Below are 72,089 nucleotides of genomic sequence, written 5' to 3'. Positions count from 1 at the left end.
CATCCAGCAGGAAACTTCAGAGCACTTCATGCTTCCTTCTGCTGACAAGCTTTATGGAGATGCTGATTTCATTTTCCAGCAGGACTTGGCAGCTGCCAAAGGGACCAAAAGCTGCTTCAATGACCATGGTGTTACTGTGCTTGATTGGCCAGCAAACTGGCCTGACCTGAACCTCATAGAGAATTTCTGGCTGTTGTCAAGAGGAAGGTGAAAGACACCAGACCAACAATGCAGATGACCTGAAGGCTGCTATCAAAACAACCTGGGCCACAAGGTTGACCACCTCCATGCCATGCCGCATTGACGCAGTAATTCATGAAAAAGGAGACAACCAAGTATTGACTGCATATAAATGAACATACTTTTCAGAAACCTTACATTCTTGTTTAAAATATCTTTTTTTTCTTGATCTCATTGAATATTCAAATTTTCTGAGACACTGAATTATGGGTTTTCATTCTCTGTAAGCTATAATCAGAGCTGGTGGTGTTGGAGGAAGACGGCTGAGCCTTTTCCTCTTCATCAATGCTGAAGTTGCTGCAGACCTCCTGGTGTCTGGTTGAATGTCTCCAGGTATTCATCTTCAATGTTTCTCTCTCTGCCACAGTATTTGGAAGGCGACAAGATATTCTCCTTTTTTAGTGTGACTTAAATGATTTGTTAGTTAAACAACGCTGGTTAAACATCTCATCAACCAAGGTTAGTGCTGCTGTCTAAGTTAGCTATATGTCAAATAAAGCCCATCCAACTGATTAAGTCATTTTTCAATGATTTTCCCAAGAGGTTGTCTTGTTATTAATGTTCATACTCGTGTCACTGGTCAATGGTTTTATTCCCTCACGGCAGAGGTGCAGCCAGAAGTTGTGCACCGGGTCTCGTCCTCATTTTGCTCTGGCTATCTTTCAAAATAAGACAGAACATTGTTATTTTCACTGCATATCAGTCTGGTTGTTCAAAATACAAAAAATCATCAGAGGGATAAAGTTTGGAAAATACCTGCTGACACACTGTGAACGGTTCAAGTCCTCCACATGTCGTCCTTTAGGTGAGCCCGTCTCTCCTCTGATGAAGACGTCTGGTACTGAGGGCTCCTCCTCACTGTTTAGAGGATGTTCCATTATCAGCGTGTTGCTTTCAGCGTTTGAGGTGTTGGGAGTGTTGGAGATGAGCCGCTGAACATTTTCCCCTCCATCCAAGCTCCAGTTGTTGCAGACCTTCATGCAGTCGATAGAAGATTTCACACTGGAAGAGAAACAATCCTTAGGCTCAAAACAACTTATATATTTTTTGCACGATGACAGTGAATACTTGTACACACACTTACTAGCTGTCGTAGCTTTGATGATTGAGGTGGCTCAGATTGATAAAAGGATGGGAAAGGATCTCCTCTGGTGTGATCCTCTCCGAAGCATCCATGAGGAGCATCTTTTGCACCAAATCAATGAAGCAGAGCCGGTCGCACTCAACAGCTTGCTGATCTTTTGTTGGGATTGGAAATGTGCTCTTGTAGGGACAGAAAGCAAAGCGAAAAGAATTCAGCAAAAGAACTGAACTTGTTCAGAAACACAAATGTTTTCCAAGAAATTTCAACTACCTTTAAAATATCGTGCAGTTCCATGCTCGGCCCCCGGGGGCGTTCTGTTGAATGTGATGACTGAAGAGAGGAATCAATTAATTTACTACCGATGCAGAAAGCAACAGAAAATACACAACTTTCACCGATCAGACAGTCGAAAAAGAGACAGCAAATAGTACCTTTAAAACCCAACCCTCGGTCGGATCGCTTGAGCTTCTCTTTTTAAAGTGTTTGCCGGTAAGAATTCCTTGCTCCAACACGTTGTCTGGTGGCTGCCCAATGACGGATACAATCCTTTCCATCTGTGGAGTCAACACAGTGTCAGAGCATGCTTTCAAAAGACACACCAATATTACTTCAGGCAATATGTATTATACGTAGAAGTACTAATTTGAGTAGAAGATGTATTACACATCTATGCAACAACTCAGTGCTTAAAACCACTGACTACAAACTGTATCATGAATCTCTTATTACAACGCCTGTCAAAGAGGTTGGAATGACTATTTGTGTTCCGTCTGAATTGTATTACTGACCAGTTCAGTATCAGTAGAGACGTAAAAAGGTGACAATCCTGTCAGCATTTCTGCAGCCATGCACCTCAACGACCAAACGTCAATTGCGTAGTTACAAAGAATTCCCAGCACAACCTCTGGAGATCTGAAAAAGACACCGAAACAGGAAGGTGATTATGATAAAGACATTGAGTAGTCAGCTGACAGTGCAGATCCAGATGTGTTCCAGATATGCAGAACGGTTTTCATACCTGTACCACAAAGTTTGGAAAGTTCCTCTCCCACCCATTCTTCAGGATCGCGCATCTCCTCACCAAAATCAATGACTTGCACTTTAAGTGGCTGTTGGAAACGGTCGACCAGCATAACATTGGCTGGCTTTAAGTCCGTGTGAATAATGCCTTTGTCCTTCACGAAACACAAAGCTGCAGCGATCTGAAACAGAAGACACAACAACAGGAAAAATGACATGCATTTCAAAACCTTCTATGTTTTTACTCTCAATTCAAAGAACTATGTTATAATGAACGTTGCAGCAGAGAATTTTTAGTAAATCAAAACATGAACTCAAGAGATACAAAACAAGATTTAAAAAAAGCCAAAGGAAGCTAAGAAGGTGAAACCTGTTGGAGAATTGCACGAATCTCTTTCAGGTGAGAAGGACGCTGATCGTGGAGGTGGTCTTCCAGAAACTGATATCCAGCTTCTGGAACTTGATGCACAACAATCCTTTGAAAATGAAGGAATCGTTGCAGCTCACGATGTTGAATTGTTCGGAGCCCAAAGCTTTCATGGAATTCAGCACCTCCACCTAGAATCACACACGATCACATGAAATCAACTGCTGTGTAAACTTGAAGGTGGTAATGAGTGTGTTAATGTGTCACCTCCGCTTTTTACCTCTTTCATGTGCTTATTGCCTTTGATGATTTTCAACGCCACTCTTTCATTGGAGGGCTTTTTCACGCACTGGACCACGGTTCCAAAGGAACCAGCGCCCGGGACCTCCTCCACTATATACTCCGAGGTGGAAGATGAGACTGTCTCTGTGGAGTTTTTGATTCGCTCCAGTAGTGCAGCTGCCTGAGAGTTCACAAAATAATGAGATATGCAATGTCAGGTTTGATCTGATCATCTATGACTTTAAACATCAGCCCAAATACAAAGCTTAACCATATATCTATATGAAGTCAAAGTGAACCTGCCCTGAGTAAGGAAATGTTCTACATGAAAAACTGAAAGTTTACACTAAAGTTTGACTTCATATTAGTAACGACTGCTTCTGCTGTAATTATGACTACATGTGTTCAGTACTGAAGGAACAAGTTTACGGATACTATAAGTTCTATTTTCATCTCACTACAATCTCAATAGCGTCTTCATTTACCTCCATAGAACAGTCATCATCATCATCATCATCATCATCTGTGAAGAGAGAGAAAGTCGCTTGTCAGTGTCCGTCAATGTGTGAGAAGAAATCTTTCTGTAAACTCATTATGTCAACAATCACATACCTTCAGAATCATCCTCAGTCCGTACACTTTCTTCAGGATCATATTCAGACCCTACACTCTCTTTGGTATCTTCCAGCCGTTCATTCACATCGGTGAGCTGTTTTCCAAGTGACTGGATTTTTAGTTTCTGGTTGATAAGAGTGTCCATAAACTTTGCTGCAACTCCCAGCAATGTTGTTGCTAGTTCTTGTCGCCGTAGGAGCAACCATAACATACTGTAAAACACAACCAAAGACAATTATTAAACCTACCCAATTTTACTTTTTCACAGTAGCTTAGTAAATGTCATTGTGGTCTTCAATCTCTCCCTCTCATGTCTTTTAAATACAAAATTACATGGTTCCTCTGGAAATACTTATGACTTATAAAATGTATTTAACAACAACGTACATTCAAAACCTGTAGCATTTCATGGAGGATTTTCCCCTCTTCTGTGTCTGGTTCCGGAAGCAGTGGTGTTGACATCAGGTTTTCCATTCTTTCTACCATTTTTTGGGTCTTCCCAAGTGTTGTCCCAAGTGTTCTCACTATAATATGTTGCAATTGTGTTAAATGGAATATTGTCAAATATTTCACTGAATATCGGCAACACACATACGCATTTGAACGAGTTGAATGTGTTCCGTTTGTGTGTGTATCATCAATAATGGAAGTGTGAAATGGCAAGCTCGGAATGTGTACTCTGGTCGGCAATGCCATGGTGTTTATTGTTTCTTATCATTAGGGACCGAGCACGAAACCCACTAAACACGCTCAAATGCTCACCAAATTTGGCACGCTCATCAAGTCTGGCAAAAATATTTAAGGAATTGTAAAAATTAACCTCTAGAGTGCCAAAAAGTGAATTTCCTTAATATTTTTGCCAGTCTTGATGAGCGTGCCAAATATGATCGACATTTGAGCGTGTTTAGTGGGTGAAATATGGGCTCAAAGCCGCCTCAGGAGTGAAAAAAGAAACATACAAAATAAAATAGGGTCCTGGCCTTTCGGGCTCGGCCCCTAATAAAAACATCACAAGCTCTGAGATGAATAAAAAAAGTCCAACCAATCAAAGTGCATTAAACATAATTGAGCATGTATTTTTATACTGTCCTAGATATCGACAAGAGAGAAAGACACTTCAAATTATACTCCAAAGGAATCACACCACATCTGGTATTAGAGAGACGTCGTAACGGGGCTCGGGCTATTTTCAGATTTTTATAAAAGACAGAAATCAATAGGAGACTTTCACGAGATGGTAAAGTAACTGTTCTGAGTCACAGTGCAGGTCAAGAGGCTCCACCTGAAAGCTGTTTGCCACCTGCCAATAAACAACAACCAAACAACAACATCGGGACTCGACGGTATAAAACTCAAAGTGAAGCATTAAAATATTCCGAATTTTCACTGCTTTTCTCTCTTTTCTTTGCTTTGATCTACATTTGTTATTTCAGCCTTAAAATAGTTATAATGACAATAATTATAATGAAACAGAACCACCATTAACCTGGAGTAAGAAAACCTCGACTGTTGCTACGACACTATTCCACAATGTTGCATCGAGGCAGGAAACTGTGAGTCCCTACATGCAGAAGATGAAAGAATAAAACTGTCACACTGCGGTTTCATTCCACATAAAAACCTCTGGGAAAATGACACAGCTGTCTGAAGCAGCACACTGCATTAAAGTGTCCCGTGAAATACATCTTCTTTATCATGCAACATCCTGGTTGAACGGTCCCGTTACATAGAAGCATCGTATAGATTAGAGGCATCAAACACAATTTAGTTCAAGGGCCGCAAACAGTCCAACATCATGTTGACTGGACTGGAGCCGTAAAATGCTGTTGGGACTTCAGACCACATGTCTGGAAACAAAGGACACAGACCACCGCTTTCCTATCAAATGCTTGCCCTCCAGCCCTCCAATTTACCATTTGCTTGGTGGATTGCTGGACCCGAGTGGAGCCTCTAGCTTTGATCCACGGGCCTTATGTTTCTTTTTGTTTTTTTTGTTTTTTTTACATCTGATATAGATCACTGATCTCAAACTGTGCTAAATGTAACACTAGTTGGTCACGTTATAGTTTAGCAATGAAATGATCCAATATCATAAATATCAGTTAGGAAGCTGCTGCTGTACAGTAGCAATGATCCATAAATAAGAATCCATGTCTCCTCTGAACCGTCCACAGACCAGCAAACATGGAGAGATCTACATGTTTCCTCTGGGGAAATAGGTCTGTATCTGTATTTTGGATGGCGTTCCGCCTGTTGCTCAGAAGGATGACTTTCTCACAGAATGTGGCCTTTGTGTCATGTTTTCAAGCAGGACCTTGATACGGCAGCTCTATTGTCGTAAATGTTAGGAGGAATGTTATAATACCAGATGGCAGCGCTCGTATCCTGAGTATTGTCATTTCTTTGTCCCGCAGGAGGAAGCGTTCTTCACACACACACTTCTAGGCAGACTGGGTGGATGAATTGTTGCCAAAAGATAAACATGTACACTAACATGGTGAAAGTGAGACATCAAACATTTGGCCCATGGGCAGAAAGCCGGCATATGCAAAAAATGTGCATTTTCAATTAAAACTTCATGTAAACCGGGCATCAATGATAAACTGAGACCTGAGATGAGTAATGCAGCGGTGAAAGCTCACTTTCTTAGTTCTAGTTCTAGCTCCAGCATGAGCATCAAAGCTCCACAGACCTCATTCATGATTACATCATAACCTCCAGTGTGCAAAGCACCATGGGATTGTCTGCGGTCCGGGTGCTGAAGACAGTGGATGTGTTGCTAAGATTACAGTCCTCTCTGGTGAAATGGGCGATTATGCCATTGCCTGTGATAAAAGACAACAGTTATGAGGGTCTTCGGTGATATATACATTACATCTAATAAATACTGTATATATAGTTTGTTGTGGCTTTAGGAGAGTCGAAGGAGCCGCATGTCTCTCTTGTGAGACTGTATTTATACACACGTACATGGCAGCGAGTACCACGGCGGAATTCCATAACGGCATAATGAATATAGTCTATTGTAAGAGTGAATTATGAAAATCTAAATAGAAGCCTGCAGAAAATGTGCTGAGGAGATTTCGAAATAAAAGTTGTTCAGGTTTTATAATCTACTAAATATTTGGTCCTTGAACTGAAGTGATTTTGGCACATTTGTTTTATTTTTTGTTTTTTTTTAGTCCAGGCAGCTTTAAGGCTGTTGCAACAATCGACCACCAGGAAGCATTCAAGATGTTCTGGATACCCTCTTAGAACAGATTAACCCATCCTAAAAAATCTGCAGTTTTAATGGTGGAAAAGAAGTCCTGGATACAGCGTGTCATTGCAGAGTTTTGGTAAAGCTTTTCTTTGCACGTGTCTCAAAGACTGAACCCACTGAGCAACAGTGGTCCAGATGACGTCTTGAAGACGTAATTTCCTTAAGTCTAAAAGACGTCTTCAGGGAGGCCAGAATGAAAGTGTTTTGTTTGTCTTTAATGGACGTTGCATGGACGTCCTTTCTGGACGTCATATAAACGTCCAAACAAGACCTCTGGATGACGTGACACAATGAAAAAAAAAAAAAAAGCAATCCTGGGTGTGACAACACCCAGGATTGAACCCATCATCACTCCATCATGACAGGTCCTATTCCTAACCACGAGACCAACTCTGCACTTGTGTCACTGTGAACCCTGACAATAAATTGGTAAGCATGTCACTTAAGGCTTAAAAAACTATTATGAATCGATGGTTTCTCAGGCACATGTTTAATCACAATACTTTTTCAAGCCCGTCATATATAACTGACATGCTTACAAATTAATTGCCAGGGTTGACAGTGGCACAAGTGCAGAGTTGGTCTAGTAGTTAGGAATAGGACCTGTCATGATGGGGGGTTTGGGTTCGATGCTGAGTGTTGTCACATTGGTTGTTTTTTTTTCCATTGCGTCACGTCATCCAGAGGTCTTGTTTGGACGTTCATATGACGTCCAGACAGGACATCCATGCGATGTCCAGGAAAGACGTACAAAAAACTTTCATTCTGGCCTCCCTGAAGACGTCTTGTAGACGTAAGGAAATGACGTCTTAAAGACGTCATCTGGACCACTGTTGCTCAGTGGGAAGCTGCTTTCCAGTCGCCTGCAATTCCAGCTGTTTTGAGTGTAGTGCAGCTGAAGTGATGAAAAGCAGCAGTCGTCAGGTTGGTACCATGAGGCGAAACCTTTTTGTTCTTGACATTGATTGACGCAGTGGAAACTGCTTTAATGTTGGATGAGTCATACATATAGCTCTGCTTCAAATAGTTACTATTTTATTAAACTCAAAACTGCTCAGCAGTGGAAAGTTTGATTATACTTGAACTAACTCAATATAACATATCTGAGATTGTAAATAACTTTAGCATTCGTCTGTTTACACCAGGGTTGGCCAACCTGTCAGAGACCAAGAGCCACAAAAATTACTAAGGGCCACGTCGTACAAACTGGCTTACAAATGAACTCCCTCTATCACACAAACACCAAATCACTTAAAGTGAAATACACACAATGTATGATTTATTTCCTTGTGGTATTACAAAAGTTAGACAACAGTCGACACGGCGTGGATTGACAGCATTAACAGGAATAATTTCACCCTCAGCCACACAAATGTTCAGGGACCGTCTGCAAATTCCAAAACCACTAGAGCAATGTAGACAGATTATACAAACCATCCGGGACGCTGCAATAAATATCAGTCAGGTTATTTGTTTTATTTTTGTGGCATTTTTCTTTGCACTCTGGTCACACCAGTGCAAAGACGGACAGAAATGAGCTTGTAGCATTTTGCCTCCCTCACGCCGATGAGACAGAGGCGTCATTTGTGTGTTGATGACGTTTCATTAAACAGTTATTGATGCCGGAACTTTACCGAGCTGCTCCCAGCAGGTGTGTCTGTATCTGGGTCTAATCCACTGATTAACTCCAACTTCTTCACAGACCTGCTCCGTGTGGCGGATCTGAAGTGTCTCTGTGCCTGAGCCTTTGTTTTCTTGCCATTTTACGCTCTAACTAGCCCGACCTGCCATATAAAGCGTAGCGACGGTGGTGTAGTGAGTGAAAGGGAAGCTGCAGTGCAGCTTATACAGCTGTGCACTGAGTGGTGCATTTATGTACGACTTAACAAAATCACATGATTTTGTTTCTCACATGAGAACAATAAGAAGAGCCGCACTGCGATGATTTCAGCCCTGGTTTACGCTGTAGGGATGCATTAGAAGTTATGAAAATACATCAGGTTCCATATTCTTCACCTGTGTGCTGCTTCCTGTATGTTAGTAGTCGAAACAACGAGATGATGTAACTTCAGCTGAACCCAGTGAGTGAAAACTGACACACAAACAGCTCACCGCTCAGATAAAGTGTCACAGCAACACTAGAATACAGATACTGTATGAGACCATCATCTGGACATGTTAGTTTGGAGAGATCACTCACGGTAATAAACAAATAGTTTTTATTATCAGTTATTAACAAATACTTTTTGAAGAAATCACTGTGAACAAATACTTCAAGTAACTATCCAATACCCGACAGCACGTTTTATCTTCTATGTTCTCATTTCACGATGTGTGAGTACAAATTGTTACAAAGATGAGGCGACATTTAAAATAAAAATGGATAATTTTTGTATTTTGCTTATTAAAACGTTTTGCGTCTACACTGGAACATTTTGAAAGCGATGTCCATTTCCACAGAAATGGCAGAAATACTGAAAATTATGTAATTTTCATGTTGGGCCACAAGTTGGGGCTATTGTTGGTTTTTATATGAAACCACACACACATGCAACAGAGAACAATCCTCTCTAAACATGAACAATGGGAGAACACGGACATTCTAGAGGACAGACAACCAAGTTGGATTGCTATTACGGTGACTGTCAAAATAAAACTACCAAGCCCAGAAGAATTTGGACTGGGAGTCATGACACTCTGGAGGAAACATTGTTATGAATGTCCATCTACTGAGCATGTGCAGAACAATTAATTAGTACGGCTGTGGTGACCAGGACCAGTCGCAGCGTTTCAGTTGTGTTTTCAGTGGCACCTTACAACCAATACATTACAAAAAGTTTTTGATTTTCTCTTTAAAAGGTGACTTGTATGGAGCCTGGAAGGTTAAAAAGCCTGAATTCATGGACAATACAACAAGCAGCCAACAGGGGGCGACCATAATGTTATGTCCTTACTTTTTGGATGATATCATTGTTTTCTTATTATCATTTGTTGTCATAAGCATTGAGCACAAACCTTTAAATAAGTGGGAAACTGGTCTTTCTTAGCATTTTATAAAGTCCCGACTTTCTTGGATTACTGCAAATTAAATTTCCCTGTGCCATCATGACGGTGCTCAAGTACAGTTGACACAGATGGGAAATGTCATAGCTGCTAGTCTCTGAACGTACAGGTTGTGCAAGGTTACAACCTGTGAAGTTCAGTTCAGCTCCTTCATCCAGCCAGACAACCAAACACACAAAGTCCAACTTCTATTATCTCGTATATCTGCAGGTTTTCACATGTCAGGTAAGACTAACAGGCGTTACAAAGCACCGGGGTCAGACAAAATGAATGTCCACACAGGCGAGACAGTCTGCACCATCATCTTGGCTTCCAGGTTTCTTTTGTTTTTCTTTTTTTTTTTTATTGTCGAGTAACATGAAATGTGATCGTTGAAAATTGGTTGTCAAGAACTGTGGGAGTGTTATGTTATGAAGTGTCAGCGTACAGCTGCAGCCGAGGTGATGAAGCACACACAAGCCAATTGGCTTCTTTTAGCCAGACAGTTGCTAAACAACAAGTAAGAAATAAATTGTGCTCCTGACTACCTCCAGTCACCGGTTAGACTTTCTATTTGTTAGAAAGTCCACTCCTGACATTAACAAGGCCTGTCGACGAGAGGCTGAGTCGTGTTCAGGACTGAAAAAGGACTGAAAGGGTTTTCAAGCAGAGACAGACCGACTCTTTTTTTCCCCTGCGGAGCTCCACGGGGTGAGGAAAATACTGTCTGACTCGACTGGTGATCCAGATGTTGTGCGCTTCTGTAGGATGTGGCAGCACGCAGCGGCGGTGGCGCCGGTGTTTCATCCTGTCAGGGCGAAGCTGTGTGGCGTGATTGTGTGTGTGTGTGACAGTAACATCGGGCGCGTTAGCAATGTGCGCTGCACTGATAAATCCCACTTCAGGGCCCCTTTTTACACGACAATATTTTCAAGTGAAGATACAAAACTTTCGTTGCGTTTTAGGTGTTTATATGACAACGGCACTGAAACGCACCTTTTTGAAAAAAGCCCCCAAGGTGGAATTTTGCAAAAACCACTCAGGCTCCGTCCTGGTCACCACGGCCGTACTAACTAGTAGTTGTGCACATGCTCAGTAGCTGGACAATCAGAACAAAGTTTCCTCCAGAGTGTCATGACTCCCAGTCCATATTCTCCTGGGATTTGGTAGTTTTATTTTGACAGTCACCGTAATATCAATCCAACTAGGTCGTCTGTCCTCTAGAAGGTCCCTGTTCTCCCGTTGTTCATGTTTAGAGCAGTTTGTTATGTGCTGCATGAAAAACATTATAAAAACAGCCGACTGTGCCGACTCGTGGCCTGGCATGCCAAACACATTGTTCCCTCCGCCAAGGAGGTTACGAAATCACCCGCGTTTATTTCTCTGTATGTCTGTTAACAAGATATCTGAAAATGTAATGAGAATTGGTCCACAGGTGCATTTTGATCAAAGGGAGAACCCATCAAATTGTGATGGTGATCAGAATCAAAATAATTGTTAGAATAGAAAAATGTTAATTTGCAATTTATTGTCTTATCTCGTGTTCTTTCAAATTAGGAAATACAATCACGGGATCACCAAACTAAACAAATGAATAAAGGCTGTTAATCTGGACGTGGAATATGTGTCATTTCTCTGTGTCCATGTCTACACTTGGCGGAGGTCGGAAATCTCTGATGGCTCTTGTTGTTCAGTGTTTCTCTGCTGTTGCCGTGGAAACGTGAACGTTTCCTCGAAACGACGATGAAGACGTTTGAGTTGTGACAGGAGCGAGGCGGCACATGGGGCTGGAACCGGGAGCATTTCATTGGTTAATGAAGACAGTCGGCGCCGGCCCCGACGCTTCACTAGGAAACAAAAGATCCAGCTGTTGCGGGCTTCTCTCATGTTGAACTGTCAGGTGGAGCTGAGACGAGGATCCGGGGGAGGCGCTGCCATCAGGCCTGATGCACTCTGAAGGTTCAGCCGTCTGCCGCTGCCTGCTGTTGCAGCCCCGCCGCCACACCTACACGTCCCTACGCTTCCATCTTCTCTCCAGCCCACCGACACGAGCCCCTAGAAACAGGAAGTGAGCAGTTGGCCATGAAATAACACATCATCGTCATGAGCAGAGCGCCCAGTCAGAAAAAGAGAGAGATTGTGCGTGAGGTCAACTTGCCTTTCCCCCCAGCCACGGTATTTTCTGGCTTTTTAGGAGATCTGCCACTTCTCCCCCTCCTCTTCCTCCTCTTCCTCCTTCCCCATGTGGTGTCAGTCAGAGGAGAAATGCGGCGCGCTGCAGACTGAGTCACTCTCGTCTTCCACTTTCAAAACAATCCAGAGTGTTTTATAAAGGAGCGCACGGCGCTGTGAGTGTTCATTTCCTTTAATAGCACTCGAGTTGTGCAGAATAGGCAAGTATGAAGACTGTAGGAAAACAACTAATAGAACAAAATGGCAGTTATCAACAGTGTTGACAAAAACACCCGAGAGGTAGAGACAAAGAAAAGGAGAGCAGAGGGAGCGAGAGGAGGAAGAAGTGAACAGTTTTCCATTAAGAGCAGTTCAGTTGCTATTGTCTGCCTTCCTTTGTCCTGATTTAAGTGAAATGGAAGTCTATGGCAGTGGATTTGATGCTTTAAACAAGGAGGAAGTATGGATCTATAGCTGAGTGCTGTGTGGTTTAGTAGCCGTTGTGCCGAGGATAGAAAATAGAACAGAACATAATGCCGGGTTCGGACAACACATACTTGTGGTAAATGGACAGAATAGGTCGGCCTGTACAACATGCATGTACATTATGTGCCGTTCACCAAGAAAAATAGATTGCGAAGTGCGGAACAATTGCTATTCACATGTGAAATTACATTACAGGGTGGGTTTAACCCTTTACCAGGAAGCCTGTGAGGACAGTGTCGGGAGAGAGGAGGAAACGGGAGGAAGGACTCTCAGAGGACTGCTCCGGCAATTCTAATAAATTCACGCTTTTTCCTCCTTATTGAGTGTGTTAAATTTCCATTTAATTGTATAATTGTACACATTCGTTTTTATTATTAATGTCAGACTTTCAGAACGTTTCAGTTCTACAATGTGTACAAGCTTCTAAATTGCGTCAATTCTAGAATAAGTCAGTGTTCTGGAATATCTTGCAGTGTCCTGACTAATATCCTGGAATGAAAATGTCAAATTTTAATGAAACTACAAACGGCAGTCGGTAGGACGCAGACCTTCACCGACGCCACATTTGTTTACAGAACCGAGTTAGCATCACAAGCATGATAGCCGTTAGCTCATATGAAAGCTAACTCGGTAGCTACATCACTGTGTGAAACGTGACTTGTTGCTATGGAAACGGCTCAGCTCCCAGGTTACGGAGAGACGGGTGATGTACTCGTGCTGTTGTAGCTTGACAATTTCAATAGAAATTTGGTGTGATGAGAGGAACGGAGACGAATGGGACTTTCTTTTTGCAGGTTTTTTTCATTCACCCGGGAACGGTTAGCCGTTAACACCGAAACATTTAATTGGTTGGTCCTTCGATGATGACAAATCATCTCTGAAGGACCAATAAACAAGCCAATAAATAAATAAATAAGTAGATACAAGCAGACGATCACATAGCCCTCTGGGACCAACTTTCGTTGGCGAAAGTAATTAACCATTTGGTGTATTTTACTCTGTTAAAAGCACCTAGAAGTGACTGTGTTGTATGTGCTGCTACATACTATATAATGTTGAATTGAATTGAATTTGTAGGACACGAGTTGAAATATCTGACAAAGGAGACGTGCAGCATTTGAATGCTAAAGAACATGTTGAAATCTTCATTTATACGTTTGATGTGAAATAAATAAAAAATATATTTTCAGTGGGTGTCCTCTAAAAGGTTTCAGTGGTGTTTTCTCATTAGTCATCACATGACACCAGTGTCCTACACACACACACACACACACACACACACACACACACACACACACACACACACACACACACACACACACACACACACACACACACACACACACACAGACTGTGTTTTCATGAGAAAAGCAGACCTATTCTATAACTGTTATCAAGATTTGATGGTTAGTTTGAAATAAAACTTAACAAAGGTGGAAGAAACATTCTAATTATTCTTCACATGAAGGTTATTAAATCATTCCATGACGCACGTTGGAGCTTTTTCTCAGTGGAGTTTGCATGTTCTCTCTGCGCAAGGGTGGGTTTTCTCCTTTATGTCACCAGTGTGTGTGTGTGTGTGTGTGTGTGTGTGTGTGTGTGTGTGTGTGTGTGTGTGTGTGTGTGTGTGTGTGTGTGTGTGTGTGTGTGTGTGTGTGTGTGTGTGTGTGTGGCTGCATCAGCTCAGCCTTCTTTCCAATCAATCAAACTTTATTTGATGTCACTTTTCATGCAGGCTGGTAGAATCCAAGGTGCCTGAAAGGAAGATGGATTCAGTGAAAACAGGACAAAACAAGGAAGGGCAAAGAAACTGGAGATAAAAACAAGAATGGAGAAAAATGCTAAAGAGTGATTATTTGAGAAGCGGATTAAAAAAAAAACCTTTAGGAAAACAACTCAACTAGATGATTAAAAATAAAAATGACAAAACCAACTGATTGAAGAAACATAGAAAACGATATTTTAAAGTGCATTAAATTTTGAGATAAAATAATGGAAAAAGAAAGCTAAAACTGATATTAAAACCAGATAGAAGTGAAATTAAGACACAATTGAAAGTAGTTGGGAGGAAAAAAAAAAAATGAAATAAGACAAATTGTAGATAAAATAACCATTAATTGAATATCAAGTTGAAGAAGTGCATTTTAAGCTTTCTTTTAAATGTTTATAATTGTGGTTCAGAGCTTCAATCGTGTTTCAGCCTCCATTGGTGTGTGAATGTGTGTGTTAATGTGTGTTAATGTGTGTGTTAATATGTGTGTGAATGGGTGAATGTGATCAACGATGTAAAGCACTTCGGTTCTGCTCACGCAGTTGAAAAGCATATAAGTGCAGTCCATTTACCTTTTTACCATTTTCGTTCAGATGAATTAAAACTGGTGTAATCTGCTCCCTCCTCCCTGGTCCTGGTCCTGGTCCTGGTCCTGGTCCTGGTCCTGGTTCAGGTCTTAGTCATCAGTGTTCCGAACTACCTTTTTGAAGGCAGATCATAGAGATCATTAGAATGATCTAATCAATTGAAATATAATCAGCTACTGAGATTGAATTTGTCCCTCATGGAGGGAAATGGAAACTTGTTAATTTTCTTCAAATGAAAATTAAAAAAAAGACTCACTAACTAAAAAAAACAGAACTACCTTGAGCAGTGAAATTAAAAATGAAAATTCAACAAATGCCTGTCGTGTGTAATGTACAATTTTTCAACCACTTTCTCTCTTTCGGAACGTGAAGACAGTAGTACCACAAGGAGTACTTGTACTCGTTAAAGCTCCCTGATAGAACCCGGCGAGTATTAAATGACGTGATTGATCAGCAACGTTGCCCACATGATAGTTGGTGCAACACCAGCAACTTCATCACCAGAGACATTTGGACCAGCAGAGTTAGAACAATGTCGCTCAGTAGTTTAACTGCTCAGTGGATCAGGAGGATTCTACTCTGAGCCGCGCTACATGCTACAAGCTACATGCTATATGGTACATGCTAAAGAGTTTTGGCACTCACACACCATTAATGCTACATGCTAAACATGATTAAAGTCTGACTGATACACTCACTAACAGCTCGGTCCATCGGTCTACAGTCTACAGTACACATAGTACAGTGTGTAGATAGACGCTACACACTGTACTATGTATACTGTAGACTCAGTCGTATTCTGGAGCCTTCAAGGCTGTCGGAGGTGATGTAGCATCAATGCAGGGGCTGTGTGGAGGTGGTTCACAGCATCGCATTGCCTTCTCATATCATTTGCATATGGAGCATAAATGAGACTTTTTGGCATTTAAAACTCATATCAGTTCGTAGATAAAGGTTAATATTCTGTACTTGTAATCATCCGTTAAAAAAGTGGTATACTGTAGGTGTATCCCAAGATGATAAGTTTCAAATAGATAATAATTAGTAGATTTATTAAGTCGATAATTGGTGCTGTGTCATCAGAAAACACAGACACACAACGTTGTGTCATCAGCAACCATGGAAAGAAACGCTGTGACATCACAGAGAGGAAACGTATCTATATTGAAACGAATAGCCCCTAACATTGATCCTTGGGGAACTCCACAAGTATGTTTGTGAGAGATTGTCATCAATTTCAACTTAAAAGTTAGTTGAGAAAAGATCCAGTTGAAGACGGTTCCTGATTTTCCAAGGTAACCCTTGAGTCCGTGTAAAGGATTTGTGTGACGGTATCAAAGGGACCAGAGCTGAAAGTTGTGAGATCAGCAGCTGCAGGAACAATTCAAGTTATTTGTGTCTGTTTTTGTATTGAGATGTTAACATGTTACAGTCCAACAGATCCTAAAAAGTAACTCGCTGAGAGGTGAAATGCTTTTGCTTTGAATTGCAGCCACGTCTTGAGCTGTTTATTATTGTATTCTGCTTCGAAGCCACGGAATCGACTTTTAATAGAGAAACGCGACTTATTCAGTATTAGATTAGAAAGAAGTGCATTTTCGGTCACAGTTCGAAAGGTTTTAAATGTAGGAGCCCTGAGTTCAGTTTAACACAGTAATCTACTTATTATTGACAAACACAGCTGTTGCCTCCAGTTCAAATCTGTTCATTTATTCCAATAAAGCAGATGTACATGTTTTTTTCGGATACCCTTGAATCTAATCTTACTAGTTTTACCTTGTATAACAATCTTAGATACAGGTTTGGATGGAAAATAAAAGTGCTCTTATCTAAAATGAAAACAGCAATAACAGGACTCCTATTAGGTTTAAAGTAGCGACAAAGCCACACGGAGAACAATGACACTTGAGCTGGTTTTCTAGCCGACACTTTTAATACTCAGCCCACAATCGAAGAATTAATCAGCTTTCTTTTGGATATATTTTCCTTGAATCCAACTGAATACTGCTTCTCCTGCACAAGTCGACGATTACCTGGTGAATATAATGCATAGCTGAATAGAGCTCTGAAAGAGTAAATATAGCAAAGTCACAGCAGAGGAATACCGATGCTGCTCTGGTGGATTCATGTAAAAGCACGAAGCACATCTGCTACATCATTTGAAAACAATGGAAAATATGTGTGTTTGATATCTTTAATGAGCAGCTGCTAATTAATTGTAATCAGAGTGGATTCACATCAAGATCAGTGGGCAGAGCGTTAAAAAGCAGGCGGTGAGTTTAGTCATCTGAGGTCCTCGCAATAAGTCTGAATGACAGAGAATCTGGCAGAGGAACCGGATTGGCTGCTCAGCGGCCAGCACCAGATGTGCCTGATAAAGGTAATATCAGCGGTGATACAGAGGATATTAGATCAGTGCATCCTTAGATGGAAGTACTGGATGAAAAACTGTCATGGCAGCTTGTAGACGTTCTGCCTTTTTAATGTGCAGAAGAACGTAAGTAGTTTTTTCTGCACACGCTCAGTTGCTGGACAATAAGAAGAAAGTTTCCTCCAGAGTGCCATGACTCCCAGTCCATATCCTCCTGGGACTTGGTAGTTTTATTTTGACAGTCACCGTAATAACAATCTGACTTGGTCGTCTGTCCACTAGAATGTCCGTGTTCTCTTATGTTTAGAGCAGATTGTTCTCTGCTCAGTGTGTGTGTGTGGTTTCAATACAAAAACAAACTAGTGGATCAAAGTGATGACTACATTGTCCAGAAAATAATTTTAAGAATAATAAATAAAGTTCTGGAAAACACTAATAAACTATTCATAGAATATTGCACCTTAAAATTTGTAGATATTGTACACTTTAAAATATTAGAAATACTATTTCAAGTGAAGAATAAAAGCCTTCCTACAGGTATTACATTTTTTTTTTCCATTTAGATAAAATTACTATAATTTAAGAGGATAGTGTGTATTTGTGAGAACCAATGTTACATATACATGTGTTTCTTTTCTGGGAGTCATTTTATTTAATAGATTTAGTGACGACTTAAAATTGTGCAAATCCCTTTTGTACTTTTGCACCTTTTGTGCAATAATGAATGGTGACAATGAAAAATGACTTCTTTTACATTTTTGTTTTTCTCTTTTTAATATTTCTGTTATATTTTGTTTTTCCCCATGTATCACTGGAGTCTTAGCCTTCAGCCTATACCCATTTCGGCTACAGATATTGTAAAAAAATAAATGTGTACGTGAACCTTTAAGTACTATAAACTGAATGCACAAAATTCAGCTTTTGCACTGAAACTGTAACCAAAATAAACCTTTCATTCATTAATTTCTGCCCTCGCGGTGTAAGTAATCATTGTATTTAAAATGTCGATGTGCAACCGCAAAGCCTTTATGAGAATCATAAGAGCAAAAACAATGTGTTTTCACTTCAAACACTGTGTAAATGACGACTTAACTTAAAGGTGCAGGACGCAAAACTTCATCACTGTCATTTTTGTGCAATAGGTGGCAGTAGTGACACTGAATGTATGTCCAGTCCAGCTTCTTTTTCCAGAGTTATGACTGTTTGTTTACTTCTGTCATTTCTCCTGTTGAAGACAAACTATGCTGGGTTTACGAGACTGAATCGGTAGGACTCGGTTACCGTGGTAACTTCAGTTCCCACAGCTGCAGCCAACACATGAAGATTAATCATTAGATTAGAATAGATTTCCATCCAGAAGGAATTTAGCTGGAAAAACAGGTACAAATACGCCACCAATCACCTGTTAAATGGGCCCGTGGAACGGGATGTGTTTGCTGGTTTGCTACCAAAACAATCAAATCCTGAGCTGATCTGAGGAAAGAGACAAAACTGTATCTTATTTTGAAAATGTAACATGATCAAAAAACTCAACAGAAATACCCGACACGGATTGTTCTGGAGGAACTGGCTGGAGGCTTCTGATGAGGTGCTCCGTTGTGAAGAATCCCACACATGTTAGAAAACTACAAGAGTGTGCAAAACAGATGAGTATCGAAACAGACTGAAAGTATTTCTACGGACACTATGTTCTATGTGTTTAGTTGTTTGAATGAGAAAACGTTAAAGCATATGTTGAAAAAAAAAACAACAATACACTCTTTGTTGCCATTGTATGACTGATTCATCGAACTCCCATTCACTCTCAATTCACAGCAGCATGAAATCTTGAGTGACAAATAAAGCAAGCAAGGTAAACAAGAGTTAAGTGTGAAGGGGGGGGGGGGGGGGGGGGGGGGGGGGGGGCTGATGCTGAATAAAAAATATACAAGATGGAATATGGATTAAGAGGTGCATTGTGTGGTAAAGTTAGGTTTCTCTCTGTATAAAGCACCTTGATGTGACTGTGTTGTAGTTGGTGTTATACTAAATAAAGTTGAATTGAATTGAACTTCCCAAGTCGGAGCAGAAAGAAGCAGAGTGCAGAGTGAGTACAGTCGCAGTTTCTCCACCCAGCAGAATCAATATGTTCCCAGGAAGTTACAGAGGCACTGATGGTCTCTGAAGCAGGTCTGTTACTCGTCTTTCCTCTCGTCTTCAGTGCAGCTCCAGAACCACATCAGGATGTTTTCTGTGACGCACCAGCAGACGGTGGTGAGAAGGTTCTGTGGGGGTCCATTTTTTTTTCAGGAAGTGTTAGGTTCACCTCCGTTGTCAGGTCCTCTGAGGTCAGACCACCACCTCTTCTCTGCTGTGTGTCAGTGACCAAGTGTCTTTTGCCTTGTCGGTGTTGAGGAGCAGGTCAGTGTTCTGACCCCAGGATGGGAAGGTCTTTCTGACGTCTTTCAGCAGAACCAGACTCAGAGGTGGAGACTTTCTGCTGTTCGAGTTGGAGTTTAGTGATAGAAAAGAGGACAGACAGACAGATTGCGGGGTGTGATTCAAACCCCGGTTCAAGAAGGTCCTTATGAACATGCAAATCAAAAATGGTCCATTCTAATGTCTATTAGTTCACGGTGGGTTTTTGAAATGTAGTGTTGTTTAGTATTCCTCGCCCTGGCTGCCATGACAGAGTGGTTGACACGCGAGTGCGTCATCGCGTTGGCCTCGATCCGCTCTGTGATCGCAAACCAGCCGCAGCCAAAAGATGACACATTGCACAGATATTGCACTTGTCTTGGTTCAATTTGCATTCAGTGTCTTATTTGGAGACCACCCGCCGCAGTGCAGGCAGGGGGGCCGCTTCCAAGGAATATTTAGTGAGCATCTGGCACTCCCTGATGTCACCGTACTATTTAGCTGTCTTTCAAGGACTTAAACTTACACCCGTAATGCTTTTAATACCACCTTAATTAAAGTCAACAGCGCACTCTGACGCTCCACTACACTGCAGTATCTGTTGTTATTTCCCAAAGGTGATTTACTGTTTGTTTCTGCCGATCCTTTGATGCATCCATCCATCTATCTATTTATCTAGCTATCTGTCTTCTTTAGAGAAACAACTCTTTACAGCCAGGGTCATGACGAGAAGCTCTTTTAATTTAATACAGTTTACTTATCCTTCACTGAAGCCCCGAGGAGCACTTTCAGCAACGTTAACACAAACCCTCCAACAATCCCTGACTGTGAGAGTCCTGTATAGAAAAACCTGCTCGCTCTCACTGCCGAGGGTCGTAACTGATCGCTTTGTTCCTCCAATGGATGAGAACAATATGGAACTGCTGACATGCCTCTCCGTCTTTGATGCTTAGTTTTCTATTTGAATCAATGAATTGATTGATTTTTATTCATGAAGCACATTTCTCATTCAGAGAACGTGACAAAAAGTGCTTCACACGATAACGTTGTCCTCGTGTTTCTATTGCCGCTTTGTGTTTGGAACCTGTTTTCAGCTCCCATTTAACTCAGTACAGACGAAAGAAGACTTCAAAAACTCAAGGTGTTTCCAAGTTGTGCTGTATGTAATGAAGGGCTGCACAGTGGAGTCCTACTTTACTTATTCCTCTTCATTCCTGATAGAACATACAGGGGGTCTTCCAGTAGCGCTCGCCGTCTGACACTATTTAGTGCAGTATCTTTTTCCTGACGCCACATGAGCCTCCAACTCCCCTCCACTCTGACATTCTCGTATGTCTCCAGGTTTGTTCGGGGTCTCCCTCTCTTCTCCTTTGGGTTCCACTCAAAGGCCCTCATGGCCACGTGTCCATCGTGAGACCAGTCCTGCCCCACACTCTGTGTTTTATCTCCTCCTCTCTCGATCATTGCTCTGTTTGTCTCCAAAAGCTCCTCATTATGGATCCATCTTGGCCAGCAGATCTGCAGGCTGCTCCTCAGGCTCTTCTTGATGAAAACCTGCAATTTCTGCTTCAATCAGCCTCCCGGGTTCCAAACCATACAAGAGTATGGTTTCCCATTTGACCCAAATGATCTCAACTTTATCTGGGTTGTCTGTACCATAGACCACCATACTGTTTTCAATATCATGAATGCCGGCCTCACTTTCTGAGCGCCTGCCTGGATGTCTTCATCAGTTCCTCCTTTCTTACTCACAATACTCCGAAGGTACTTGAACTCATCCACCACCTCTATCTGCTCCTCGGTGGAACACTGTCCCCTCAATGTGAGCTGTGTGGTTGCCTGCAACCTTCAGTTGGATAAATCAGTGGAAAAGCTGGACGATTGGACATTTTAGGACAGTTTTTTTAATAAAAGTGCAACATAACGCGTAGGGATGGGAATTGATAAGATTTTTCCGATTCTGGTTCCTTTTTCGATTCTGTTTAACGATTCAATTCTTTATCAATTCTCGTCTCGATTTTTTATATTTTTTTTAAAGGAGAATTAACAAATAGATTACTAGGGGTGGGGATTGATAAGATTTTATCAATTCTTCTAATGATTCATGAGTATTGTTTTGAGGGGTACAAAAGTAGTTTTACACAATCTTCTGCACCAAAAGGAACTAATTTATTTTTCCAAACATTAAACTTGAGTTATAAAAAAGAACAGTCAAATGTGTATTTGCCTTCATTGGATGCCTCCTGGAATTTACACTTTTTCAAATGTTGTGCTGTTGACAAGTTGAGCCTCTCTGGGAGGTCGGAGGCTGGAAAAGAATGTGGAAGTGATGTACGGGGAGGAACTCGTTCTCTCGGTCTGCAGGGAATGCTGTTTTCATATTGTGTTGGTGCTTTTTTTGAGGGGATATTCAACACAGAATGATCTAATACATAGACATACAGTAGTTATCCTCTACTAGATTGTGTATGTCTACACAGTAGACATACTCTAGTATAAGTTTAACACTGTATGGTGTGAAAACAAGAGGCTCACACGTTTATCAAAGATCTACTAGCATATGTCTATGCTGTCGGCTCGTTGGAGCAGACATTCACTACACGGGACAGATTGACGGCAGAGTTCATTTATTTAGTCCCTCATTAGTCCTCAGACAGGACATTTCTTCACCAAATGGACCGTCTTCACCAGCCACACAGCACAGCGCTCTGGGGAGGTGATGGATGCCGGAGGTGTAGCTCAGGAGGAGGTGATGGAGGCCGGGGGTGTAGCTCAGGCAGCCACGGTGCAGGTTGTTTTGACTATCAGAGTAAACCGGAGCACCGGAGGAGAACCAGCACAGAGAGAGAGAGAACATGAAAGCTCCACACAGAAAGGCTCCTGCCGGGATTTGCACCGAGACTTCTTTTTTGTTTTTGTTTTTTAACTGGGACCTTGTGGCTGTGAGGCGAGAGGCTGTGGACTCTGTGGATTCAGGACGTGGTGAGAGGAACATGTATTACCTTATTGTATTATTTTGTCGTTTATCGTCTCCCACTTTGGACCTTCTTCCTCTCCATGTTTTCTCCTGGTTGGAGGAGCTCCGCGTCGCAGAGTGTGTGACGTAATGCAACGTAATGCAACGTACCGCAACGCGACTTGACATCGTGCTGGGAAATGAATCGTTAAGAAGCATCCAACACATATAAGGTGTACGATTCCCATGGAATTGATCAATGGGAACCGGTTCTCAGTCAGAACCGGTTTTCAATTCCCATCCCGAGTAACGCGTCACTTTCTCATTCAGTGTGAGTCAGTGTGCTGCTCTGCTGCTGAAAGACACGGGGAAAAGACAACATGTTACTCCTGTCCTCACCTCTACATTCAAGGATTTTACCCCACGTTAGCCAGCCCCAACACTTTCAGTCTCAGAGCATTTCATTGGGATTTACTTGTGTTTTTGACTGTTTTAGTGTGTTGCTGAGTCTCAATGGACAGAACTTTGCTCCAATCTGTTGTTTTGAAATGTGCTCTCCAAATAAAATTCGACCTGATAATGTTTCCCATCGTCAACGAGTCTCCAAGCAACAATGTTTGTATTGTAAAGGTTGTCTGATGATGAGCTCCCGTACAGAAATCAAACCCTAATGCACCCCACGAGTACCTCTAACTCAGGAGTGTCAACCATGAAGTCTGTGGGCCAAAACAGGCCAGAACAGGCCAGAACAGGCCAGAACAGGCCCGCCAAACCACCAAGAAAATGTCAACATTTTTAAAGAAAACACAGAAATATTCCCACACATTGTAGTTCAGGGGTCAGGGGTAGGCCAAACCGATAAAATTGTGCTATAATAACCCTAAAAATGTTAAGTACGTTTTTTCTTTGTTGCATTGAAGAGTATATGTGGTGAAAATATGTATTTTTCCAAAACCAAACAACTACTACTAAAATGTCTACAATCTCAACATACATCCATTTTGAATGAAACATTTTGGTGTAAAATACAGTGAAATGTCCCAATAAAAAACACGTGTAATTCTGGGTATTTTTTTCAAACTCCCCCTGACAGCTCGGCTTTGAAGCTGGTTTTATAGTAACTGGGTAGCTAGTCAAGTTTGTTAGAAAAAAATGTTTTCTTTGAGACTTTTACCATTTGCTTGGTGGTTTGGCCGGATTGGAGCCTCTTTCGGTGTCGGTTTTGGCCCACGGGCCTCATGTTTGACACACCTGACCTAAATCAGCTTTATTTCACTAAAGTCTACAACTATTTAACGAGTGAATTGGATGAAACTTCCCGGTGCTAAGGGCTCGGCTAATCTAAACAGCACAATAATGCAGTTATGAGTAGCTCGTCGACGCATGGCGTTGAAATCTCGTGATTTCTGAAAACAGTTGACTCATTTAAAGCAGGTCCACTTGTGTAGCTGTTAAAATATGATAAGAACTGTGTTATGGCACCTGGAGTTTACCAGAAGAACAATCTTTGCTCGCTCTCTAATGACGACTGAATTGTTCGGCCATATTATGGCGCGTTGAGTGAAATCTTCCCTGTTGAGGCCTCGAACACTGGCGGTTCATCCAGCCACCGTGCTGCGAAGCTCTCTGGATCAGCGTCTCGCAGTCGAAAACTGCAGATATAGACGTATGTGGAGAAGTGGACCCGTAGTTACCAGGTGATGTGTGCCTATGATGAGCTGTTTGATGGCTGGCGGCCCGTCTCAGCACATTATTAATCATATCTAACGACTTCAGATACCGCGCTAAACATTTTGCCCTGCAGGATCTCCCTACCGCTGCAGCTCGCGCTCAATATGCTGCCCAAGGCATGACTGTGTTACACATGACAGGAGGTGAGTGTGTGTGTGTGTGTGTGTTTGTGTGTGTGTGTGTGTGCACGCGTGCTTACATAGGGGAGGAAAAGAGAGAGAAAGGTAGGGAGAAGGAGAGGGAGAGAGCTGCCTGATCTCAAGCGGCAAATTAGGGCCTCTCTAAAATCGATAACAGGGGAGCCATGCACAGATTTCATTAGTTGGAAAACGTGTGCGGCTAAAGGGATGCAAACGGATATTGATGTTTGAGATTGATTGATCTCTTCTTTTCTCAAAAATGTACACACTGAGTTGCAATGCAGTTTGTTTTGGGTTTGTTTGCTTTCTGAGTGCACATTCAATCTTAAATACCAGTCTGCCCGTGACCTTTTTATCCTCTAAGAGGCGAAGGAAGGAAAAAAGAAACAAAGCAAACTCACTTTTTATTCAACAGATAGCCGATCTGCTGAAAGTTGATCTCACACAAGGCTAAAATGGAGTGGCTGGGTCAGATGACAGCCACCCCCACCCCCCCCACCTTGCCTCGCCCCAACTCTCCACCGCAAAGCCACAAAATATATCTTCTGCAAGATTTAAAAATCAATAAACAAAAGTGACATCCAGGCCTTTTGCATCTTAAGCAAGTCTACCTTGTCTCGGAGGTGGGATCACAAAACAGATCCAATACCAGTAAATGTAACATGAGAGGACAAATTCTATTTGCTGTTACATTTTAGCCTAACAGGGTCCCGGGTGGGCGTGGTCGGCCTGTCGCAAACGACCAAAACCAAAAGAGGGTCCGCAAAAGGTTACGCAATCACCGGAAAGTCAATGTTGGGTAACGTCAAGTGATGGAGCGCTTCCTTCATATCTTCTGAATCCTCCAGCTGAATTAAAGTGCACTCGTGTGGCCATTAGAGGAGGTTAAAGCAACGGTAACAAAGAAGGGGTCACGTGAAGGAGTCAACGCCGAGCTGCAGGCTGACAGATGAGCAATGACCGGGGCAACCATCAAGGAAAAACACACATTTGCTTCGAGCGCAATAATTCAATCAAGCAACATGGTTTAATGTCATCATGAATCACGGTCCTGTTATCAGTTTCCTCGTGGTGCCGCTGACACACGGCGAGTCCAGTGCAGGGATTTATGTTTTAAACTAAAAGGACTTACTGTGATTTGAAGGATTTTCCCATTAACTTGATTGCTCAGGTTAATTGTTACTGCTTGGGATTGTTGCTTTTTGTGCTGATTTGAAGTAAATTGAATTTGGGGTATTTCTTTTTTCTCCCACATGCGAGATTCTGTTGGGGAAGAAAAGAAAAAGTAGTTTGGGCCAAAAACTGCAGCTTCATCATAAAAAGCGGATCTCAGATTATACGTGTTTTAATCTAAACCAAACGAATACTACTCATACTTTACTCATCCCAGAAGGAGCCAAAAAAAGGAACGCGGGTTGGTTAATTTAACCACAAGGTGGCACTCTGGTTATTCAAGGGGAGCTTTCCTGTCGTGGCGAAGGAGGACGTTGACCTGGAAGGGCTAACAGGTTTTTGATCGCTGCCTTTGACGCTATGTAGGAATATTTGTTGTCTCACTGGGAAGGCCAGCCATTATGTTTTCACTGTGGACGTAATAAATGATTGTTTGCTGCAAGAAGAACTAACTTGTTGCCATTTTTGAGCCTTTACACAGCGATGGGACTGGTAACCAGCCGGTAAATGGAGTAAAGAGCACTTCAGCATCCCCTCAGTAACCAGTATCAGACGGCCCTGCATCAAATGAGGACAAGCTTAACTCTCCACTTTGACTCTCAGCCTGTACAGCTGCTGATGGTTTTAATAGTTTTATTGAGAGGGGAAACAGTCAGACTTGTGCGTTTGGACTTTGAAGGGCAGCACAGATTTAGAGCACCTGAGCAGGTGCCACAGCTACCAGCCACACTGCCATCTTAATTTTTCATTACTCCCCTGATTTCCTGCAGCAATCTGATAATCCTGACATTGTGATAGTCTTAAATGATTAATTAGGCCTGAATATGTGCTTTAAATTTCCATTCATTATGGTGCGTCACATTTTATCTATCACACATTTAATCATGCGCCGTATGCATATTAATGATTACAGTGGTACCTGTGTAATGGGAGTAAGTCACTCGATGTAAGTGTCTGCTTTTGTACAATCACACTGCCCACAGCACTGTGTGTGACACTTATTCCCTCTGTGGGTAATTCACAGCTTCACTCTACGTCACAGATACATCCAGATGGCTCATGGCTTCCTCAATTTGTTTAATAAAACTGCATGATAACACCTGCATTTAATTATCTCCTCGTCCTTTTTGGAAAACTACTATTATCCTACACTGTGGGCAAAAAATAAATATATTTCTTTCCGTGCTTAACCAGAAATATTTGGCATAATCTCTTAACCGTTATCGGTGCAGTGATTGTATAATCACAGTAAGGCTCCGTTCGCACCCACAGCTCAATTCCAAATTCTTTGCTGGGATCCCATTTTTTTTGCGTGATCATTTCAAACGTGATCGGACCAGATGTTTTCGGGCCCCAAAGCACAGAAGACGACGTGGTCATTTACGCATGGCACATCTGTCAGAGCCAGGGTTGCCAGATGTGACTGACTGTTTCCAGCCAAAGAACATAAAACCCACAGTTTTCAATATAAACCAGCCCAAATCTCAGCCGGTGTAGAAATCATGTTAAAACTGTAAAACTATTATATGTGTAATAATGAGCATGCTATAAACACACAAATCCATGAAATAAACAAAGTTAAAAGGTAAGAGAGTTTCAGTCCCCAAATGGTCAGATATGGGCCACTTGTGAGTAAAGAATCTGAATTGGGTCGCTTTTCCCTGCAGTGTGAACGAGGCCTAAGATAGCGATGTGACCTCTAGTGGCCAGGAGACAGTAGTAGGCGGCAATAGATTTTCAGCACATGTGCAAGTCGACGGACGACAATAGGACTGGAGATTTCCATAATGTCAGACTTTTCTTTTATGTAATGGAGGATGATGATAATCTAATGACTGCAAAAGAAGGTCCTGAGCGAGCACACGCCTCCAGCTGACAAGAATATGATATAGAACTCGAAGAAATTTAAAGACTTCTACCTTTACCCAAGCGACAAAGCAGGAAGCCCAGTATGTAAGCATGTAAGTATGTAAGTTGCAGAGTGAAAGTCAATTCCCTTCCTTCTTACTCTGAACAAACACTGCTGGCAACGAAGTCAAAATGGCCCATTTTCAATAACTTGCACTGGTTGTTAAGCCTTTAAACTCAACAATCTTAGCAGTCATTTTTTGTGTGACTCGTTCACCATTAGAGAAGTGAAACAGACAATTGATACACGTTCAGATTTCAGATTTTTTTCATGCACATTGTTAAAAACTGTTTAGTTGGAGGGTCAGTTTTGATATTCTCACCACAGGAGTTAGAGAACGGCGTTCAAACACAAATATTGATGTTGAAATTCACTAAATACTTTCCGTTCTTTCACAACACACTGATGTTGGTACTGATATTATTTTAGTTATTCACCAGTAGCCAATGTGTAGATGCAGCGATGTATGATGATGATGACGATGATGAAGAAGAAGTAGTCTCATCAGACTACAGCAGGCTCTGTGGTTCTGGTGTGCATGGCTTGGTTTTCTGTCATTATTTTCTCCATCCTCCTCTTCGACATCATCTTTCTTCCTAAGCTTAAGATTATGAGCATAGTATTGAGTCGCTGTCTGTAACGGTTCTGGTGCCACCTGCTCGTTTCTGAACAGCCTCTCCTCACTTAATATCCTGCCACAACATCCCGTTTCAACTGGAAATTATCAGAAGCATGACGCCATCCAGAAGCGTTATAAAACCAGGACAATATCTGAAAAAGCTAATGCCTCATAAAGGATGAGAGAAATCTATTTCCTCCTCATAATGGAGCTGCACCGAGGCAGATATTCAGGGGGGAAGCTACATTTCTTGTTTTACTTTTTAAAATGAAAGGGGAGAGGACGATAAGGGGGTGATGATGTGGTCGTGTATTCATTAATGTCCTAACAGCACATAAACTCTCAGATTTTGTGCTCCTCATTATGTCCTAGGACTTTGCTAATATAACTGCTGGTTTTATAGGATAAAGTCTCAACTTGTGAGAAAATTCAACACAAGTCTCAAAGGAATCAAGCTAATTATTGATCTCATGCTTGAAGATGCTTTTTTTCCAAGCAATATCACTCTTTCTCTTGAAAGCCCTCGACACGAGAAGCTGGCAGTGATCCAGCTCCGTCAGCCTTCACTTCAGCCCCTCAGATAATCACACTTTGTTCACAGCTGCATTTTTCTTCATTTCTATACAATATGGAGCTCATCCTGTGCTTGAGATACAACAAACACGGATTTGATCATAATACCTCGCCTGGATAACGTTGTGTCGGTTCTTCCTTTGCTATTGGAATACTCTTCACTCTCACAGGCATGGAGTCCAGTCTAAAACACCAAGAAGTTCACAAGAGCTCCTTAAAGTCATCCTTCAAATGTTCTACTGGACTGAAATCTCAGGAAAATAGACGTCAGCACCTCACAGTGGTTGTGTTATTCAAACCATGTTGAACATGAGCATTATTCTGCAAACGTCAGGAAATACCATTTCTTGAAAGCGACATGGTCTGCAATGCTTTGGGCCCGTTTCCACGACAACCTTTCAAGTGTAAAGTAGTTTCTAGCAGAGACGACAGAAACGCTGGAAACGATGTTGTTAGTATGCCAGGCCTCGACTTGGTTCTGTTGCTTGTTCTTGTGATGAAACCTCACACAAAGAACTGGTCACTATGGCCGTTGTCCACATGCGCAATAAAAGCATGTTACAGGACAGGAAGTTGCATTTTTCCCCGTTTCCAAGAAGGAGTCGCAGCATTTTTCAAAAGTTCCACCTTGGAAGCTGTTTTCAAAAGGTTGTGTCTTCAGTGACTCCGAGCATCGATGTCGTGTTAACGGACACCCGAAACACTACAAAAGTTTTCTGTTTTCGCTTGAAAACATTGTTGTGTAAACGGCCGTAGGGGCCTCCAGACCTGGCGTTAACGTGTTTCAGGTGACCAGATCACGTGACGCAGCCCTGACGTCCCAACGCAAGATACACAACGTGCGTTGTGACGTCAATCACAGGTGCAGCCAGCAGGAAACATGGCGCCCAAGCAGCACAAACGCTCGAATGTTTGGTTGGTGGACAACATGACAACTTGCAATACTTACAAAGTGGAAATACGACCAATATGCGGAAACATTCTCACACACAGCAGCGATATCTATGATTGAATGTCACATTTCAAATCAGCAGCAGGCTAACGTTAGCGCGTCCTCTGGCGTTGATGCTCCAGGTTTCATTTCCAAATAAGAGCCGACCAGAGAATCGATAAAGAACCAAATCGTTAAGCAGAATCGAACATGGAATCAGAGTCTTAAAAATCTTAGCAATTCCCATCACGACTTGCGTTTCAGGCAAAACACTTCGAGTTCAGATTGTGTTTCTGTCTGACTGTCACTTCTGCTGAAGGTGCCAGTGCACAGTTACGACTCATCCAGCCTGCACTGGACGGATCCTCTGGCCAGGCCGCTATAAGACTCCGTGTCTCTGCAGACCTCCAGGCAGGACGCCCATGTTCTATTCTGTAGTTACTTTGGTAGGTTGGAAGACTGTATGAAGTATTTTCCTGGACACCAATGCATCCTGTTCACACTACAAAGCCTCTGGGGCCAGGCCTGACCACCACAGGAAGTGGATTGACAGAAGGTGTTTGGTGCCAGTTCACATTCACATTCAAGTCTGGAACCAAAGTTTAACAGCAGAACATTTGTTGACTCCCTCAAACTTGCGATCAGACTGGTAATCTTCTGTCAGTGAGGTGACGGTGCTAACCGCTGCACGTGACACTACTGGAGATGAAGCCCAGCTTGTCATGCAAAACAACTTAACACAATACATATGCATTAGATTTTCATGATTTAATATTAATACTAATTTTATTACATTACCATTTAATATAACCGTGAGGTCTCTAATCACCACAATATATGCGGCTACTTCACAACAATAACCCCGCTATGTATATTTCTTTCTCGCTGAATTACAACACAACTGCTAAAGGCAGAGATGTGGGCGTGCGAGACTGAAACTCTAAATGCTAGGCTACTTAAACCTTTAATGATGGAGTAATAGACTTCACATTTACCCTGCTGTGTATTTCCAGTAATAACTGCATGCGATGCAGGGTATGTCGTTACTGCTTCTTGGGTCAGACTGCTTCGCAAACAACAATCCCAAACCTCAGAGTTAAAAGTTTCAGCTTGTAATTTGTGCTGAATAACAATGAATTGTTGGGATGAGACTCGGAGCAGAACCACAGGCCGAATCAAAGATAAACATTGCCAATAAGAGAAACAATAAAGAGAGAGGCAGTCTGTCTGATATCCAGTGAAGCCTCAGATAGTCCTAAAAAAGGACAGTAACTGGCTACAAGAATTGAGAAAGCAATACATAAACAGGGATATTACCCAGCGTAAGCCGAGCGAGCCCTCTACTTGCACTCCTCGGGAGTTCAGAAAGCAGGTTTTTTTTCTTCTTTACATGTCGACTGAGATGTCTTCTGCACGTCTGACCATGCTCAGTCTTTTGCAGCGGAGATTTTTCTTATTTCTCCCAGAGCAGAGAGCAAAGTAATTGATGGTGACATAAAAATGGGGATGTGGGAATAGAGAGCGGTGGGGTCCGGATGGGGGGTGGGGTGGGGGTGGGGGTGCGCTACAGGGGATGAATACCTAAGTATTCAGCTTGAACCGCCGCCGCCATTGTCACCCTCCCCCAGAAGGAGAAGAAATCTCTCTGTGGGACATCAATCCCATTTCTCTGTGTTTCCCGCTGTGCACGGGTCAATTATATCTTTATTACAGGAAAATGCAGATCATTTTCTCCTGGAACGAAGGCGCAGGAAGACTGATGATCAGGGACGGCAGCTGAATCCTCTCGTTCCTCCGATGCGGAGGCTTTACGCGAGGAGGTACGCAGAAAATGAGGAAGTTCACGGTCATAAACAAAGGCAGGATTTCACTAATCTAATCGTGACCTACTCTGAAACCCAGCCATAACCTCAAAGCACATTAGTGTGGATTCAGCTTGACACTTTGAAGCATCAGCACCTTTTTGCCTGGGTGGGGAGAGAAGGTGTTGCTTTTGGCACTCTTCAAGCAGGATTGATGCCAGAGCTGAAAACCTAAAGGTTTCTGTGTCGTACTTTCATCATTTTCCATTTCTTTTGCACAATATTGAAAGAAAAGCTCAAACATATGGTCTGCAGGCGAAAACATAGCCTTAATAAATAGTGAAGGTAAATCATTATGATATATACAGGCCATTCAAGAAGTCAGAACACATTTTAGAATTGAAAATACTTTTCATATAAAATGTAGAAAATGTTATCCCCATCAGTTTGTCCTTCAGACTTCGGACCACCTTTAAAAAATTACTGTGTATTAGCTGGATGCTCTTAATGTAAAGCAACTGCTGCTCTAATTTCTCCAGCGAGGACATAACGTAACACTGAGTCCCAGAACTGGTCAGTTCATAGCCACGAGAATAGTGAGGAACCCTCACTGCTACTTCATTAGCATTAAACACAAACAATAGAAGTTGGACTGTGAAATCGTGCATGCTAAAAGCTGCAGAAATTAGAGACGCATATAACCCGTCATGAAAACAGTTTAACATCTGCCACCTCACTAGTGTGCACAAGAAATATCAATTGGTGCTATTTAACTGTTGTGCAGCCGCCCGCCACTAGTTGGAGCTACATGTCGTCAGAAAGCAGTCGGCCTCTAAAACAGCTGTTTTTTGTAACAGAGCTGCGGGAAATTATGAGATGTTTCACTAAACCAGGGCAGTTGGTCTAAATATGGGAAATGAAAACTAGGCGACATGAAGGGGTTAGAAAAAACTGAAACACAATCACTCCACGTAAAGCAACTTTAACCTGCAGCAACCACATGAAGCGATTTTAACCTGCAACAACCACATGAAGCAACTTTAATCTGCAACAACCACATGAAGCAACATTAACCTGCAACAACCACATGAAGCAACTTTAACCTGCAACAACCACATGAAGCAACTTTAACCTGCAGCAACCACATGAAGCAACTTTAATCTGCAACAACCACACGAAGCAACTTCAACCGATGCTAAATGCTAAATGCTAACCTCCAGAGTACTGCAGGGAGCAAAGAGCCTCTAACTTCAGCAAACTTTCACATCCGACAGAATAGTTGATGCTTGAGATTAAAGGATTCAAATTGAACTTTTTGCATTTTTGTACTTGAGTTGACAACTTTAAATTAAAAATCTTAACTTGACGGAGAAATTGATCGCCTGAAGCATCCCAAGTAGTAATTGTATGTTTTGAGAAATGACAGGCTTTGCCCACATGAGTCTGATCAATCTCATGCTCCAGAATTTAAAATGAGCTTTTTTTCCTAAAGAAAGTGCAGGTTGTTAATAATAGCGTTTTTATATATATATATATTTATATATATATATATATATATATATATATAAGTCCCTTAAACGTGAACTCATACATCGTATGAAATAAAGAGAGATGTTGTTAATTATCAATAATGATGCCATTTTTCTAGTGATCTGGACCAGGCTCTGCTGTATGTGCGCCCCTCAGCTAAAATGAGTTTGACATTTCAGGCTTACAGGGGAAATAAACTGCAGATATTTTGCCCCTTAATTCACCAGCTATGTGGAATCCAGCACATTCAGCAGTGTACAATTCAGTTATCTTGCTCCTGTGTTCTGTCACAGTCCTGGAAATCCTGGAAAAAGAGGAATTCCGTGTTTCTTTTTTTTTTTTTAGTTTGGAGAAAAACAAACACTTGAAAGGTCATCAGTATGAGCTCTTTTTTTTCTCTCCAACAATGGAAAGAGTTTAATGTCAAGCTTGTCTGCTGGTAGATCTAATTAGTCTTGAAGGAATAACAAGCTACAAACACGTATCTGCGTATGAAAAACGAGGCGGGGTTATGTTCAGATTACCTCCAGTGAAAACAAATACAGGTAATTGGGAAACGTCCCACTTGTCAGGTGGCTAAACATCGTGGTCACTTTGTTTCATGGTTCTTTCCCACGGATCCTTAAAAGCTCTTTCATGCTTCCGTCCAGCTCTCCTGACTGTCCAGTCTTGCAGGGTTGAGAGGACAACGCCTCTCCCGGCAAGAGTGTTTGACCTCCTCTTCTTCAACAGAGAAGCTCTCTGCATGACCAGCGATGGCCAATGTACATTAAATAATCCCTGCTTTGCTAAAACCTAATTTACATGACAATGTTACAACTGAAAATGACGTGTACACGAAAACGGCAGAAATCCTGAAGATTATGTAGTTTTCATGCTGGGCCACCAGTGGGTGCTATTGTTTGTTTTTGTAATGAAAACACACACACATGCAGCAGAGAACAATACACTCCAAACGTTAACAATAGGAGAACGCGGACATTCTCGTGGACAGACGACCAAGTTGGATTGTTGTTAGAGTGACTGTCAAAATAAAACTCCCAAGTCCAAGAGAATATGGACTGGGAGTCATAACACTGTGGAGAAAACATTGTTCTGATTGTCCAGCTACTGAACATGTGCACAACTACTAGTTACTACGACCGTAGTGACCAGGACCTTTGGCAGCACTCCCTTCGTCTACTTGGAACTGAGTCTGAGTGTTTTCAAAAAGTGTAGGTTTTGCCCGATTACGCAGAAATGGAGTTTGGGCGTTTTTGGAAAGTGCAACCTTTGGAGCTGTTTTCAAAAAGTTGCATTTTCAGCAGGTCGATCACCGTTGTCATGTGAACAGACATTTGTACTTTCAGTTGAAGTCATTGCAAACGTTGAACACATTGTAAACGGGCCCGAAGAGTGACAACATTCCACTAATTACTGATCAACAAATGTAAATAGTCAGATGGCTAATTAGATAACATGCTGAGTGAGTCTGGAAAAGATGCTTTTAAGCGGCTTAAAAGGCCGAACTTCCTCCGCAGCGAGTCTATGACGGAAAATGAAACGTGCAGACGGTTCGGAGGAAGATTTCACTGAGATATAAACAATCCACAACTAAATGTGAGGAGAGTTATTCACAAATGATGAATACAAAGCATGCTGTGAATACCTAGCCAGTTTGAATAAATTCAATTCAGTTTTATTTCTATAGATCCATATACAACACAGTCGTATCAAGACACCTTTACAGAGAAAAAAAAAACAATTCCACATGAACAAGTTGAGGAGACAGAGGAAAGAAAACCTCCACTGAGTTGATAATCACAAGTACTTTCATTAAAAATGACAAAATGGTGAAAGCACACATAAGTAGAATAAATAACACATTCATCATATAGGTCCAGTCAGTATCTGGTACACTGTTAAACAAAACTAGACATATTTACTCAATTGAGGCAACAGATTGTACACAATATTATTAATTAAATATAATCATGTTTGGAATTGAATAATTTTTCATTAAATGAGAACCCTTTGGTGTTAACTATTCAATATGAGTTGAAATTAATTTAATTAAAAAATGAAAAAAAATACTGAATAGATATCAAAAAGAGATATCTAAATTTGTAAACAGTCATAATAAAACATAATTAAATTGTACAAAATGTAATTGAGTAATAATGATATATCTTAATCATAGAAATAATTTGATTTTACTCAATGGATTTAATGAAATCTACAAATAGTTCATATGTTGATAGTGTAAATTGTTTATCTCATGACCTACCTTTCAAGGTGAGAATATGTGTGCATAGACAAAATGTGTGTCAATGTATGCTGATGATGGTATGTTAAAAGTTTATGTTGCTCTAAAAATGCAGGTAAATTTAAAATAGTGAGCGGCGCGAACACTGATATCTGTCTAGTTATTTTCTTATATTAACTTGCACATGTGAAGAACGTGTGTTTCCGAAAAGTTTTAATTTGGATGTTTACATGGCGAAAGCCAATTTCAAAAAGTGCTGTTTGCATAAATTTCAACTGTCAAAACAGAGGCAGGTCAACATCCCGTGACCATGGGATCTGCCTAATAAGGTAGTACTGCGATAATGAACTGATTTGCAATAAATATAAACACTTGTGAAGATAATGCTAATCTCATTATGGCCAATAGAGGGTTTGAACTTAAACCAATCAGCATCAATTGATGTCTGATACTTTCGTCGCTTTTTTAAATCGCCCATCGCCAGATCTACTCTGTGATTGGTTCAAAGTTAGTCCTGGTTTGTTTTCGTGGGTTTCTATGACATGTAGCAATGAAGATAATGAGCAGTGAGTTCCTGATTATTAACTCTGTCACATCGCTTCTAATTTACCGTTTAAAAGGTGAAATTTGGCTGAAAAGCTCCAGGTCATGTTCAACTTTCTTTATTATAGTTATTTTTAAATGCGCACAAACAGAAATGTTTAGCAAATGTGTCCAAGTGTGTTACTGTTTATACATGTTTGGATATGCTCATATGTGATAAAGACTGACAATCTAAGAGCTTAGAAAAGCAGTGTTAATTTTCACTTATTTTTTGAGGTACAATTTTAAAATGCTTTAATGATGGATTGATGTGTTGATTGAATATATACCTGATATACCGTTTGTTTTCCCTAAACTCAGAGTTACTGTCATTTACGGTAAACCAGCCCCAAAACATCATTTTTCTAAAAGCGACTCATGAAGCTCTTGCTTGTATTTGCTTACAAGTATGTTAATAAAAGAGACTTAATAAGTGCTCTCTAGTCACTAGCTGTTTAAAAGAACTATATTTTATCACTGGGGGCCTCTCTCAGTATAAAAAAGGTAAGATTGTTGTAATGTGGTTTATAAACGCAAAGTATTTAAATGAAGTTAACATGGGCTGAAATTGAATAATAATGAGGAGCCCCACCTAAAAAAATGTACCACCAGCCGCCACTGCATCTACTGTTATACCTGCTATACCTATGGTTGTTGATGTATGTTGTTTATTTTACTGTTGCAGGAAGGGAACCATGACACAAGAAGAATGTTTGAGATTACTTGTACTACATGTGAGCAGGCAACAATACGAATCCACAGAGCTGGTGTGACGTTCATCATTGAATGACTTTATCTACCATGCAACTGCTCAGAGATCTCTACCACAATGCAGAGAAATAACTTCCTACCGTTTGATCTCGGTCACATTGGCTTTTCAAAGACTTTGTCCAACATTACCTGTGTTTATATGATTGTTTTCTTGTGAATGTGACTAAATTCTGACAGATCCGATGGTCCCGTTTACATGAAAAGTGAATAAAGTGATCAGATTGATCAGACATCCTCCCGTTCAGTCAGTGGATCAACTGAAGATGATTTGTTGACTGGTTGTGTTTCTTTAGAAAGTCAAACACAAAGAAATGTTCAGAGTCTAATTACTCAAACTATGGAGAGCGGATCAGAACCAGTGTGGACTGGACTCTGTTCAGACCACGAACCAGAACTCTGGTACTTTCTGAAGGGACCCCTTCTGATGTAGAACTGAAGGTTTTTACTCTCCTTCACCACTATTTGCGTTCGTGTAAACAACCGGGATTTCATTAACTGTACATTTGCATGTTTGTGGTGAAAAGGCTTCAAAGTGGAGGGTCATGCTGCAGACTTGACCAGTTGGGCTGAGTCTGCGTTACACACAGTTCAGTTCGATATCTCAAGTTGTGGGTTCTGTTGGTGCAGAGGAGAAACTCTCACTTCAAGCCACATCTGCATTTTTATTGGCTTCTGGTGCAGGATGAGTCACCAGACGTTTTACACTGTTACACAGGAAGAAATATAGAGGATATTCTGTGTGAGAAACACCAGAAGAATCATTTTCTCCAACAATTTGCCCTGGACGTCATGGAAATGCAGGTAAGATGAAAATTGGGATTTTGTTTTATGGCGTCTTTAATGGAAACATATTCATGATAATAATTTAAAAGAAAAAAACAATAGAGCTGTAGAGAAGTGAAAAAGCGGCGCGGCTCCACTCGCCCTTCACCTACTGGCTTGAAGGACACTGGGGACTCTGAACACAAGAAGACTGAGCCAAATCAAACTCTGCCCGTGTGAGCTGCATTTTTATGTCTTCTTAAATGAAGCCTAATCATTTATTTATATATTAATTCTGCGGTAAGATGAGTGGACAGTGAGCGTCGGCGTGTCCTGGTGTGACTGTGGTCGGCGGGGGTCCTGCAGCCGGCTGGGCCGGACTGTAAATCTTCAGCAGCACTGCAGACGTTTCATAAGCACTTTCTTCTATTACATTTTTTTGTTATTCCTTTCACATGTTGGCTGTCACCATTTTTTATACAGTTGGTTGCCTAATATGTTTAAAGCAAAGTCGAAATAAGATGCTTTCATGAATAAAAGATTTAGTTATTTATGTCAGTGTTTTTGTTACTGCTGTTGCTAAATGAAAACAGCCACCGAAATGAAATGTGTTTTGTTTGCCATCCCTCTCACCAACCTACAAAAGCAGAAACATTCAAAATCAAGTCCGTTTCTCTTTGAAAAAGTATTATCAGAGATTTTGTTCTGGTGAATTCAGGCCAGATAGGAGTACAGGCCGTCACAGGATCTCTGGTGTCCTCTACTATGACTTAGCATTTCTTATCAACGGACCTTGATTATGCAACGATTCCAAAAATGTTTTCAAGACCCACTTTGTTCCATGAACCTTTTCAAAAGGTATAATTGACTTTTGGCTAAGCCCCTCCCCCGAATAATATCAAACCAATGGCATTCAACCAGTGGTGGCACTAGAGATTTGTTTCTGCTGGTGCTTTGGGGAGCTTGATCATTCAGTGACGGTGCTGTGGGGGATCTCTAGTTTATTTTCTGCTGTAACGCCGACAATATGCGCACCTAACAGTCACGCACATACAGTAAAAGTTCCGCTATTTAAAACAATATTATGCAACGCAGTATGCAAGATATTTAGCCAAAGTGATAAAGATGAAAGGTTTCACAGCCTGCCACTTAAACTCACCACTGAATGGAAACTTTAACACAAGAATGTCACTGCTGGAGCCTCAACAGCAGCAGGACGCAAAACACACAGCAAGTTTTCATTTCGGCCTCAAACACAAAGACACTAACTGCTGCTGCCAGTCACCAAAACCTCCACTGAAAAAAAATATTTGGTTCAGTGGCTCGAATGACATATTAATAAACACTGTATAGAGAGAACCAAGAGTCAGAATTTGGATCCAAACCACCAAATAAGAAATAATCCTGCACTCACCATGAGATGTCATAATAAAACGATGCGTTGGGTTGTTGTAGTTGAGAGCGAAGGCATCAATGATTTAGTTTTTTTTGCAAAAAGTACTCCATGTTTTATTACTGTAAGTAAGGTACGCAGTCACCATACAAAAATGCGCTCGTAATAACAGGAAGTGATAAGTTCAAAGGTTAATGTGTGGGCTGCAGAGATTGGCTGAATCAGATCACACTGCTTTTTAGTCAAACAAAAATAAATACACACATACGTGTTTTATTTGTGTATTTATTAATTAACCAGACAACAAATGATAATGTTCACACATAAAACCAAATCTAAATAAACCACTTAACCACTTAACCACTTAAACCACTCTAAATAAACATACACTGTATATTTCTTGGGGGTGCCATGGCTATCTCAGGGGGAGCTACAGCACCCCCTCGGCGCCACCTATATATTCAACTACCAACTGCCTGGAAGTCAGACAAACAATTTCAATGTAAGACAGAGAAGCATTCGAACTGGTGATCCTTTTGTTGTTTTTTTGTGCTTTTTAAGTCGTTTCAGATGCAAAAATGGTCAAACGATGTTCCTGGGGCTCAAGCAACAGCCATACGGTGTATCCTGAAAGGATAAACAACAGAGTTTATTATATCCCATTACCCAAACCCAAACAAAAACCTGGACAAATGTCCTCTGTGGATAAAGCTGTGTGGCAGATCACACAAACTCAACGCCACAACTACAAACAAAGACGTTTACATTTGTTCCGAAGTAAAGGCTCCTTCACACAGTGTGATTTTTGGCCATCGCAGATTAAAGATAACAACCGTGGGCGAAGTCTTTTGTCTTGGCTCTGAATCTTTGGTCCTACGTCACACTGTGAGACCGGTTTAAGGATGGCCGATGTCCTGGTCTTTGACCAAAGACAACCTGCGATCAATATCAGACAGTGTCAGATATTATGGATGATCGTAGCTGCTGCTCCGACCTGCAACTTGTTTGTTACGTTTACATGTGAGGTTGAAATGAAAGACAGTAAATACTAGCGTGGCCTCTCTTTCTGAGCCACGGCCGCGTCATTTTTCTCCTCCTGCTCCTTTTTGGGGAGAATTCTCTCCAATGAAATTATGTTCCAGCCTTAAGTCAATGTCTTGTATAACCTTAGAAATGTAGTCATATAATTTCAACCCTATAACGCGAGCAGCCATGAGCTTCTTTAAGCTAGCCACCTAGCTTACCTGGTGAACACCGATGAGCAGCGGTAACTTAGGCTGTTTCTCATCCTGTTTAACATTTTTCACATAGGTCTCCATTGTGTAACGTCAACTCTGCTGACGACTCCTCAGTGAAATCAATTCATGCTGTTGTGATTTGGACACTGACAGCTGACGTCGTAAACATGTAGTCTGCTGCAAAGGCTTGTCTGAGGGTACATCCACACGACCAAAAAACAATGTTTTTTTCTCCCTGGCCTTCTCCCAAAAGACTTCCGTCCACACCTCACTATGAACACAGCTCAACACAAAGCTTCAGGGCATGTAGTACACAGGCCAGGCCTTTAGGGGCACTGTAACTCACCAAACACGACAGAAATACAGAAGAAGACAGACCACATAAAAATTTAGAAGTAGACTTCCCTACATAAACACATAAACCACTATATATATAACTCTAGTTTTATAGGTCTATGGCCCCGCTCCGCCTGCTTCTAGCTTCTGCAGCTCAACCAGAGCTTCTAGTCCGTGATTGTTGTGGTTATTAGGTGACGTTGCGGACCGCGGTGGGGGGAAGAGCGGGGCGATTCCGTCATCTTTTTTCCACGGATGATCGTCTTTGCCGACTTTGCCGGAAAACGAGCCGGGGTTTTAGAATTTAACCACTTCGGGCTCCTAAAACACGCCTCAAGTGGATGATAGGCCAAACACAGTTCGTTTAGGTTAATCGGTTTCCTGGTGTGGACGGCCCCTGAGTTAGCAACAGGAACTAAAGGAGGCGGGGCTTAGCCAAAGGTCAATTATGAGTAAAGCCACTTCTTTAGATAACGTGTATTATTTACTTAATACTTCTGTGAAACCAATTATGTCCATTAGGTGGCAGTCATGCGTATCGTTCTCAACGCCCAAGGAATTTTCTTATAATCAAAATTTTCCAGGTGCTTCATTCTCTCGTTCTACTTTTAGACATCCAAAGTGATTCACAGCATCACAGTAAAAGGATGTTTTATAAACCTGAACAAGCGAAGCTTTGTTAGGCTAGATAGCTGGCTAGCTAGCGTCCAGATTAGCCTTCAACATTGTCGGGATTATGTGGCTGTTTGTTTCCTTTAGTTTCATGATGTGTTTTTCTTTAATTAATCCTACATATATAACCTACTTTTAAAGCATACTAAAATATTCCAATGATTCAATTTGTCACTTACTAGTACTAGTATCAGGAGATCCAAACACCATTAACATGAACAATACACAGTTTTTCAGGACACTCTGAAAGTGACAATATCTTACAACTTCCACCCATTCCAAGTAAGTTTAACTCAACCTAAGAAGTGATGTCGCTCAAATCGTACATTGAGCACAACTTTGATTTGACTTTACTTATACTTAAACAAATCTTCAGCTAGTTATGTATTAAAATCACGCAATTATTCTATGGAGACTCGGCTGGAAATATACTGTACATCCAATGCTACAAAGGTTCTGCAACATATAAATATAGAATATGTAATTTGTGGATATATTTATATGTAGGATAAGATATACCAGGAAACTTCAAGTCAAAAATATAAAAATCTTTGGTTTATTTTATATTAAGTTTTCAGCCACAATCTAAATAGCCATTTTTTAGTCAAATTTTAATAATGAAAAACAATCAAAGCTGACTATATTAAATAGAGCAGCAATAAAAGAAGAAAAAGTTGCTAAGCCAGTAGAAGAAACACATCATTTAAATTACAGTAACTATTCTCCACTAGCAGTCATAGACTAGCATGGCTGCTCTTTTTTCTTTTCAATAAAGAATATACGAACACAAATACTATCATGTGTATTTCCAGAAAAAAAAATCCTGTTTGGTTCTGTGTTAGTACATGAAAAAGCTTCAAATAAGTATTTAAGAATGAAGAAAAAGAGCTTCTCCGACTGTTAGTGTTTTGTTAAGCACAATCAATATTTGAAAAAATGAACACGTTTTGAGGAATATATACACTTTTTTGTCATATTTGAACACTATATGATGGGACAACAGCGTCTGCAGTGGCTTCCAGCTCCACTGAGTTGAAGCGTCGACACATCCTGTCATGTTTCATTGTGGAAGAAACAGGATGCACTGTGATTGAAGCTCCTTCGCCTGAAGACCCAACAAAACACATTAACACATTTAGTTTTTCTGAGTCTGATTCTGCTGGTTTTTCTCTGGAAACGTGTCTTTGGATAACTGTTGTATTTAGAGCTATGGAAATAAAATAAGTGTGTACTTCATTTGCTTCTGAAAGTGAAAGGAACAGTGAATCTCTATAGTCACATCCGTAACATCCATGGACTTAAATAACAAACATTAGTAAAAGACAGATATTTTAGCAGGGGTAAAAAAAAAAAAAAATTACTGTTTTGCATATGATGTAGTCAATTTAAAACTATAAATCATCACATTTCCCCCTGTCGCAACCATTATTTTGTAATAAAAGCCAAAAACATGATGACTGCCTGTAATGCAATAAGTTGCACCATTTTAAATGGAATGAAGTAGAAAATGTAAACAATAATGTAAAATATAGCTAAACTAGGCCGTGGCTCATCTCTCAATTATGATGCAGGTTCGATTCTCCATCTCAACTTATCCAGACGTCAAAGTGTCCTTGAGCAAGACACTGAACCCCAAACTGCTCCCATGGACGGACTGAGCACCAACGTGTGTGTGTGAATGGGTAAACGTGATTAATAATGTAAAATGCTTCGGGGACTGTTCACGTGGAAGAAACGGTCTACAAGAGTGAAATTCATTTATCATTTTACGATTTATAACCGTAATTGAGAGAGTTTTGCGTAGCATGAATGAATATGGCGACCAATCCATCCAGTGTACCTAGTCTTTATACGCAAACTGCAGAAAACCTTCAAAAACCTATTTTATTTTCAATAAATACAGCCCTTTTTTTTTCATTATTATTCCAATTTTGGGTGGTTATTCCATTTTCAAGATTTTATTTAAAATACTACTCCTGATGTAATAACTAATTACGTTGAGTGACAACTCAAATTTCCTTTCACACCGTTGGCAAATTATTACATTAACGGTTGTTTACTTTTTATCATGAATTTTTTTTTTTTCTCCAAAGAAATGCAAAGATTTGACCACCCTGCTTCCATCCCCGTTCTCTGCTTGTGCATATGTGCGTGTGTGGGCGTGTATCTGAATGCGTGCGGCTCTGGCGGCGTGTGTCTGGATGAGTCCTCGGCGGTGACCCACAGCTCGCTGCTTCCTCCTCGTCCTTGTTATGCCAGATGCCTCGCGCTACAGATGTTTGCCGAGCACGTGCACGTCCGCCTCCCCACGGCGATCGAGCCGCTCGGAGGATGGATGCACGGCGGGAAGAGGAGGCCCTCCTCCTCCCGACACCCCCTTGTGCAAGGTTAATCTCGTCCTCAGCCGCAACTAGCATGTCACCCTAATGAAGCCCCAGCAGACGAACACTTAATAAGAGTTAAGAGTAAATTAACCTTGAAGACTTTGCGCGCATCTCCCTCGCCCCCCCCCCCCCCCCCCCCGCCCCCTTTTTTTTTCTTCCTTTACACTTTATGCCTCCATTTCCAATGATCAAGGACGAGCGTTCATTTAGCTGGAGGAGGTCAGAACAAAAAACATTCCCTTGACGGTTGCAAATTTCTCCCTGACATCTATGTTCCAGACCGTGAGGACGAGCCTGTGTTTTCCCTCTAATGTTGTCTGAAGCGGATGAAAAGCTACAAGCCGCCCACTCGCCCACTCGCTGTTTTCTCCCCCTCCTCTCCGGCTCGCCGCTGATCAATGCGCCTAATGACGGTAATCAATCAGGAAAATGAAAGATTTACTCTCCAATATTAATTTTGCTCAGCATCGATTGAGGAGTGAAGAGTATTACTGCCATTAATGCCTTTTGAGGTGCTGCATTGAGTTGCTTGCCTTTAAAAAGCAAGTTGTTCATCTTTCATTTCAACAGTTTTATTACACCCTTAAACATAATTAGAAACAGATAACAGTCACCTGAGGTGATATTTAGTAAATTCTTTGATGATCTTGTTGTTTTTTTTCTTTCATCTTAAGATTATTATACTAAACTCAGACATGTATTACTGTGTGTAAATGTTCTGCTACAGTGCTTCTGCAGGTCTGGCTACCATTCATTTGACTGTGTGGAGCTTCCATGTACAAACTTATTATTTATTATCATTATAAACCTTCTTCATGTATGTTCTTGGGTCCACCAGGACAGAAAAAAAAAGAGATTTAAATAAACTTTTTTTATTTTTTTTAAATGACAATGGATAAACCTGTACTGCAGGGATACTGTGAGATTTATGAAAAATATAATCAATGTCTAATTTGTAAAGAAAGAAGCCGGTCATATTTAGTTTTAGATTAGTATTTGATTCATATAACGCAGAAGTGGTAACAATTTTTCATTGATTTTGAGCTGGTTTGGTCAGTGGTGGGTGAGATGTTAGAGACACTGACTTGACAGGTTTGAATCTCACAGTTGACAGGTCTCTACTATGAGTCCCTGAGCATGACCCTTGACCCCCAGCAGCTGCCCAGGCCAGACCCTTGGGATAACGATGGGTTATACGTGGAGAAATAATTTTACCAATTGTTGACACTTCTGGAACCACATTTGAATCACATTTTATTCTGAAGGAATAAATAATAATGTGTTATAAAGTACTTTGCATGTTATTTCCATGTCAGAATTTACTCGCCTGAATTCAACATTCTGTAATGTTCATCAATGGCAAAATCAAGTTTATACAAGTGATTTCAGTTGTGAGAGTTTCACTCTCCATCTCTGAGCAGTGGCTCCGTGTTTAGATTCACTATTTACTGGGGTTGTACAGTTTTCTGATGAAGTGTCTTTACATGGTTTTGTTCCCCCTGCATGATAAACTGTTTGGGGGAAAGTGTGTGCAGAGTGGGTTGATCCCGATCTCACCACTCTGTGAACATCCATCCATCCATCATCCATCCATACAAACATACATCCATCATCCATCATCCATCCAGCCATACAAACCACCCAACATGCATCAAATCAATCCATCCATCCATCAATACAAACCATCCGTCCATTTAAAAAAAGAAAGAAAAGAAGATAAAACTGTTAGCATTGGCATCGCTTTGGTTGTAAAGTTAGTATTTTACTAAATTCCTGTCCGATGGAGAAAGACACAATCATCCTCAAAAGTCAAAGAGTCAAAGGTACATACAGATCCATCAAACATGCAGGACAGTTAAAAACAGTAGGGACACAGACATAGACGGGCACTCACAGGCTTTCTGATGAGTTAACAAGTGAAATAAATAAATGGGTGTGGGTGGGGGTGGGGGGGGGGTTGGCCCAGGGCAGAAAGTCAGCCAGGTCCGCCACTGGCCGAGGCTGCCTGTTGTACAGCGAGGGTAAACTCCTATCAGCCGACGAGACCATTTTATTCACTGACTGAGGGTTCCTCGCTTTTAAGTGAAGGTTTCCAAACCAAGCCACTCGTGAAAAATATAAAATTGGATTCAATAAAAGCACAAAAAAAGTGTCCTGACAGCAAAGTGAAGAGATGTCTGCACGCCCTGACTCTTGATGACATCACCAACTGCAGGTGGTCAGACCAATGTTGCATCATTCACATTACACAATACCATGTCAATCAAACTATGACCACTTAACCTGCATGTCCTGACTTTCCAAATAAAAGCCCCAAACTCCTTCAAAATAAAAGTTCTTGTTTATCATAATGACAATGTGGACTTCAAAATGGATATCAAGTATTTAGCTAGGCTAGGGGTGAGCTGGCATTGAAAATAAAAGCCCAAAACTACATCAAAATAAAGGTCCTTGTTTATTACAAATTACACCAAAAACCTCCAAAAATTATATTAAGGGAATAGCTTGATTAGAGTTTAGTTGGCTTTCTAAATAAAAGACCCCCTACAATTTTCAAAATAAAAGTCCTTATTTGTTAAAACCTTCAAAATATATATTTGATCAACATTTAAATAGGCCAGAGGCCATGGTCGGGCCAGAGGTCATGATTAGGACGACCTCGATGGGCCGGAGGTCAGGGTGCGAGGACCCGATCAAGGCTGCTTGCAGCTTCAATATTTACTTGTGTTTGGTTGCAGTCATAGTTACACAGCTTCGCTTGCTTTTAATTTACGGTACTTTCAGTTTCAGTTTACATTCGCTCGTTAAAGTTCCTCTTGTGGAAAACAATCTTAAAATATACTTCTCATAAAAGGTCTCACTTCTGCACAGAGAATAAACCAACAGACCTAATCAACACCATCACCACTCATTTCCACAAATATCCAACTCAGATGGAGTCTGCTCTGGCCCTTCTTGTAGAGAGCTTGGGTATTGTTGGACCAGTCCAGTTTATTGTTCAGGTGAACACCCAGGTACTTATAAGAGTCCACTATCTCAATGTCCTTTTCCTGGATGTTCACCAGTGTGGGGGGAGTGGGTCTCCGCCTGCGGAAGTCCACCACCAGCTCTTTGGTTTTACCCGCATTGATCTGGAGGTGGTTCCGCTGGCACCAGTCCACAAAGTCCAGGTTGAGTTCTCTGTACTCAACCCTGTTGCAAGGGTTTCTGGGATATCCAATACGGCGTTGCGGCAGCTCAAGCGAAAATATCCCCATTTGACCGATTCAGCTTGAAAAATTAAAAAAGATTGTCAAAGAAAGAGTCTTCAAGCCACGAGAATAGTCTGAAATGTTGTGGAACTGATTGTTAATTATTTTTCCAGTGCGACTCGAGATCGAGTGAACAAACAGGATCTTTCCTCTGGAATCTTCAGGTTTTTCCATGACGCTGTCAACAAACACAATATGTTCTGTGAAACTGAAATGCTGAAAATACGTGTTTGTGTGAGTTTAATGTCAAATTTTCTTCGGAACGGTTTTGACAACGTAATAGAGAAATTCATCAACAAATAAATCTGGGTCCTTAATATTAATAGGCATTGATGTAACTTAAAGCAACTCTTCAGTAAGAACAAACCTGAGGAGAACAAATCGAAACAGTGAATTTCTTCAGATTTCTGAGTTTTTCCTGTTGGAAGTCGTGATTTTCTGCTGAGCTCTTCTCAGCGTGGCTGTCATTTGTCATTTGTCAGTTGTTTTCTTTGTTTTTGTTTCAGCGAATGATCACTAAATGTCGGCGTGGAGCGGCGCCTTAGACATGTAAAGTATCACTGTCGATAATACGCTGTGGCTTCCCTCTTAACCCCGAGACTCTGGCTGCCAGCTGGACTGTGAGGATGACGGTCAAAACGTGTACATGAGCCACACTGTATTTTATATTGCTATTTCCAACATATTAGAGCTGCTGTGTGCCACAGTAGAAGGGAACAACAGAGTAAATCACTGAGCTGGAAGTGAAGTTTGTCCAACAGATTCAGCACACCGCGGAAACATCACGACTTCCATGAATTTAGTGATGGATGTTTCCCAGGTACAAGACTGTTGTGTAATAAATCAGACACTGATAGCACAACAGTATTGTACCCATTTATTTAGCCTCTTTTTATCTGACAAAAGTGTTTCAACCTGCTCAAGAAGCACCCGGTTGAAAAATAAAAAATAAAAAAGCTTCAAAGGCTGGGCAACACTGAGAAAAGTTTCAGAACCTTTGAAGGTTTAACAGATTTTGTTTTTAAACCTGTTTATGTTTTCTGGTCTGTAATAAAAGCGTCACTGAATTGATGTAATGTGAGAAAGTGACATTTATGGTACAATCTTGTGTGAGCTGAAGATACAGTGTACTTTCAAGTTTTGCCAAACTTATCGTAAAACATTTATTCAAACCGGGTAAGTTCACATGTATACTCTCATTATTGAACAACACATTCCCGAGGAGAAAACATAATACCTTCGTTTAATGAGATCTATTTATTCCTCTTTGGGTTTCAAGGTGCTGGAGACGATCCCAGATAACTGTAGCTGAAGGCAGGATACAGATTGGACGGGTCAGCACAATATCATTTGATAAAGAGACACAGGCGATCAACTTCATACTTCTGAGCAATTTAGAATAATCAAGTATGCGTATGTATGTTCTGGAAATGTGGGAGGTACTTCAAGAAACCATGAGGAAAGCGTACGGACTACCTTCCAAACCAACATTATGATGTTAAAGAGCAATATATATATATATCAGCAATCATTCTCCACTTTTGCACTAAGACGATCTTTTTTTAATTATATTTATTTATTTGGCAGAACAGTGCATATTAATGTACAAACAATCGCAGGAATTCTTTTGCAAGGTTGCTGTAAATAAGTCTACTGTAAATATTAATGGTAGGTCCTATAAGCCGACAAAAACCTGCTATTATTTAGATGAATTACTGACTCGGCAGAGTCTGTTTTTAAAAGGGTCATATTGTGCAAAATCCACTTACAGTAATAATCGTCCTCATACCTTGAATGACGCCCCAGAAGTGAAGAAAGTCTGTCCTCTCTCTCCCCGGCTTGTTTCAATTTTTAAAAAGTGCGTTGCTCCAACCAGCCAATCAGAAATCAAACCCTATATAGTGTCATCGGGGGTTTAACCAATCCCAATCAAAGTAGACCCTCCCTTTGACCCTCCCACAATTAGACAGCTCTGCTCTGGCACATGGCACCACGAGAGGAAGTACTTCCTCCTCTTCCTAAGATGGGCATGTGTGGGCAGAGCCAGTCCAGCTCACACAGACACAGCAGATTCTGAATGCAGCTCCTATGATCCAATATTCAAATGGAGGAAAATCAAGGAAAAGCTGAATTCGGGGCAATAAACTTTGAATACAACTTTTTTGGACCAACGAGACCATGTGAACGTGTTGAGAAGCTGGATGATATGACCCCTGTAAAGTGCCTGATTTTCTCAATAATTTGTTTTTAATAGTTTTTAGTGTGAGAAGTTGTTTATTCTAAGCACTTCTTAAACAGTAACAAAAACTGAAAACACAACTTTCTGAAAATGGAAACTCAGCTCCTGGTCACCGCGGCCATAGTAACTAGCAGTTGTGCACATGCTCAGTAAGTAGGTGGACAATCAGAACCAATGTTTCCTCCAGAGTGTCATGACTCCCAGTCCATATTCTCCTGGACTTGGTAGTTTTATGTTGACAGTCACCGTAATAACAATCCAACTATTGCTGCATATGTGTGTGGTTTCACTACAAAAACAAACAACAGGCAAAAACAGTGGGTTTTTACTTGAAACATTGTTGTTGAGTTGTTGTTGAGCATGAGCATAAACACAACACTGTAAAAGAAACATCACATTTATAAATGACAATGAATTCTGGGTAAAAAGTATCACCTCAAGTTACAGGTACAGATCAACTCAGTCTCACTTCAAATTGTTTAATACCTGCGTTGGTCCGTTTCATCTGCCCAGTCATTTCTATAAGCACAACATCAGGTCACCTGACTGCCGACTTTCCTCCCGGCTGGAAAGAAAAACATGATTTCCCAGGAAGGTCCTCAGCTAGCTAAGTTGGTAGAGCATGAGACTCGCAATCTCAAGGTATTGGGTTCATGTCCCACGCCGGGCACCACCTTCCTGTGGGCGCACCACCAACAGGAAAGGTTCTTAATCGGTGCAATGTGATCTGGGTGACAGTGCTCAGACTGCCACCCCCGTGACCTGGAAACGGGTAAGCAGGAGAAGATAGATGGATGGATGGATGGTTTCCAAGGATGGATTTCTGCTACATCAGCTTCATTCATCAAAATATCGTATCAAAACTATCATCACTACTAGTGTTGTGGAAAACCCTCCTCTTTTTTTCAATTCAGCCAATCACAGGTGAACTCACCTCAGCGCCAACCTGCTGTCATGGTAACATTTCTCACCACTCACACTAACAGTTGTGGGATCTATTGTCTTCAGGAACCTCGGATAACTTGTCATTAATAAACACACATAGATACGGCAGAAGAATTAGCATTTTATCGTCTTACAATACGTTTCATCCATCCATCCGTCCATTTTCTTCCACTTATCCGTTTCCGGGTCGCGGGGGTGACAGTCTGAGCACTGTCACCCAGATCACATCGCACCTGATTAAGAACCTTCCTGTGGGTGGTGAGCCCACAGGAAGGTGGCGCCCGGCGTGGGACACGAACCCACTACCCTGAGAATGTGAGTCTCATGCTCTACCAACTGCTCTAGACTTTGAGATGTGAACGGTAAAGACGATCATCTGTGGAAAAAAGATGACGTAATCGCCGCCCTTCTCCCCCAACCGCGCTCTGCGATGTCATCTAATAACCATAACAATGGCGGACTACAGGTGGCGCTGCAGAAGCTACTGGCGCTAGCCGGAGGAGGCGCAGGACCATGGACCTATAGAACTCAGAGTTAGTCTACTTCTAAATTTCTATGTGCTCCGTGTCTTCTTCTGCATTTTTGGTGTATTTGGTGAGTCACAGCGCCCCTAAAGGCCTGGCATATGTACTGCATGCCCTGAAGCCTCGTGTTGAGCCGTGTTCATAGTGACACGTGGATAGAATTTTTTTTTGAGAACCCCGGAGAGAAAAAAAGATCGCTTTAGCTCGTGTGGACGAGGCCTAATACTGAAAGTCCTCGCGCCCCCAAGCCAGAAGCACTGTTGTGATGCAGACAGAAGATTTATTCATTGATTGAATGATTGATTTCGCCCACAAGAGAAACAAAATTGTTGTTGTTTTATGAATATAAACATCTGAATAAAAGCAATAAGTAAACAAAAGTCATAAAAAGGAATAATATCAAACTACCAGTATATTATATAAAGACAAATTAAGCTGATTCATAGTCAAATAAAACTTTATTTATCCCAGAGGGGCAATTAAGTTTAGCAAGAGCAGAGTAAGAGATAAAACAGAAAAAGAGAAAACACAAAAGTAAAAGGTTGGTGGGCGAAAGCAACAGATTATATCCAGACTGAAGAGAATATTTGAATGTTTGAGTTTTGAAAATCAAACAGAAGTCATTATTTAATGCAGAGAAGATTGTTGTGGTCAAATGTAACTACTTTAGAGTAAATGAATCTGTAAGCAAAAAACAAAAAAAAAACCCAGTTGACCGTCAGTCAAAATCCACTTCCTTCCGGGTCGTTGATCAAAGCGTCTGTAGCAACAACGAAGGATCGTTTGACCAACTTTGTTGGTCAAATTGGAATAGCGAAATGAATAAACGAAAGATCGTAAAAATACGAACATAATATAAGAATAAAGTTTACATTTGTCATTAAAAAAGTGATCAGAACGAGGTTAAAGCCACAAACTATCTTACAATCCAGCATCTTCCACCAAAAATAGAACGGAGATCCGCCATGTTTTTCTTTCCAGCCGGGAGGAAAGTCGTCAGTCAAGTGACCCGACGTTGTGTCCATAGAAAAGACTGAGATGATGAAAAGTAACCTTCTCACTACTTCAGAGGGCTTTTTGTGAAACTACGTCTGTGTGCAGTGGACAAACGTAGGTATTACACGATTTGGAGTGAGACTGGGCTGTACAGAGGTGAGTCGACTTCATATCTAATTCTGTGATTGAGCTGGACGATATATCACAGATTCATCATCACTGTGATGTCAACACTCATCACAAGTGACTGAACTGAGATAAATTATGTCTCCATCCTCTGACCACAACAAGATTATGTTGATAAATGATTCGTTCAGTCATTTTCGATTTGCTTATTTGTTCTCTGTTCAGATTATTAGTAGATTCTCTCAGAGCTCAGTACTGAAAGTTTTTTTCTTGTCGCAGTACTTTTTATGGAGACATTTCATTCTTCACCAAACCATCCTGCTCGAACAATGAATCCTCTCTCATGCCGGCTGCGCTTGAGGCTGAGTGATGACAGTGAAGTGATGATGATCAGCGAGCCACCGGGGGCAGAAATCACGATGATCACCACGACACCAAACCGTGGATCTGATCAGCTGATCAAAGGCTGGCGTCAGACTTGAAAAGCTAAGCTGTGCCTTTCACTATCGCTTGCATGGATCCTTTTGTTTACATTTTTTTTCATAACGTGTTTCGCCCAGTTTGCAAAGTTTGCGCAGCCACATGGCGTTGAAACCTGCGCCAAGCAGGAGAAAGGATCATCTCATGTTTGGTTAGAGATTCCCACCTGCTTCAATCAGAGGGTGAAATCTGTCGGTGGATATATATTGTTTTCTTTTACTTGTGGACCTCGGTATTGTCGACGTGATTGAAGTTATCGCTGCGTACTTTATCTTGACACGGGCAAGGCACCTTTTCGCTCGGTGATTCGCGCGTATAACACAACATAATACTTTTAAGCCGGCGTCTCCTTTATCCTCGCCTCTCCGTTCGTTTGTCGGTAGTGTACATGCTCCTCAGCCGCAGTGAGAAAAGTGGAGCAGGTTTTGTTGATGACTTAAGGGATGGAAGGCACACCGGGGCTCCTAATGCACCTAGTATTTAAATAATCCCCGGGTCTCCGCCATCCTTTTGATGCCTTTGTTCACTTTGAAAAGTTATCACCATACAGCCTGTACTGTTGGCTCGGGGATGGAGAGAGAGAGAGAGAGAGCGAGAGAGAGAGAGAGAGAGAGAGAGAGATGTCGAATCACGCCGCCATACCTTTTTTTTCCTCCCCTCCTGCATCCAGTTCCCAGAGCGTGAAAGAACATCTGAATACACATTTGAAATCTTATCTCGCTCCGGCTGCGGCGCCGAATTCTTCCTTTTTTCCAGGCACTCTAGAAAGCAAGGCGAAGAGGAACCCAGGAATAATCAGCCATGCTTATCTTCCTGCAGTACTGAGGGGAGCTATAATGAGACTCACTCATCCATAGTGGAGAGCTTAATAATTCATTGTGGTAGCTTTGCAGGTGAACCCTATCACATTACAATTTAAAAGCTCTAAAGCTAGTGTTGCTGAAGGGGGAGAGCGGCGAGGATGAATGCTGGGCTGAAAAAAAGAAATCAGTGTGCACACAGGTACATAGACACTGCACTGTCTCGCTCTCACACACACACACACACTCATAGAGATTCACACACGTACATAGACCCTTAATGAGCTCCAGTTTTCTCTAAATAGACTTGCATTGCGGCGCGCAGACTTCTTCACAAAACAATCTACACCGTAAGCGACAACCAAGTGGTACTTTAAAGTGGTAAACACAAACAGTGGTTGCAGTGAAGTGGCCCTCCTTCTCTTCTTAATTTGAGAAGCACATCATATTAGCAGGTGTGAGTCGCTGCCTCCTCCCGAAGGGACACAAAATTTAACATTCTGAAGGCGAAGACGAAAAAACAACAAGTAAAACAAGGCATTTTTCTTGTTTTTCCACTCTCAAGGGCAAAAGAAGTCCAGTTCAGTCACTTTTTAATGCCACCGGTTGGAAAGGTGCCATGAAAGCTCTGGGACAAAAAAAAAAAGAACGTGGGGGGGGGGGCATTAGTATTTCTGCGAGTCGACATCCTTGTTTTCATCAGGACCTTTGCTCTGATTAACCACAGAGAACAGTTGCTGGGGGTTTTTTGTGTGTGGTTTTTTTTTTTTTTCTTTCTTTTTTACTCCCACCTAAAACTCATTTTCTCGCCGGGAACCTTCAGACATTCTACAAAGATGGGGTCGGCGTTGTCAGTGACCTCTGGCACAGACTGTCTGCCGAGCGCATCCCAGATGGGTTGGACTGTGGCCCGGACTTCTTCCAGCTCCCTCGCTCTCTATCTGTTGCTCCCTCTGTCCCCCCCCCCCCCCCCCCCCCCCCCCCCACACACACACACCCCCAAAAGGACAGAGCGAAGAGCTTGGGTCGCTTGGCACAAGGACTGCATGCTGGAGTGACCTTGCACGGGTCCCTAATGGAGAACTTGGCGTCGTTCCACAGTTTCTCAGCCAGCAGACATACCCCCCCCCCCCCACCCACCCCCAACCCACCCTCACACGCTCACCACGACCAGCTCGTCTCAGCCTTTAGAGCCCAGCGATCCTCACCTCTGACCTATCCTCGCCACCGTCGTCGGGCCTGCTCGTCAGCTCCATCGCCACATCGCTGGGATTATTCGTCACCAGCTGTAGATTAAAGTCTTGCTGCAGGGATTCGCACGGCTCTGAGGAAGACGACAGAAGAAGCAGTCCTGCGTGTGTACATTGCTTGACTATGTGGCTGTGTGTGTGTGTGTGTGTGTGTGTGTGTGTGTGTGTGTGTGTGTGTGTGTGTGTGTGTGTGTGTGTGTGTGTGTGTGTGTGTGTGTGTGTGTGTGTGTGTGTGTGTGTGACGAGGAGTGTCAAAACACAGAATCTCGTTAGCCCGCTGTAACCCGCAGGAAATAAGTGTGATGGGATTAACCGATAAGTAGATAATTCGTGTCTAAGAGTATTATCCCGGGATAAAACAGTGCTTAAGTCATCTCAGATGATGTGTGGCTACAACACGCTCCCCGCAGCGAAGCAACAATAATAATGTGATCTATCTTTTGTGAGCGTTGCTTCTCAAAGCTTCTATCTAATGCGGGTGATGAATCTCAAAAGAATGTGGTGAATTAAAATGAATATTTAATAGGCTAATTAATTGGATTGTATCTAATTGCACAGTATAGCACACAATACTGGTAAAACATGACTGGGAATATTAACACCAAAGGCCTTGTTACAAACCAGAGCGCAGTCGAAGGCTCGTGTCTGCATACTGAGAGGGGTCAGTCCTTATCAAATCAAGACATTTCAGAGAGAGTTCCCAAAGGGCTTTGTTAGATTCACTTCATATTTTATACATACAATGTCAAAGCATTCAAAAGCAAGAGTGTAGAAAGCATTACTGCAGCCTGTCTTGAGATATGTATGCTTCAATAAAGGGTCTTCGTTTGCAAAAAACATGAGTGCGGCTCAAACACAGGTCTCACAAGTCATTGTGCTCGAACTTGTTTTTACTTCGATGCTTAGAATTCTCCTTAATTAACCGTCTATAACCTCGGAAGAAGCTTCCCTCAGAGTCGCAACTTGTGTTTAAGGACATCAACATTGCACATATAGAATCTGAAGCAAACCCAAGTTGGTCAGTCAATGGTGAGCTGCTTTCACTCACATCAACCTGTTGATGTGTTTAACCTGGCGGCCGTCCCTGTCCCAGAGGTGTGTTGAAAACAGGCCATTCATACGGTACGTAGCTCTCACCGGCTGGGTTGTGCCGGCTCAGCACTATGGCCGTATCATCGACACAGACTTTTAATGTTTGGTCAACATAGTAAAATTAGAACGGTTTAAAATTGAAAACATGACCCGTCATCATTCTTACACTGCCAACAACAGTCTTGGCCTTTCTATCGTTCCCTCCATCATCCGAGTCATCGATTAAGATTTTTACTTTGTGAATCATGCAGATCGAGTTCAGATTCCCAAGAAAAACACAAACTGTTCAACCATCTCGTGTCTTGAATTAAAGTTTTAGTCAAAGTTTTGGAGAAATTCACCAATTAAAATTGTCAGGTTTAGTCGAAAGACGTGTGAGGTAACTCAGACCGACTGAATGTGCTTCAAACGGCGTCATTCCAGACCTGCTTGAATGAGTCCAGGTGTTTCAAACTGTCTCAAGTCTAGATTGAAGCGTCTGGGTGACCTTTTGGGAATTACTTTATGCTTTTTGAATAACCCAGCTCTTTTTGAAAGAGATACGTCGTGGTTAGTCCAGTGGGAAGAGTCTCTCTAAATGTATGGTGACAACATAAGAGGCTGTTCCTTCACAACGGCAGCCGCAAGAACTACAACCCTTCTTGAAAACCACAGAGCCCACAGTCAGAGGAGTAGTCAGGTCAAAGGTCGCTGCCTTTTTTCTCACATGTGTCTGCTTCACACCGGCTTCTCACTCCGGTCTGCTCCCTTACTGGTAATTTTCTTCTGGTCTGCTCCCTTACTGGTAATTTTCTTCTGGTCTGCTCCCTTACCGGTAATATTCTTCTGGTCGCTGCCCAGAAGAATATTACCAGTAAGAGAGCAGACTGGAGTGAGAAGCCGGTTTGAAGCAGACACATGTGAAAGACAAGGCAGAGCAATTGCTTCAGTTAAGTTACAAGAGTAACAGAAAAGTTTCAGTTTTCCCAAGTTTCCATAGAGACGGAGTAAAACTTTTCCGAACGTTCAGTTTTCATTTGCCTGAGAATCTGAACAGATCAAGAAAATGCTAAGAAAGTTTTTTTTTGTTGTTGTTTTCACTTGACAACGATGTCATGTAAACCTCCGTTTGTTTAAAATACCTCTCCTGGTTTTGATGCACCTACCGAGAATAAGTCCTCCTTTCATAAGAAGACATACAATGATTTCAAGTGTGATAAAAACAACTCGCTGTCTTCATGCTCTGTGCCGTCCCTTGACAAGCCCACCACAGTACGAAGGTTTACTTTAAGAATCCAACAATGTTTGAATAGTAGAACTTCGATGATGTGGATTAAAGAACCAGTGTCTAAATTGAAGAATCCTCAGTATGACCCAAAACAAACCCAGGGTTTGAAGAGTCATGTCTAAGGTTTGGGATAGAAAAAAGATTTCAGGTGTGGCTTCAGGTCAGACGGTCACACGTTACACGTCTGTTTCTGGGTTTAGAAGTCTAGTTTAGAGTTTCTCTGTCTCTTTCAAACTGCTCTGTCGGGTTTTCTAATGTTTCAGTGATATGATTTCTTGCTATCTTTTACAATTTGTTAAATGGTTCAGAGTTTGATAGATTGTGTCCCAGAACCGGTTGATATCTGGACAAATTCCAAAGAAAGTGTTTGGTTTGCCACCACGTGTTCACATGTGCAACAGAGGGAATTACACAGATATTTTGTGTATATCGGTGTTCATGAATATTTCTATAGGGTTCAAACATCTATGGAACACTACAATGGCTTTTATTTGAGGAAGACACTGCGGGATGCAGTTTAAAAATCACTCTTGTGATTGAGGAAATACTTCTCCCTCCTGCCCTCACAAGATAAGTGTAGAATAAATCAACTTTTGAATGAACTCATAAATATTCACAGAAGATTTTCATTTTTGAACATAATGTCTATGATACATAATCCATGTGACTCGCTGCCTTGTTCAATAATAGATGGTTTTTATGTTAAAATGTAAATCTTTCACTTTTAATTTTCAGTTATTTGTAATGAAATGTGTTCTCCCTGCTGGCTCATCACCCCGGATACAATTCCACTGATTGTTCACGACACTGTAGATTCAAATGGCAATCTAAAATATTTTCATTTGGTGGCTTTTGCTTTCTTTCATCAACTTTGAGACACTTTTACGTATCACTCTTTTAATTATAAGTGAAGTGGTACACCTTTGATTTCGGCACTACTATAAACACAGTCACAAGAGCTGAAAACACAAGGTTTTTTTTAGTCAGCGATATATTAGTTAACCCTCGAAATGTCAGATTTTCTCTTGACTACTTTACTTAATGTATTTATTTAAATGTTGCCCTTCCTGGTCGTCATTATTTGAATCAATGTGCAGCAACAACATGGTAAAGGGACTTCACCTATATAGTATACAATTTCCAACTGATTTAACAGTCCCAAAGTGGTTCACACCGTTTTTCACCTTCACACACCATGCAAGGCACTCAATTGATGACTGGAGCAAGTTCAGGTTCGGTGTCTTGCTCAAGGACGCTTCAACATGTGGAGAATTCAACCTGCAACCTTCCAAATGGAAGACGACCGCTCTACCAAGCGAGCCACAGAAGCAGAGTGTATGTCTGCTTCATGGTTGAAAGCTAGAAGACAAGCTAGAAGACATTCAATAAGTTCATTACACACACCAATGCACAAGTGAATATATAGCTATACAGAATTCTATATAATTTATAGACAATTGCATAAATTCACTGTTTTGACTATACTTTGGATTTTACCTCATATTTTACTATTTGAAGCTGCTAAAACTCTATTGTTTGGTATCATTTTTTTCAGCACAACCTCACCTATTTGATTCTGCAATTATTTATTAGTTTTGATATATTGCATGAACATGCTAGACCTAAAATTGCCCCCAAAAAAATACAAAATATGAGCAGGAAAAAGATAGATTTGCATATCGACAGGCACAAACATGAAATAAAAGATGAAATAAGGCACATCTAATCGAAGTCTTACCAAAAAGTTACAAGTGAGGTGTGTAAATGAGTTTTCACGAGACTGGCGCATGAACTGATTAGCAGCGGGGGCCACAGGCTGTGCCAGTCGGGTGTGTGATGCCAGCTGCCTGGTGGCGGCAGAGGTTAGCGTCTCTGCCTGTACAGCCCCGGACAACATTCACGAACAAGAATTCCTCCACTGTACCATGAATAACGACATTTACATTCTAGTTCTTATTAAAAAGCTCAAAGTTTCGAGTGTTCCTCAGCGGCTCTGTCTGTGAGGAGAAGCCAAGCGAGAGAGCATATTTCGCACAGGGTGGGCAGATTTTATGAGGGAGCGGAGTATACCCATGATTTCCTCTGTACTGCACCTGACAACACTGGATTTCTCCACAGTTATATGTAAAAAGGCCTATCTAACCTAATTCTCGTGAAAGAAGTTATTTATTTTGTGTGCAAAATGAGTTTTCACGTGGAGCCCCGGGGGACAGCGGGTCGCTATGCAAAGGAAGCTTGGATTACTGCAGTTCTAGTGACTCTGCCCGCTGATTACAAATACGGAGGAATTAGACGAGCAAAGAGAAGTTGCTTCGATCGCTCACCATGCTGTGAGCTGTGATCAAAGCTGTTTTCGGCTTCATAATGTTTGTCGTCTGAAATACTCAGTCCGTGAATAAAACATTATTTCCTAATATGCCTGCCATTTCCTTTTTTTCAATTGGCTGGATGTGGGCGCCATGTGATTCAGCGAGGGAGGGGGGATCATAGAGCTATAGAGGAGAGATAGAGGTACGTCCCCAGAATGAATTGAATAGTTTTATTATAGATTGTGCACAAATTAATAAAAATAACTTATTTTAACGGCTCCAACTGCTCACCAAGCACGGCCAACAACACCACGTTTAGTTTTCATCATAAATCTGGTTTTACTTGGCCTATCAACACGATTCAAGGACTGGCATGAAGCTACAAGTCTGCCCTCGGTAGCTATGGTGAAATATCTCAGCGCTCATGCGCCATCACGCTACGTCATCATAAACAATTCATGTGTTGATGACGCTCGGGAGCGTTCCCCGGCCCCCAAGGGTTTTAATATCCGCGAGGGAGGCACCAACACCACATTTTTAAAGGACGAGTATGAGTACTAACCTTTAGTTACTTGCTGATACCGAGTGCCAATAAAATGTCACATGCAAGCTTGGATCCATCCATCCTTCCTGGCTCAGGATTTTATGTCTTCTTAGTATCAACTGAGCAAGTTGAAACTCTACAGTCTACCTGAAGACGGCCTTCCCTTTATCACCACATAAATTCCAGCTCACAGGGATCAAATCATCTCAATCAGGATTCTAGACCGTGGACTTCCCTGGACTCCAAAGACCTCCAACCCAAGACCAGCAAGTTCTACCAAATAAAGTCTCTTAATTGCATAAAATTTTATTGACTCGATTCTCTTCGGTAAAATTGGACGAGTGCAACATTTTAATGTCAAAACCAAGATGTATGTTACCCGCACACAATGACGACAGTGTCCATTCAAGTGCTAGTAAATTTATTTGAACAGAATAACTGTGAATACAGATGAAACACAGAATATTGTCAATATTGACTCACTCCTCTGCTGTACTGCCTGGCACTATCTGGCTGGGCTTTCTTCCTCCTTTTTGCTCTGTAACTACTATTGTAGAACACATATTACTAGATATTGAACACAAATAAACACAACTGCTACGCGAATGGTGGCTTATATGTATCCATACATTTTCAACTACTTAACAAATTGAATATTCATGAAAACAAATGATATCACAAAATAATTAGTTACACAAAGTTACTGCTACAACTGGCTGCAGGGCTAAATTAGCATCCGTTGCTAGCTGTAGCTAGCTTCCATCTTTTCTTATAATTAACAGACGACAAACACAAAACTTGGTACCAAAAATGAAAGACAGGTGTAACAAAAGAATAAACATGGCGCTATGTAAATACAGATGAAACACAGAATATTATCACATTTGACTCACGCCTCTGATGTACTGCCTATCTAGTTGGGTTTTCTTCTTCATTTGCCACGATAACAGCCAGTTTCCAAAAGTCAAAGAGCCAATACTGTCCCCTAGTGGCGAAAGTGGTTATCACCCTAAAAATACCTAACCAAAAGCAGGTGTATTCTTTGTGACACAAGGCCTTTAAAATTATATTAATCCAAAAAATAATAATAAGGAACCAAACTAATCAAAGGAACTATTAATTCTGAACATTATATTAACTAATGAACTATCCAGGGTGCCACATGTGCAACTCTGCCAAACACTCACACTTTCAGTGACTGGTGTTGAGGAAAGTGGGAGGGGCCTGAGCACTGAAGCCGACTCTTGGGGTGCGTCCGAATAGTCCCTCCTATCTCCTTTCCTATCCACTTTTCCTTAACCCTGGGAAGTGTTTAAGTGGTGCCCATGATAAGGAACGTTCGAATTCTCAATAATCTAAGGAAAGGAGGCTCAGTGCTTTCTTTATAACCTCCTTTAGCCGAGGAAACACTGATGCATCCTTTACCAAAAGGGACAAGATAATGCTGCCCGACAATTCCTTGCGGCAACAACATTTAAAGGGACCCACTCATGCTACCCTTCAGGGAAACTCACAATGACTGAAAAAGGACGCAGATCATGTAAGTTATCAATGCAAAAATTTGCCTTGAACAACTTTAAACAATCTAAAACCCAGATCCCAACTATGAAGGTTATGCGGACGTTTTAAAACAAAGAAAGTAAAGTAAACTTTTTGTGCAGCCTATTCTCAGTTTGATTGGTTATTTATTCACCTGGCAGCAGTTTCACTTTAGTTCCTCATGGCCTGGTGCCTCTTTTCCTTTGATTTGTATTCAAACCTTGTGATATTTGAGAATATATCAGCGGTTTGAGGAAAGTGCTGGAAATGCGCTTTTTGTATTCCTTTTTTTGAAATTTGTAGTTTTTTCACCACAGCAGACGTCACTAACCTTCACCACTGGTGGATTATTATTACGTCACTTTGTGGAAGTGCCGTCAGATTGTCCCAACAACGTGATCACCTTTCCCTAACTCCTTCAGGAAGCCTCTTAACACATTTCCTTCACCCAGTGACGTCACCCACGGGGTTAAGGAAGGGTGGATAGGAGGGACTATTTGGAAGCACCCTTGTTATCTTTTTTAGGCATGCTGGACTGGAGCTTCATCATTGGGAGGAGTTTCCAAAGTAAACTGCCGCATTCAGACTTAAACCTGATTCGCGTGTGGTTTGAAAGTAGAGAGTCCTCCTTTTCAAACACTCTGCTCTTCTGAGGCGCACGCCAAGGCTCAGATAGAGGCTTCCACCTTTTTAAATGATTGCATTGCCACGCCACTCCCCAGTTGATCTTAATGAAACCACATGTGATACATCTTTGGCATCCTCATTTAATAATTAGCCTTAATAGATTCTTCTTTCAAGCTAATTTTGACTTTTTTCAATAATTTTATCCGTTTAAGGTTGATTCTGTGGATTACACCTATATTTTTGGAAAAGCTGCTCAGATCATGCATATATCATTAAATCATGGATGTCTTCGGTGCATCACTGTTTGGTGACGCAGGTAAACTTTAAAGAGCAAACTGTGTCGGGGACGATGTCATTTCTTCACACCTACATGTTAACAAACTTGCTTGTTGACGTTTGCATGAAGTTTTGATTCTCTTACCAAACGGTGTACATAAATAGAAACATAATTTAAATAATGCGATAATAATGCGAGGATCTTAATGGGTGATTAAAAACAGGACCTTCTCTCGACTCTAATCTGATTGCCGCTGCATCCAATCTGACCTTTTGAACGGCACCTCCACCTCTGCGGACGTAATGAAGAGACTATTCCTGGATGAATAAAAGGACAATTCTTGTTTTAGAAGTAAGTGGGAGGCAATCATGTTAAGAAGAATGTAAAAGGTTTCCCTGCAGCCTTCAGGAAGACTTGTAATCAAGCCCAGACTAAGAATTAAAGAGTTTTAAGGCCAAGCCGCCATCAGAGCTAAATATATCCTCTCCATCTGCAAATATGATGCTGCTGCACTCAGATGTACTTCAGAAAGTCACTAACAACTAACATCAGATCTTTTTCTGTCCTTTGTACACTCCTCACATGTGTAGATTAGTAAAAATCAAAACGTATTCTTTTCAATCAAGGCCTTGGAACAATCAAAAGGAGCCGGCCCGAGGATCTCAAAGTGTGCTCGGGCTTCCACAGGACTTCAAGGATTGTGCTGTAGCCACAGGACATAGCCAGCTGAGCCATGAAAGTAGAATCTTAAAAAATCAATTCTGAAACTCACAGGTAGCTGCAGCACAGATCATTTCTCCTTCAAGCATTGCTGCAGCATTTTGGAAGAGATGTAACGGGGGAAGAAACACTTTTCAGAGACTGCAGAGAGGAACAGAGTGACTCACAGTAATCCAAATGAGGAAAAAAAAAAATGTGGAGGACTTTCTCCAGGTGTCCCCGGGATAAAAAGGCCTCAGTTTAGTTACATTTCGACTGTCGGCAGGTGGTTTGCCTGGATGTGCAATTGGCCAGCCAGGTAGATAAGATACAGCTACAGCCCACTGTCACTGTGAGGCGGCCGGGAAATCAGCAGGGCGATAGAAATAAGAAAAAGGTAAATGAGCCAAAAATTTGACACGTCACATTTGATGTGAAAGCATTTTTCTTATTTCTGTTTGTCTGTGGAAAAAAAAACCTCTGCACAACTCTGCTTTGCGCCGTGAATAAGAATCAGCTTCATCCAACTTTTAAAGCCTGGAAAATGAACAACAGCGTCATTTATGTGAGTTTGGTGTAAGTACGAAGTAATTTCAATCATATCATTAAAGTAGATGGATTAAAGTTTAAGCACATGCTGAACGTACAGTATGCCGGCTCAAAGGAAGGTTAGATCTCTGATTGGTTAATATGGACGTATTTACATAACGTGACTAAAGCCTCATTTACACGACAATGTTTTCAAGTTAAAACAGAAAACATTCGGAGCATTTTCAGTCCATTTACCCACTTTTTGAAAACCATTCCCAAAGTGGAACTTTTTAAAAACTCTGGCTTTGTCTCAGTTTAAACACGGGAAAACACAACTTTCTGAAAACTCTCCGTCTCCATGGATACGGGGGGGGGGGGGGGGGGGCAACTTTTCTGAAACGTTGCTACTGCACATGCGCACTATGGCAAAGATGGTCTATTGTTCTGATGTGAATTGTGCATTTATCAAATTATCAGACAAATCATCAACAAAGCGTTTAGATTTCATTGACTTTGCCTCCAGATGTGGTGGCAGTTGTTTGATCGTATAACATGCTGACAATCCAAAGTCCATTGAAGGAGTTTTTCTAATCTAAGGTCAAATATACACGACAGTGAAAACTCAACATGGTTGTATCATTTTGGTTTCCGCTTACAGCACAACGATGCTCAGAGTCACTGAAAAGGCAAGTTTTTGAAAACGTCTCCCAAGCTGGAACATTTTGAAAAGATATCTTTATGTAAATGGTGGAAAATGCAACTTTTGAAAAACGCTTGAGCTCCATCTGTGAGTCGATGGTGGAAACTCTGCTACTTTGCTGCACACGACGGCCGATGTAAACAGTCCTTCTATATATGGTTATGTGTGAGTAAGTGGATAACAAGAACATGGCAGTGTTGAAGCTCAGAACTGGAGCCAGAAGCAGACTTGAACTCAGGCGATCAGTTTAGAGAGTTTATTACTGAAAAGTGGAGCAGGTGAAGGCCTCTGAGGGAGCGATCAGAGAGCAGGTCAAGAACAGAAACAAAGTACAAACACGAGAAGAGAAAATGAGGAACACACTGGGAGCAGGGCTGGACGTCACACACACACCAGGAGACGGAGGAGACAGATAAAACTAATCAACACAATGAAACTCACATTTCATTGCACAGGAAAGACAAGTGAATGGAGACGCCAACGAGACAGGTGAGTCAAAATAAAACAGGCGGTGACAAACAGGTAAGTGCTGCCGACTTGACTAAGGAGCTTTTTAAATTTGGATATTCTGGAATTCGGTTCACTTGTGAAGGACGGGAGCCGAGAATTTTCACCCCTTCATTTGTTTCGGGTGGCGTTCATATTCACTTTAGAGACCAAAATGCCTTGAAAATTTCACGCAAGCTGCTGGTTTGGGGGCGCTGTCGCCTGAAACAAACACGGACCAGAGAGGAAGTGAAGAAGAAACACAGCTCATTGATTGGTCCAGACCGAAAGAGGAAATCCTGCCGCTTTTGCCCATGGTGGCTCGGCGAGTTAGCTCGTGGCTAATGGGTAGCCACAAACAATCACCATATTTAGTCTTCAGCCCTGATATCAATGACAGTCTTCCTCACTACTTCTTCCTCACTACTCCACGTCTGAACAAGAGATATTTTTGAACTTTTTCTTTCCGTTTCTTGTGATTCACGTGCTTCGTGTGGTCTGTTTACTACCCAGAATGCACTGTACACTCCGTTACGTCCTCCCATCCTCTCACCCCACCCACTAGAAAGACCATTTATAAAGGAACCGAGACCTTGCATTTCAAGGGGACCAAAGATCACTTGTTAGCTCCAGTTCAGAGTTCGTGGGCGTGTTCACGACGCCCAAACGAAACGTTTTTTTCACCTGAAGAGTCTCTGGTCTGAACCAAACAGGGGAAGGTGAAGATGCCCTAAGACACAAGACGATCCTGGACTGACCTCCAGAGTGTACTGACTCCCAGTCCGTATTCTCCTGGACTTGGTAGTTTTATTTTGACAGTTACATTAATAACAATCCAACTTGGTCGTCTGTCCGCTAGAATGTCCTCTGTGCTCTCCCATTGTTAGTGTTTAGAGCGGATTGTTCTCTGCTGCAGCTGCTGCTGAGCTCAAACTGAAAGTGTTCGGCGGTGAAATGCTTTCACTTACCACTATACTAATGAGTTTCAAGCCCACACAAACTTCAGAGCCTGCTACAGCGCTTTACATATAGACTAATTACCGCTAAAAGTCATGGTAATACAATGACACATTACTTAAAAGTCCATTACTCATCACGGCTCACTTCTGTAGTGGACCAATCAAAACACTTGCAAATGAAAAGGTCAGTTCTTCCAGATTTTTCGGGGAACTCAAAGATGACAAAGATGACATTTTCTAAAACTGTAAATCCTAAATTATACCTGCAGCTACAGTTCATTGACGCCTCATAGTCAACAGAGAAGAAGGGTTCTAGAAAGACGATGAAATGTTCAAACAGGTGACAGGTTTTCCTTTCCAGTGGTGTTTTATCCAGTCTCCCTCAAACATAGTTTATAGAAATATCACTTGATAAGATACACTGTATATCAATTTCAATGAGGATTAGAAAACAGAAGGAGCAAAAACTGGTCAGGATGTCCAGATAAAGTTTTGGAGCAGTCGTCTAATAATTAGGTGTTGGACAAACACCACCTGAGTCTGTGTACCTTTATATATACGCTGCCTTTCATCTCTGGATTGTTTTTCTCTTCGTGATACAATTTGCTTCAGTTCCTTTCTTCAACAGCACATAGCTCGTGTTTTCAGAGAGAGAAAGTACCTAAATACCCAGCTGTGCAGGATGTGTCCGGCCCCTCACACCGGTCGGTCAGGCTGTGTGATTAGCGCTGCCGGTAAATGCAGCATTTAGCCGTTGACACGGGAGACTTTTCCCCTCCTCACAGGTTGGTTAAGGTCAAATCAGAGCTGAAAGGAAGGTAAATCTGTGCGGCTCAGCTGGAAACCTTCCTGTATTTGCCAGATAACTTCGCTCCTTTAAGGTTACAGTTTTTTGAAAGCTGCCTATCAAACTGGGCTTCCACACAGATCCCGCGGTGGATCGTTTCTCAACTGATTTCAACAGGATTTCCAGAACTACAGTTTATTGCCAGGCAGTTTATTATTCACTTGCTTTTGCTGGGAGACGGTATAGGAATATATATATTCATGCTCAGGATAGTGGAATGAATATGTTATTATCAGAATATCATTGGTCAGAGTTGTCAAATTCAAAAATGCAGACGTGAAATATAAATGGTCTGAAAATATACTTCTATTTTTTAATGAACCCACACTGAGCCAAATCATTACTACCCTCTCATCATGAAGTGAACTGGAGAGCTCATTCTGCACATCATCCTCTCACCAGTTTGTTCACAGGACCAGGCAGGAGGTACCGTCTGTCATGATCCACACCTGACGTCACCTGCTACCTCCTTCTATCCACTGAACCCAACCGAAACAACAGAAAGTCTCCCCCTCTGAGTCTGGCTCAGCAGAAAGTCTCCCCCTCTGAGTCTGGTTCAGCAGAAAGTCTCCGCCTCTGAGTCTGGTTCAGCTGAAAGTCTCCCCCTCTGAGTCTGGTTCAGCAGAAAGTCTCCCCCTCTGAGTCTGGTTCAGCAGAAAGTCTCCCCCTCTGAGTCTGGTTCTGCAGAAAGTCTCCCCCTCTGAGTCTGGTTCAGCTGAAAGTCTCCGCCTCTGAGTCTGGTTCAGCTGAAAGTCTCCGCCTCTGAGTCTGGTTCAGCAGAAAGTCTCCCCCTCTGAGTCTGGTTCTGAAGAAAGTCTCCCCCTCTGAGTCTGGTTCAGCTGAAAGTCTCCGCCTCTGAGTCTGGTTCAGCTGAAAGTCTCCCCCTCTGAGTCTGGTTCAGCTGAAAGTCTCCCCCTCTGAGTCTGGTTCTGCAGATTCCATCCTGTTTAACAGCAGTTTTTTCATTCCACCGTCACCGTTTGCAGCCATTCTTTTTGACTGATTCCAGCTATAACAGTCTATAACACAGTTCACCGTCACCAGATGATCAAGAAACTTCACCGCATCAACATAACTCGAGTTCGCCTGCTGGGTTCACAACTTCCTCAGTAACAGATCACAGAATGTCAGAATTGATCCAACCACACCTGTACCATTGTCACAGACACTATAAGTCTTCAAGGTTGAGTTCTCCGTCCATTTGTCCTCATCCTCCGCACAAATGGGAGCTTCACCCATCAGCACATAATACATGTACTCAGAGGATACCTCCATGACTAAAGAAATAGTCATTCACACTTCACCCACTGCACGATTGTAACCCTCCATCCTGAGCCAAACAGCTGAATTATGCACGTCAAGTACCTTTGATTCACCACCGACAACAATTTGACGAATACTGAGATCTTCTGTTTTCCACAACATGATCTCCAACACCAACATCAGCATGATCAATACAATCACACACATTGAATCCATGTTCTAAACCACCCTGTTGGAGACGTCTCAGACCACAGAGGTGTCACATACCTCACCCACACAATAACCAAGGATCTGGATCAGCCGTCACTTGGTACTGCTGCCTCCAGGCTACAATCACTGCACTTTAAGGTGGAGATGTGCTTGTTTTAGCAGGAGATTCATCTTTCCTGCCTTTGCTGCCCTCTTCAATCTGTATCCTCAAGGCACTTGTACTTAATATGTTGGGTATATTTTGGTTAATTCACAGTGATTGTGTATCATGTGATTCATGTTATTTGTTACATGATGAAACTGTATTTAACAACTTAAAACTTACAGGACTTTAAAGGCGTACTACTGCAATTTTTCTAGCAAAGTGTAACATTTTCATTCCATTGTCCATCATCACAGATTAGTTAAAGTAATCTTGCAAAACCGGAGTCTGGAATGTTTGTTCAAAACCTAACATGGCAAAGTTAGATATGGACGTCTGCTCAGTCTCGACTGCTTCAGGCCTCTAGTCTTTTGTGTGTAATTTATGTTTGTGTTTAATCTTCTTCATCTGAACCTGGCCAAGCTCCGGTGCCAGGCCCTCAATCCCGAGTCTTGAGTTCCAGTCTACAAAAGGTTTTCACGTTTCTGTCTAGATTCCAAATTTTAGATTTGTCTTTTATCAGCTTGGCGTCTACTGATAGTCTACTGATAGTCTTCTTGGGGTTCAGTGCTCAAGTACACGCCGACATGTGGAGAGGGGAGATGGAGAATTAAACCTGAGTTGTTCGTTTGGGTTCCATGTCTTGATTTCAGGTCAATAAAACCAAATACTAATTTTGCACCCACCAACATTAACTAAAAATGCCTCCAACCTCATCGTGAAGCATCTGTGAGGAGGCTGGATAACAGCGCAATGACTTCCAGACACAGAAACTCAAGAGTTTGTTGTGTCCAAGTCAGGAGTGAATTAAAACTATTCAACAGAAGTCAGACAGAAACGGCTGACTGACAAGCTCAGAACCATTTATCCTGAAGTAAACGTTAACACAGCCACTCAACGACTGTCTGTATGCTTTCTATGGAAGCCTAGGTTTGTCTTTGATCACTAACATATCCAATTTACACATTTACATACCTGCTTGCATTCTGTTTTTGAAATAAACTCCGGCCAGCTTCAGATTTGGTGCCATTTCAATTACAATTTCTAGCATTGAAAAGTTAAGAGAAAGAGTTCAATTCAGTTGTTGACTATCGTTACAGTGACAAAGGTAAGCACTCTAAACTTTACAACACGTGATTTTGATTCTAAAAACATGTTGTGTGAACCAGAAACAACATTGGAAGCAGTGTGTGCAGGTAGTGATAACCACTAAAACATATGTGTATTAGAGTCGCACGTTAGTGAGCAGCTGTGGCTCAGTTGGTGAATCTCATTGTCTTCTAAGCCCAATGTTGACGTTTCAATCCCCCATCTCACTCTGTTAGAGCGTCCTTGTACAAGACATTGAAGGCCACCCTGCATGACAATAGAATAAAATAGACTTTATTAATCCCAGAAGGAATCTCTTTCAGTTTATGTGTGACTGTATCTGTTATTGTAGCTGCAAAAGGCTGAATGTGACTGATTATAAAAAGAATGTTGAGAATGATGCAGAAAAGTGGTCAAATGTGTTGTATAAGTTCGGAAAGTCTATATAGATAAGTAATAATAACACAATGAGATGGATTCAGAGCTTCCTCAAACTCACAGTAACTGCACAAAAACGTAAAACTCTTGTCCACAAACAATTCAGTCTTCGTTTTATGGAGTCAAATACAACACAGTCATCTCGAGGAACTTTAACAGAGAAAAACCAACAATTCCGCATAAACAAGTAGAGGAGACGGAGGAAAGAAACCTGGCGAGCCAGTCTCAGGCCACATTTACACGTACCCGGGTATTGACATAAACTGTGATATATCTCTGCATTTCGTACATTTACACACAAACACAGCTTCGAGTCTCCACAACTGACGATTTCTGAAAACTCCGGCCACAGTGGAGATTTAGAAAAACTCTGTGTCTCCGTTTGCTTCGACAAGTGGAGATTTATGTCACAATATGCAACAGAGGCGTCATCTGTGTGCGTCGTGCGTTTGAACGCTGCGATAAAACGAATCCAGTGAAAGCTGCTTGTTCTTGTGGTTTATTTGTTTTACATTCTAACGCCACATTTAGGAGGAGCGTCGCTTGTTTATCAGTGCAAACAAATGAACTGTTTCACTGAAAGAACAGGAACTGAATGGCGCCATTTGCAATGTTGTGGTTTTTTTTTTTCCAGGACTCTGATTGGCTATCATGGCTTCATGCTTTTTGCTACACTGCCCCCTACAGGTTTGGCATGCTCATTGCAGCTCTGAACCGGGTGTATATGCGGGTCTGTGGAATCAGGAGTAAATGAAGATTATTTTTGTACACACACTGGCGGAAATATCTGTTTTTGTAAAAACATGGGTACGTGTAAACGTGGCCTCAGAGGTGGAGACTTTCTGTTGTTCCAGTTGGAACTGAAACTGGGAGTTGGTTCCTCATCAGGGGAGCCTGAGAGCTGAAAGCTCTGCCTCCCGTTCTACATTTAGAAAACCGAGGAACCTCCAGTAAGCGGCACTATGACATCAGCATTCTGAAACCTTGGACACTTTGTTGCCTTAAATTTATACCGTCATTGTTTTTATCGAAACAGAGAAAAGGCTTGAATTTCCTGCAGCTGCATCACAATGAAAGCAAAAATCCTCATACGTTCTCGAATGTACAGCACATCTGGGAAACTAATTCCAGCTTTCATTTTCAAGCTTGACAGTGTATTATTGTTTGTGCAGTACCAGCCACACATGTATGGGAGACAAAAACTTGTTAACGTCGATATTGTCGGGCTGCAGTGTCCACACACAATTCAATCCACATTTTTGAATTATAGTAGCAACATTGACCAACGTCATTACACTTTTCACTCTGATTGTCGGCCAGATCACATCAACAAAATGTGGCTCCTGTTTACTCTTCTTCTACCCTGGTTTGAAATGTTTATGGCACGTGGCCATAAAAATGAAGCTTATAATGAACTCTATTTGTCTGAAAGGTCTTTGTGACATGACAGGACTAGAAAATTACACACATTACAGGCATGAAATTGCTGCCTGACCTGTTGTCCGTCTTTGGACTTTGATTTCTCCACGTGAGTCCTCATAATGATTTGATGACACACCAGTGGAAACATGAACAAACAGTGGTTTGTTATTTGAAGAAAAAACATCTTAAATACAACAAATACACATTTCCACAAAATGTTCATGTCACAGTTGCTATGCAAGGCTGAAGAGGTGATTATAACACCTATTATGGTGTTGCCATCCTTGTTGTTCTTCCCCGAACGAGTAAAAAAAATCCATTAATGCAGCTTTGAATATCCACTTAAAGAAAAACTGCTCAGTCAGGATTATGGACTGTGAATGGTTGACTGACGCTGGGTTGTAGTCTACCACAATCATTATTGTGACTGATTTCCCACCCATCTGCCTGCAGCACTGCCACTTCCAATCAGTCCTGGTCAATAATCACCAAATACAGCACAACTGACCGTGTTGAACCAAAAGAAAGGAAGGATGCACACCTGAGACAGTTGACAGAGGGGTTTGCTGAGTCTTCCTCATGAAGATGACTTTGCCATGACAGGGATTTGTGGTTGAAAGTGAAACTTTGTCGGATCAATGACGCTGGTGTCTGTCAATAACGGCTTGCTTACTCGTATTGATGTGCTGACAATCCAAAGAATGGCTTGTTTGTCCAAAGGCTTACTGCCAATCAATAGACTTGTCTAAGTTTAGTGACATTATGTTCTGTGGCCGTCGAAGGACTTAATGATGTGTTGCTCAGATGTATGTATATCTGCTTCTGTTAGGAACGAGGCCGCAGAGAGTAACCTGGTAGCACCATGTCAACGAAGGCCCTCTTTATTAGTGGTCTACTCACATGGCACAACTACCACTGAATTGGTTTGGTCATAGATATGCAATACTAAAAGAATGCAGATGTATGCATCATTTAACGGTTCTGGTATCATGATGTGGGTAAGTGACAGGGATAATCAGAGAACCTTCTGTTATCTTATCAAACTCTCTGTGTTCAGCATTTTGGGGCACTGGGGATGGTGCTGGTTCCACTCACATTCACAACTAGATTTTATTTAGACCCCGTCTACACAACAATCCAAGTGAAAGGCATCATTTCTGTGTTTTCGCTTCAAAGCGTTTGTATTTGTTTTTTAAATGATGTCCGCTTACACAGCAATGGTAGAAATACTGAACAAGATGCAGTTAGCATGGCGGGCCACTAGTAGGTGCTGTTGTTTGTTTTTGTAATGAAACCACACACACATGCAGCAGAGAACAATCGTCTATAAATAATAGCAATGGGAGGACATGGACATTCTCGTGGACAGGCGACCAAGCTGAATTTTCCTTCCTCCAGTCAGCATCATTAATGGGCAGTAACGCGTTACTATGATTGGATTACTTTTTCCAAGTAATGACTAAAGTAAGGGATTAGATTTGCAAAAACAGTAAGTAGATTCCCGTTACTTTCCCGTAAGGAGGTCACGTTACTGCATTATGAAACCATGACTTTGTGTTGTGAGATTGTCGCTAACAATAAATATCAGCGGTGT

The sequence above is a fragment of the Lipophrys pholis genome (assembly GCF_963383615.2).
Source record: "Lipophrys pholis genome assembly, chromosome: 2".
Classification (NCBI taxonomy): Eukaryota; Metazoa; Chordata; class Actinopteri; order Blenniiformes; family Blenniidae; genus Lipophrys; species Lipophrys pholis.
Note: the sequence above shows the minus strand (reverse complement) of the source record.